The sequence below is a fragment of the Pinus tabuliformis genome, chromosome 7 (assembly GCF_031772625.1).
Source record: "Pinus tabuliformis cultivar Carrire ecotype Pingquan chromosome 7, CPIR1, whole genome shotgun sequence".
Taxonomy (NCBI): Eukaryota; Viridiplantae; Streptophyta; class Pinopsida; order Pinales; family Pinaceae; genus Pinus; species Pinus tabuliformis.
In genome coordinates, this window is record NC_142293.1 from 1,020,142,518 (window position 1) to 1,020,203,465 (window position 60,948).

The following is a 60,948-nucleotide window of genomic DNA, read 5'->3' on the forward strand; positions in this document are numbered from 1 at the left end:
ATCCATATTAACCCCTAACTTCTATTATCTAAATCCCCTATCTTACCCTTTCCCTACTATTATAACACTATGGTGTATAAATCCCAAGCATTGTATAGATATCCTCCCTTTTTAGCACTATAGCTAAATAAGTTTGTCTAAAGGGAGACATTAGTCCACCAGGGACTATGGTCAACCCTGTCATGGGATTGCTCTAACCTCTGGTTGGAGTGATAACCTCCCCCTAAGCCCTCACCTCACCTCTGCTCAGGGAATTCCACAAAAACCCCTTCCCTCTGCTTAAAACCCACATTTTAACCCTTCTTTCCCCCTCAGATTAACCTTTGCCCCGAAAAACCCACAAAAAACCCTTAAACCTAAAGTTCTCCGCCCAAAATATTAATTTGAATATTTTAATATGCCGGCAGGACCCCCCCAACATGCACGATCCGTCGGGAGGCCCGCCAGCCATCCATCGTCTGCCACCCCCGATCCAATGGTGGGCGGGTATTTCCAGATTTGGATCTGCCGACCTTTAGCGTCCGGGGAATGGTGGTTTTCCGCCCCGTACATGGGACGCGTGGCAGGCGGCGGGGTTGTTCGGAGCCCCCCTCCCCGATACCGCCTTTGCCCAAAGGTGGTGCGGGGAAACCGCTTACCACCTTCCCCGTTACCACCTCCCCTTTATGTCATCCATACGTCATCATGACGTAGCACCATCTCCCGCCCCCCGCGCTGCGTGGCCCTCCACGTAGCCCTGCCACCTTATCCGCCCGCCACCGTGTCCGGCCACGCTAGCCTACACCTCAGTAGCCACGTCACCCTCCGTACCCGGGCCCGCCATGACGTCATGCTGACGTCATCGACGGAAAAGTGCCAATTACTCATTTTTTCTGAATTCGTCGTTAAAAGTCATGGTTTGGGCCGTTTTATGTCATTTTCGAGCGAAGAAGACATAGCCGTTGCCGCTGGTTCACTGCCAAATTGCCTCCGGACCTCCAAATTCAAATTTGCGACCGTGCTAACTCATTAACTCAGCTACATTCAGCCTTCACAATTCGGCCTGCAGGCTTTCTAAGCGATTTTATCCAGGTATTCACCATAATTCTCCCATTTCGCCCATGCATACCATTTCTCTGCAAATTCACCATTATAACACCTGTCAAGTTCCACAATTAAGCATTGTCTGCTACTTAAATGAGAGCTAAAGTAACCTGCATTTCCCCAGCACTATAATTCGACATTGAAACAGTCGATCCGCGGACCAAAACTGTGAATTTGTCCTCGAGGTGCCCGGCATTGTTCCCTTTTGCTGGGTGTAGACCAGCTGCAGCTTCTTAACAAAGTAAATCTCGCATACCCTCTACAATTTACCCCTAGCAATTCACAATCCCTGTGAATTTACCAAAAACTGCAGAAACAAGCCTGCCTTTTCCACTGTGAAAAACATTTCAAACATTGTCTACAGTGAGTCTATCACTTAAGCTCTGAGGAACCTTGCAATCCATTGCACTCACCTTGTTCAAAATCAGATTATACAATGGCTGCCCCTGCACCCTCAGCCCTCAGTGTAGCTCCATTAAATCCACCAAATAAAGACCTGGAGGCCTTGCCCTTTGCTGACAAGGACTACCTCATTGAAGAATTTGTGGGTAACAGGGACTTTCTGCAGACCTTCAGGAAATTGAGAGAGGACTACCTGAATGGTCATGATACATATGGGATATGGGAGTCAAACCTGCCATACTATTGTCTCCCCTCTGTCAATGTCTTTCCTGAGATCATTCGCCTATGTGCAGAAAACTATGATGTGCAGCACAGAGCTATTAGCTCTCCATCTGGGAGGATCCTCTTTTACATTAATCCTGAATCCATCAATAAAATGCTCCATTTTGATCAGACAGAGCTGTTGTTCCCATTTTCCATGAACTATCTGCTGGACACTGGTGCCAAGATGACCAGTGAGGAGATTCAAAAGGTCACCAGGACATTCATGAGACTTGAATGCCAGCCTACAGGGCCACCTCCTTATCTGGATGTCTATTTTACTGAAGTAGGCAGACTATTACTGGACATGATTGCTTATGTGCTAGGATACAAAACCAGCGAGCATGTGGATGAAACAATGCTGGTGTTGCTAGCTACTTATAGCCCAGGCCAACCCCCTGCCCGCAAATATAACTTTGCCAAGTTCATAGCTAACAAGATCCATGATCAGTTGGGCAAAGTGGATATACAGGGTGTCTTCAAGTACTCCGCCTATATCTATCACCTTTTCATGTACTATCAGTCTGAGGCTTTTCCATGCTACATCAAAAAGCTGGATTATAGAGGGGAAAGAAGATCTGTTATCTTCTGGACCTCTATCTATCACAAAGTATCAAATTCACCCTATTCCTATTGTGAATTTGTTGACCAATTTGTATACCCAGTCTCTTGCCTATTGATGAGGTCCCCTTCTCCCAGAATATCGACTGAGATACAGAAAGCTCTGCAGCTTTCCAAAAGATACAAAATAGGTGATTGGTACCTATATGAGAATCATACAGTCATCAGAGTCTATGGCTGTGAGCTCTGTCCATACAGGCTCCCAAAATATGTGCCTATGAGGTTATTTGCCTTGGAGTATTACAGGCAGTTGATTCAGTCCGACCTCACCCACTTCCACAGCTCCAAAAGGAAGGCCCACCTCAAGTTCAAACATCAATTGGGCCCCTTCATCATGAATAAGAAAGAAGGATGGGAAGATGCCGACCTAATCCTCAAAGATAAATACAAGCTGTCATATAGTTTTCGGTGGGTCCCTTATGACCCTGAAGGCTTCATTACTGCAAGAAGAACCAAGTACAGGCTTCTAGGTTATAGGCATTGTCAATACCCACACATTGAAAGATATGCCAACCAGCAAGATTGGCAGCAGGGTACTCTAGTTGAAAAACTAACTGAAGAAGAGACAATGCTAAAGAATGTAAAGGAGCTTGAAAAAACTATTGACCTAGACTCTGTGCAGCAGGTACCTTTCAAACGGCCTTATTCAGCAGGAGAAGGGACCTCGGCCTCAAGGACTGCACCAGTAGCACAGGCACCTTCCACAGCAGCACCAGCTATAGAAAAAGGGAAAGGCATAATGGGTGTTGAGGAAGAAACCATGAAAGAAAAGTCTGCCCCTTCAAGTGAACAGCAACAAGGGTAGCCACAAGGGCAGCAACCGGAGCAGCAGCAAGAGTAGACTCCCCCTCCACAAACTAAGGCACCCACAACTCCAATTTTACAGACCCCAGCACAAGAGGAAATGGGTACGAAGAGAGCCAGAGAAGAGTCCACTCCTGCTAGTGGATCCTCCCAGCAACCCTAGACCAAGAGGCCAAGAGCTGATTCCCCGGAGGTAGAAGACATCACTGAATAATTCCTTGACAGTTCAAGGAAAAACAGGGAGGGCAGCCAGCACACAGGTACAAGCTCCTTTCAGCAGGAGCAAGGATTACAACTTGGTTTGGAGGTGTCCTCCTCCTCACAGCAGAGCAAGAAGCCCAAAGGCACTAAGGACTTCTTCAAACAAATAAAGGCACAAAATGACCTGCTTAGGGTGGAGGTTTATAAGCAATTTCTCAATGCCACACCAGTCCAAAAGGAAAGGCTAATGTCTATGTATGATATCCAGGAGGAGAAAATGATCCTTAGCCATTTCAAGCCTACAATGCCCCATCCAAAATCCGCAACAGATTATGTGAAGACAAGGGTGGAGGTCTTAGCCAAAGACATCCATCCAATGGACCAGATTGAACTCCACAAACAGACTGGAGAAATGGTCTATGCAACCTTGGTGGAGAAGGAAACCTTGGCCCATGAACTAAAAGAGTCACTCAAAAATACCAACACTCAGTTGGATTTTGAGAGAATGTCCTCCCTAGCCAAAGATAACAGAATAAAGTCACTTGAGGACATCATTGTCGACCTAGGGCATGATCCTAAGGATCCAAAGGGTGTAAGGGCCCTTATGAAGAAAAAGGAGGATGACCTCAATGCATTAAAGAAGAGGTTAAAGCTGCTGCCTACAGAGCATCCTCAGACAGCAGAGCTACAGAAGGAAAAACAGGTCGATGAGCAGCTAGACCTCATAATGCAGTTAAATCATAAAATCCTTGAGTTGGAGAAAGAGCTTGAGGGGGAATTACAAGATAAACAGGGAGAATCCACATCCCAAGCCCCTCCAACTAGTTCAACCACTGCAACAACTACAGAGGCAGCAGTGGCCCCTACGACAGAAGCAGCAGCAACAGATCCAAGCTCCAGTGCAAGTGTGGAAGAATTAACCAAGGCCATTAAGGAAATGGAGCTCCAGGCAGATGAAATAAAGAAGGCCAAAGAAAAATTGGTAGAATTAGATGCCAAATATGACAAATCAAAGATAACAGTGGCAGAACAAGGCAGAGAAATAAAGGCCCTAAAAGAAAAGATAAAGGCCTTGGAAAATGAGCTGAATCTGGAAAGTGCCATGGCCGAAATAAGGAGAATTCTGTGGGCCAAAATTGGCCAATCCATCGATAAACAATGGAGATCAATTAAAACCATACATGAGCAGATGGATTTAATTGGCCTAGCACAAACAGAGATTCAGAGGGCCAAGACAACACTGGGAGACAAGCCAGAACAAGCCAACAGAATGATAGATTTTTTGAACAGGCAAGAAAAGGAGGAACTGGCAGCCATGGGCATAGTCAACAGAACAGAGGTCGTCCTTACAACCAAGAAAGTACTCACTCTCAGGAATTATGTACAGACAGTGGAGAGAAAGTGCTTTGAGATACAAGCTGAAGTACATGAGTATCAGCATAAGATGGCAGCACTGCAAGCAAAAGGACTGCCCAGCCTACTAAGCGGTGCAGGAAAGCTGATCTCCCGAGATCAATTTGCTAACAGGATGGCAGCTTATATTGAAAACCAAATCACCGCATCTGCCAGTACCTCTCAGGAAACAGGGCCTCCAACAGGACAGAGCTTATATAATAAACTTGAAGGCCTGTTTTTTATTGAGAGTGAGGTGAAGCACCTTTTTGAAATTCCTCCTAATTTTTACAGGTATACAGAGGCCGATGAAACTTTGATTAATATTCAAAGACATCAAATGCCTAAGGAGGATTGGTGGCAAGCAATGCTTCAAATTTTGCCACGTTAGCCTCAGTTGCTCGGTCACTGCCATCCCCAACTCACTAGAAGACAAACAACAGAAAAAGGTTAGCATTTAAAGCAGCTGAAAAATGACTCAGAACATGTACAACGACAGCTAGCCCAAAGGATAAGAAAAAATGCATATCTTTGACAGCGTATCCTCAGCCGACTCTAGCAGCCACCGAGTCAACAATCTCTGACCATTTTGACAGCTAAAGCACTGAAAAGTTATTACAGCATTAACCTTCTCAGCTACAACGCTCCAGGAGTTGGCATAACATCAATGAGCCATTAACTCATTTCCTTGATATTTTTCATGTAAATTTTGTATATATACCCCCCTTAGTAATGCATAAGGGGTTGTTAATTTTTACTCTGAGGAAAATATATTGTACACTTTCAGAATTATCTAATACAAAGGGCTGGACTAGCTCAGTGATTTCCTAAAGTTTTGATGTCTTGCTGATGACCTGCGTGCTGTTGCATAATTCTTGTGATGTATGGTGGAATAATAAGTCTTCTTAATCTCTGTTTGTCTTCTTATGTTATTGAATTCTCATGTTTTCATCAAATCTAGCAATAGAGAAAAGGAATAGTACAGGACATGATTTATAACACTCTGTGCTCAATCTTTTATTGCTATAAATGTTTTCTTCTAAATTAACCATGGACATGAAATCTTGAGTGCTCATGTTTGCGTTAATTCAATAACTGTGAATGTTTATCTAGAAATTATTAGTTGCTTCTAAATAATGTTCTCACTTCTTCACACATCCTTTTATTGAAAGATTCTTAACTGCCTTTCATAAACTGAATACATCACACTTAATCAAAATTCCAAAGCATTGTTTCCCAGATAAGTTATCCAGCTCTGCAACTTCACTATCATATCAACATAGCACACCAAACATCTAAAGGACCACTGAATCCATGCCCAATGAACTATAACATTCTAGTGTGAGCACATTTATATCTTGACTGAAACATTCTCCAACCAAATACAAAAAAAACAAATCTTGAACTCATAACTAGCCTAAAATCTTCACAAAACAGAGACAAACCTTAAAGAGAGAGCCCTCTCTGATTACAGCCTAGCTAGAAGCTGCAATCCAAAGATTGGTTAGTGGTTACCCCGGCCGTATTCCCTTGGGAGTCAAAGGGAACAACCTGGGTGTTAACAATATGTAAGCGAGAATGGTTCCTTTTCGATGCTTTTGCAAGTTGAGGGAAAACACAATTACTGATCATCATGGTTGAAGTGCCATTGCATTCTTTAACAAATTTCTGCAACTTTGCTAAGATTACTTTATATTCTTTAATAAGTAAGAACTTAATTAAGTGAGAACATAGACTTTGAAGAAGAATATAAATGTAGTGAGGTGAAGATGACGGATGTCATGGAAAAATCTTTGAACATTTGTAAATGAAAATAATTTTATTGCTTTTTATCTTCTTTTTTTCCCATGTAACTAAGCATTATCTCCTTTAACCTATAGGTAAGGGTAAAATATTTCTCAAGGCCCAAGGTTGTTCAACAAGGCTTGAAACCATTACAAAAAAATACTCAAGATGAGCTTAACATGCCACTTGTGGGAATCAAACCTGGGTGAGGAGGATAACAATCATTATTTTCAACTACTCGAGATAAAATTGACTATTGTTTATTTATCTTATAATGTTTTCAAGAGGCTTACCACAAATTCTTGTATTCAAAAGGGGATATTGTAGAAGTATTTATAAGAAATGTTACATATACAAGCTTAGAGGTCAAATTGATTTAAATAAAGTGTGCGTTGTGATTTATGTGAACATGAAAAAGCTAGTGGTCATTTATATAAAGAAGTGTTTTGAATTTAAGACCTTTTTTCTCATAGTTATGGATAGGGGGTTGTATTAAAATACGCAGTGACTAAATCATACCACGGGAAATTTTAGGAAATGGGGGGTAGATAGGAAGGCAATATCTTTACTTCGTCTAGTAGAATGAATTTATAAACTTTCAAAACTTGATAATTGTTCCAAAAAAATTCTTTGCAAGATGCCATGGGGTTATTGTGATACTTGAGTTGGCATATAATACACACAAAATAACAAAGCATCTAAAGAAAAAACATCATGTGCAAAGAGGATGCCCACCTTACGACCCACTTGGGTGGACGTGTCTTAAAATTCCATTACTATTGTAGTAGATTTAGTTGTGTGAGTAGGTGGAAGTTTGTCTTTTTGAGCCAAATGAGCAAAAATATGCTCCATATAATTGCCAGGGGGGCTCATAGGACAAGGAGTCTATAGATGTGTCCATATGACTTGGACAAGGCAGAGCCACAAATTTGAAGAAGGTTGAGAAATGCCATTATGCACTCCATTAGAGATTGTATGATGTTATATTAGATACCATTTTACCTTGTTTAGCTCGTAACACTACTATTAATTCTTGAGACTTCCTCCTATTCACAGAGCCTAAGAATATGCTCTCTTGTATCAATAGTGCATTGGTCTCATTTTATTTTGTTCAAACCTTCTTTCCATTTATTCTAGTGGAGTGATTAACATGTCGCAATTCCATTAGTTTCTACGATGTTCTTACATTTCTTTAGCCCCTTACTTATATATCTTAGGATGTAGAGGAGACAACATCTATTTCTATAATGGAAATGTGCTATGAGAACATTGATACGATGTCGAGGAACTCCCAAAAGTGATACAGAAAGAAAGTCATGGAGAAATATTATTCTCCTTCAAATGAACAAGATCATTTGCAGCCTTCCATTATGCAATCAACCTCCCAAACATCTAGGTGTTCCCATGGGCAAGAGGCTAACCAAACATTACACTACTCATTAATCCCATTGTGTACGGAGTGAATAAGGTAAGGTAGTGGCATGCTATTAACCTTCTCTTGAATAAATGTGAAATGGCATCTGGTGTTCATCATTCCTATATTATCAATGAAATAATGGAGGGGAGTGGGAAACATGTGGAGGTCTTGATTCTCTCCACGCCCTCTTCTTTTCACCTAATATGGCTCCAAGATTTAGTTTAGAGTCTACTTTTGTGTTAATATTGTGAAATATTATGTGAAAAAATGATATGGAATCAAGCTTGGTAGAATGATATCATTATGGTAGAATGAATGGTGTTGTGAATGTGAAGGAAACCATATGAAATTGTAGAGAAACCCTATTAACCATCTCTTGAATAAATGTGAAATGGCATGTGGTGTTCATCATTCCTATATTGTCATTGCAATAATGGAGGGAAGTGGGAAACATGTGGAGGTGTTGATTCTCCCCCACACCCTCATCTTTTCACCTAATATGGCTCCAAGATTTAGTTTAGAGTCTACGTTTTTGTTAATATTGTGAAATATTATGTGAAAAAATGATATGGAGTCAAGCTTTGCATGTGATCATTAGGAGAATTGAAGAGTAAGGAGAGTGTTGTTTGAAGGATAACATTATGCATTGAATGATGCTAAATTCTCGTGAGAATGGTGTTGTGAATGTGAAGGAAAACACATGCACTTGTAGAGAAACCCTATGTAGAGAAACCACCACATGATATCGACTCAAGCTTGATAGAAACTTAGCTTGATTGTTGCACCATATGGTTGTCGGATGCTATTGTTGGAATCTAAACATTAAAAGGATTTGTCGAAGCCACAAAACATCTTGACTTGCATTAACCACTGCTCGATACTTTTCTTTTGCTGAAGAAAGAGTAATATCCTGCTGCTTTTTACAAGCCCAAGTGACAGGTTTAGAACCAAGATTTAAAACATAACCTGTAGTAGACTTCTGGTTATTAAGGTCACCATCCTAATTTGAATCAATGAAACCAACCAATAAAGGATTCCCCTGTGAACCATAATGTAGCCCAAACCGAACTGTACACCAAATATATTGAAGTATCCTTTTTGCTACTTTCCAATGACTTTGAATATGTGGTGTTTGCATATATCATGCAACAAGACCAATAACAAAGGAAATATCAGGATAGGTATGACTCAAATATAAGAGGATACCAACTAACCAATGGTACCAAGTGGCATCAACTTCAGATGTAATGTAGGTAGCAATAAATTTGACTCCAAACTGAAAGGGAGAAGGGGATGGTTTACAATATTCCATGTGAAAATAATGAAGAAGGTCACATACATAGATTGGGAAACAGAAATTCCTTCCTTGGCTTGGAAGACTTGGAGGCCAAGAAAATAATGCAAATATCCTATTTGTCATTTCAAACTTCTTTAGAAGGCTTGAATTCACATGGGATAAAAGTTTAGGGTCACTACCAGTGAGGATAAGGTCATCAAAATAAAGAACGAGGATTATGAGATTGTTTCCTACTTTTTTAATTATGTAGACAGTGGAGTCAAAATCAGATCTAGAGAAGTTGGCGTCAAGAAGAAATCTATTCATTTTTGCATAGCAAGCTTGAGGAGCTTGTTTAATACCATAGATAGATTTCCTTAAGGTAACAAAATAGGTTGGAGTCACTCTAAACATAGCTAGGAGGTTGTTCCATGTAGATTTCTTCTTGTAGATCCCAATGAAAAAAAGTAGTTTTAACGTCCATCTAATGGACCTCCCATCCATGTGACACAATAAGGGCTAGAAAAAGGAAAATGGAATTCATTTTGGCAATAGGGGAAAATGTTTCATTGTAGTCAATTCCTTCAACTTGAGAGAATCCTAACAACTGATTGGGCCTTATGTCTTTCAACACTTCCATATGATGCATGTTTAGTTTTGTATGTCCATTTACATTTTACAAATTAAATTCTTCCTTTTGGTAGAGATACAAGTTCCCAAGTATCATTCACCATCAAGGAATGGTATTCTTCATTCATCGTTGTTTCCCAATTTGGATGTCCTGAAGCTTCTACAAATGTTTCTGGATCACGATTCTTTGAAACTTGAGCCAAAAGAGAGGAGGCACGCTAGAATTGTGAACGAGTATGACATCATTGGAAAGGCCACTAGCTACTTCATGTGTCGAAAAAACTTATTTGGGACGCTGTGGTGTTGGTGCAGGTTCATGTTCAATGGGTTTATCTCGAGGAATTTTATAAGGCAAAGGTGGATTTTCATCCTCAGTGTCATCATTTGAAGAAGAAACAAGAATAGGAAGAGACAATGGCACAAATGTTGGAGATGGCTCACAAGGAAAAGGAGGGATAATCGTTGAATTAGGCTCACATGCCAAGATATTTTCATCAAATTAAACAACCCTTCTAATGATTATTTCATTGGAGTGATGTTCAATCGTAACCTTTTACATCTTCAGAATGTACAATAAAAATACACTTTTCACTTTTATGCTATAAGGCTTTCCTCTTTTCATCAGGAATGTGAGCCCATGCTACACTATCGAAGATACAAATGTGGCTTACATATGTCTTAATGTTAGTCTATGCTTCTTCTAGTGCTATGTTGCTTAAAGCCTTTGTAGGAGTGAGATTTACTAGGTAATTTGCATAAATTATGGCTTCTGCCCAATAACAAAGACTTAATCCTTTATATTGATACAATTAGACATTTTTGTTAATGCATGTTTCTTTATTTTAACAACAACATTTTTTTGTGGTATATATGGTACACTATGCTGCATTTGAATGCTTTGTGTAGTGCAGTAAGTTGTGAATTTATTGTTGACATATTCACCTCCATTATCCGTTCTTAATATTTGCAATTGATGTCTAGATTTTTTTTCTACTAGGGCCTTGTAGGCCAAGAACAAGCTAGAAAATCTGCTCTTAAGTTTTAAGAAATAAACCCAAGTGCATTTGGAAATGTCGTCAATGAAATTTAAGAAATACTTGAACCCAAAGAAGGAAGGAGAAGAAAGTGGACCACATAAATCACCATGAATAAGTTGCAAGGGGATGAGGCACACCACGAGGCATGTTTATCAAAACTTTCCCTATGATGTTTGTCAAGAACACAAATAGCACAAACACCATCGCTACAAGAAATAAGAGGAAAACCAATCATCGTGTTTTGATTACATAGTTGTTGCAGTGAGAAATAGTTTAGATGACCAAATCGCTCATGCCAAAGTTTACTCAAGTTATCACCATGAGAAATAAAAATGAGGGAAAAGATGATGACCCAAAGTTGTCAAACTTGTATGTCCAACTAATATCATCAACTATTCTTGTGGCAAGGACATGCTTAGGATGTTTCAAATCCTTAATTACAAATTAGTGAGGTGAAAACTCTACTATTTTACCTTCACATGAATGAGTGAGCTGATATACTAATAGAAGGTTGCAGGAAAGAATTGGAACATGTAATACATCATTGAAATGGCCATTATCTACTTGAAATTTTATAGATCCTACAACATTAAGATATCTATCATCATCAATAGATATTTGGTTGGTGTTACAATCATTAAGAGAATAAAAAATGGCTTTATCCTTAACCATATGATAAGATGCTCCATAATCAATAATCCATTCATTAGAAGAAGTAGAGGTTGCATTATTAAAGAAGAAACTAGAAGAGGAAAGTGCATGTCCATGAGAAGAAGCGCTAGAAGAAGAAATAAGGTTGGTCTTGTGCTTCTTCATTGTTGCTTCTAATGCCTCCATATTTTTAAATCATTTGGACTCTAGATGACCATCTTTCTTACAATAGTTGCAATTTTTATTAGTATTATTACTCTTTGATTTTGGTCCTTTATCACCACTAGTAGTAGATGCTGGCTGAGATCGTTTGGAACCCTTATTTTTCATGTTTTTGTGAGGATGTTGCTTCTTTGGATACTTGGTTTTATAATTCTATTGGGCTACTAAGGCCTCACTAGATGTAGTTGCAATGATAATCACTCCAATATGCAAGAGTTTGTCTTGTTCTCTAATCAAAGAGTTACAAAAAGATTTAAGAGAAGGATTTTGATAAGCAGTTCCTCTAATCAAAGAGTCACAAAAAGTTTAAGAGAATTATTTTGATAGGTAGTTCCCAAAGCTTCTATAGTGGCATAAAATGTAGATACAAAAATAAAGTATTGAAAATTGAGTTTTCAAGTAATAATAATTATGCAATGTTCGGCGTCTAGAGTAACCTAACAATCTTTAAGCAAATGTCTAAGGGTTTTAAACTTAGTTAAGTAATCTTCAGTGCAAGAGAAATCATTAGGAATTTGTGACAGCCCTAGTTACATTTACCATTTATTGAAAATTAAATTAAATAAAAATCGGATGAGTCAGGGTGACAGATTCCAAAGCTAAGGAAGGCGGGGGGGTTGCTTGGGATGCTAATTGGTTTAATGGAAAACGTGGAGGCTGACAAGTGTTCATAAGGGACATGTCACAAAATATCAACTGAGAATGAGACAAGAGCATGCCTTAGGACAACCAAACATGACAACAGGGCCAATGGGAAATTGGCCACACAACAGGGGTCAATGTGTGACTAGGTGCACATAAATATTTTTGCCACCAGTGGTAACAAGGAATAACCAAAACAAAAAATATAGGAGGATAGAGAATTTTATGGCACCAATGTGATTGGACAAAAAGATGTTGGCCAAACATACACAAACAAGTGAAAGATTCTGACTAGACTTGACAATAACAACCTACAGATGGGACTCGAGAAGTTGGAGGGAAGGCATATTGGATGAAAGAGGGAGAAGAATCATAACTTATTGGAGGATACATAGGAAGGGAATGAATGAAGGAAACACATAAAAGAGGAAACTCGAGTAGAGAATACAGGGAGACCCACACTGAAGGTGAGAATCACATTACTAAGAAGGACCCATAATACAATCGACTGAAGATATTGGGATTCTACGCATAGGGTGATCATCATATGGTATTGAGGATCCATCTTACGGAAGCTGAAGATAGGTGTACAACTACACAATGGGTGATCATCACATTGTGGATATTTTCTTTCTAGAGGAAATATTACCATTCACAATTGAGGAGTTGCCATGTGAACCTGCTGAAATTTTGGGAAGAAGCATTCATGAAACCTCTGATAAAGCTACACTAGAAAATGGACATGGGTGACCGAAGAAAGTTGAAAACAACATCTAAGAAGGAATCCTACATTCATATAGCACACAGGGGCGAAAAATGTGTTGGTGTCATCCCTTGAGCATACCTCCTCAAATCTAGAATCCGGCTTGGGGGTGGCTAGGTTGAAAGAAAAACCACAGTGCATCCCAATCTACAGTTGGGCGGAGAGTTACAATCCCCGACTCAGTTGCCTGGTCTTGTTTGAGATGTGTAATGTTTATATTTCTGAAATGGTTTATTTGCTAAATTCAATGTGTTAAAAGATGCCTTCTCATGAATTTGGAATTACTCATGTTATGATTACACTTAGACTGTTGATATGATTGTAAATACTTCCATAATTGGACCTTTGCCTAATGCTACAAATAATAGCATGTAATTTTACTATATGTGTAAGTATATGAAAATAAGAAGTCCTACATGTTGTGGTCACCATCTTGAGTTAACCGGTTCTACGAATCACAGGGTGCAACACAGTCATTGAGAGATTGATTCTAATTACCATGGAAAAACCTGGGCTGCAAGGGAATAGGTGAACATTATAAATTACTCCTGCACAACTTCCTACTCCATAGGTTTTTCAGGGACTATGTTTACTTTACATCTTGTCTCCTTAGAATACCCATAAGCAATCTTGTTTAGTTTAAGCATACCCTCTTCTCAATTGCCAAAATAGTTCTTGAATGGACTATTAGGATTGTGGTGGATGTTTATATGTATTGTTGTTATAATTTCATTTGAATCAGATGGCGTCCTATTATATTTACCTCAAGGAGAAATTATCAAGGAAGCAATAACGATAAGAATGGTTACAAAACCATTCATCATAAATGTAATGGACTTACTTTTCAGAGATACAATTAGAGGAGGAAATTACTTGGCATGACAAATTTTATATTGAGGCTTGAGTAAAGTTGTGATGAAAGGATGGTTCAGTTCATTAAACTCCCTGAAAAGAAAACTTGACTATTATACTACCTCAGTGATTATACTATGATTAGTCAGTTGTAAAGCTATATTATAGACCTCAAAATAAAGATATACCAACCTGAAAATAATAACAATTGAAGAGATTGCTTGAGCTGAAATACACCGCCTCATTTCCCATGAGTTTAATTATGAACATATAGGTACTTATCAGGAGTCAAAAGAGGCAAAGGTAAAATAATATGCTCTAGTATCCTAGTTCAATCACACATCCAAATTGAATAGGACCAGTTTAAATATAGACGACTAGCAAATGGTGAATGAATATATTTACGACTTGAAAATGTACATGATTAAGATATTAAAACTAAATGAAACCTATTTTGAATTATTAGAAGTTTCTCGCTAAAAACAGAGAGTTTCAAGAGGATCCCTCTAGATTTCTAATTAGTCTACCTTCACGTGGTGTGTAGTGCGACAATAGAAATTAGGGTTGTTAAATAGAGACATATCCTTAACATTGCATTTTCTACCTGGGAATATTTCAAGTGGGTCAAGGAAATAGCCAACGATAACTTTTCATCAAGACATATCTTGACAAGGTTTATGATCAAAGTGATCGATCTTTCATTTGAATGTTATTGATTATTTAAGGCTTTGGTCCAAGGTGTGTAGGAAAGGTGAACACCATTTCCATTAATGCACTGACCTATATGTGGTTAAGAATGTCTGATATCTATTCCCCTCATCTATCTATATGACATGGATTCCCCTTGACAATTTGTTTTATGCTTTGCTAGAGAATATTTTGGGTTAATTGTTAAGATTTTTCTTATCTCCAAGGATAACTTTAGAGAATTGTTCTCTTGAATTGTTCAAACATGATTGACAACCATTTTATAGGTGACTCCCTCAAGTTGGGCTCAGTTGATGAATGTCATCTACTTGAACACTTTCTACTCTACATTAAGCATTGTACCTAGTGACCACAAAATAGTCATGTGTTGAGACTAATTCAAAGCTAATCATAGGATTCATCCTAGGACCATCCAAGTGACTTTTAATAGTGTTGGGAAGTTGTCTGCTGGTGAAAATGAAAGTTGCCTCATAGGTGAAGAATTAAAAACACTTTTCAAGCCATGGAAGGAGTCTCATCCATATTTAACCATAACTGAGGTGATAATTTACTAACTCAAGAACTTGCATCCAAAAGCAATGCCCATATTGATATAAATTATGCACATCCATTTGGCTGACTTATAGACTAACATGATTAGGTTTTGGCTTGACTTGATGAGGCATTCCATGTCATGGATTCAGTGTGAGTAAGACAAACATTGGGTGGACCTAAGCAACATCCATACCCCTGTATTGGATCAACCTAGAAGCGTATATCAAGGTTGTCTATCTAATATTGATAAAGATGTAAATCAAATCCTTGGGGGCATGAGTTTGGATGCAGGGAATTTCACATAATCAGTTTTGTATGCATGGTCAATAGACTGTTGGCTAGTTGAATTGTTTATTGATTAAACAATCAAGTACCACATTAATTGTCAACCTGGGAAAGTCTTTTTATTCCAAAGGCTACCGCGTACTGTATGTACTTAATTCTAAAAGCATTAAAAAGCTGTAGTATACGTGATTCTTACGCTAAGTTATCACAGTACAAATAATTAATTAAAATTACAAATCTGAAAAGCAAAGTGATGGATGCTCTGTTGGCAGAGGATCAGGACCCTATCCTCCAGGTGAGGACGTTCAGCACCTGCCCCTGTAACCAGATTGCTAACACACACTGCACTCTAATTCACCGGTGAAATATTCTTGCACAACTTCAAGCAATTAATGAAACAGAGTACTAGCAAAACGGAAATACCAGAGGTAATGCTACAGAATCCAAACAGAGTACCAGCGGAAAGAATCTATCACACACTTACACACTTTGACAGAAAAGTAAATGGGTGAATCTTGTGAGGAAGGTGGGCCCAGTCCCTCTCACAAGATTCCCCAGAACACAAAGGCTAGATTAAGTGCTCAGAACAATCTTCTATTCATTTGCCAAAAGATTCAAGTACAATAAAGTTCAGACTTGCTGATGTCTCTCAAAATCTCACTTACAGATCACACATTAACCCCCCTTCTAATGTAGATGTCTCCTCTTTATAGAGGAGACATCTATTACAATAGATTATTACAGTTCATTCAGTTAACCCATTCTATCAAAAGTAAGAATTACAGAACACTGTTACAACAATATAATAATATATTCTTTCTTAGGTTCTGGCTGTTACAGAGCTGATAACCGACTTCGACCGTCTTCTTGGGATCCTTGCATTCCTTTATCGTTTCCCCATGCTGTTCCTGATTTAGGCAATGGTAACTGTGTTCTACCCGCTTTAGACAGCTGCGTGATCATGCCGCGTCAGCGTTCTTCAGATAGTTGCCGTTTGTTATTCCCAACTGTTGCAAAATAGCCTGCTTTAGATGGTTGTTGTTGCTAACTGTAGCAACTGCGTAGTTGCTGCTTCTGGTGTTGCAGCAACTGCGTAGTTGCTGTTTCTGGTGTTGCGGCAACTGCGTAGTTGTTGTTTCTGGTGTTACAGCAACTATAAATTATAATTCCTACAGGCTTAAGACAATTACTTGGCAACTTAGTCAGCTTTTCAAAGATAAATATAAAGATACTCACGAATATGCAATGAACAATTAAACATATAGATATGCGGAAAGTTACTTCGTACCTTGGGGTGATTAAGTCATTATGTAATCAAAGCTTACAACTTATGACTGAAAAGGATAATATTATGGCAAAAATATAAGGTCAAAATAGGTCAATTCTGAGTCCTAACATCCCCCCCAACTGAAGAGATTGCATGTCCCTATGCAATGCCTACTCTGAGTCTGAGTCGGAGTACTGGGATGAACAATGTAAATTACTGAGACAATAGTTATAGGAAGTGGCATCAAACTTCTTCCTAAATCCACAGACAGTCTGTATTTGCCTCCATGCTGCTGCTTCTTCCCTGTTGGATAATCCAAACTGTCCTTTGTATTGTTCACTAGATAGCCATAAAATTGGAAATCTAAATCTGTAACCCATCCAATTTTCAGCACAGTGTTGCATGCAATTAACATAATGAGGTACCCTTGAGAGTGCTACCTGCAAATTAGTTGGATTATAAGGATGATATTCCTGCCTCTCCTTGGGGCAGTTTTCCAAAAACAATTTATTTGCCTTGACAGCCAAGGATGCCTTAGTCTTTACATAATGCTGACAGTCTTTCAGGACCATTTCTTGCAGTTGCTTAACATGGTCCTACATTTCAGGATCACTTACCATTCTCAGGTGTTGTGCAATGAAGGTGGCTGCGTTCTGCGGTTCAACTCTAATCCACAGAAGACAATTCGGTTCATTATGTTGAGTTGAAGCAAAGGCGTTCTGCCATGTAAGTTGATTAGCTAAAAAGGAGATAAAGGCTCTCAGCTGTATGTCGCCAACTACAGGTATCATATTCATATTTCTTTCTTCGGACATGGCTTCATTATGGAGATAGAGCTCGCATAACAAATTTTGATCATTTTTAGGTGCCTCTGCAAAGGTTTGCATAAACTGCTCTGATGTAACTACCTGATGAGGTCTACCTTCTTTGACAGCCTTTATCTGCAAAAATGTGAGTCTTTCCCTCAAAAATGTTGCATAATTAAAAGAGGGTTTCCTTGTAGCAAGTATTCTTTGGAACAACTCAAACATCTGGGTCAATCTGGCTTTTAGTTCCTTGATTTCTTTGTACTGGGCTCTGCACTGCTCAAGTGCTTCCCAGTTCTTGTATGCATGACTAAACCAGATCCCTTTTTGCTGTTGGAATGCCTTGCCTTGTGACTGCTCATATTCTCTCCACCACTCTCCCTTTAATGCTTGAAAACTATCTGTTTCTGTGCATACATCACTAACAGAGGGAAGCTCTGTTTGTGTAAAGGCATCCACAAGGATAATCTGCTCTGTAGGAGTAGGCTGGGATGATCCAACATCTTTTTCTTCATTTCTGGCTAGTGTCTCTTGTTCCTGTTGTACTGATTCATTTTGTTCCATGGTGATTTGGGTGGGCTGGGGTGAGTCTGTGCCTTTTTCCTCATTTCCTTCTTCTTCTTCTCGTTCCTTGGCAATTTGAATAGGGCTGGGTGAGTCCAATTTTTCTTCATTTCCTCCTGAAACTATTTCTTCTTCCTCCATAACAGTTTGGGTAGGCCGGGGTGAGTCTATACCTTTTTCCTTATTTTCTTCTATTTCTTCCTCTCGTTCCATGACACTTTGAGTGGGCCGAGATGAGTCTGTGTTTTCTTCTTCATTTCCTGATTCTTGTGTAACTACTTCTTCCATAGCAATTTGGGTAGGCCGGGGTGAATCTGTATTCTCCTCTTTCTCATTCCTTGTTTCTTCCTGCATAGTTTCTGGGGAACTTGCTGGTTCTTGTGTGTCAGCAAGCTCTTCTGTTTGTTCTTGCGCAATCTCTGGAGAACTTACTGGTTCTTGTGTGTCAGTAAGCTCTTATGTTCGGACCTGTGCAGTTTCTGGGGAACTTACTGGTTCTTGTGTGTCAGCAAGCTCTTCAGTTTGGTCTTGTGCAGTTTCTGGGGAACTTACTGGTTCTTGTGTGTCAGTAAGTTCTTCAGTTTGGTCCTGCATCTTCTCTGGAGAGCCTGTTGGTTCTTGTGTGACAACAGGTTCTTCTGTCTGCACTTTTTCTGGAGAGCCTGTTGCTTCTTGTGTGACAACAGGTTTTTTTATTTCAGCAGAGGATTGTGGCATTTCTGTCTGTGTAACAGCAGGCTCTTTTGTTTCATCTACAACATCGGAGGCTTCCTTCATTGGTTCTGCCACTACCTTATATCCTGCCTGAGTATATATTTCACCACAATTAGTACACACATATCATTATCCTTACTTTTCTCTGCTACAGACGCTACTCGTGCTAAAACATGCAGGCTGAATTCATTCTGATATGCTTCCTTAACCCTTATTATTTCCTCCTGATAGTCCTGAATCTGAGATTTCAGAAATTCAATATCTTCCTGCAGGGCGGGTACAGTAGGCTGGTCTTGAGGAGCAGTAGATTCCAGTGGAGGCAGAGGTTGTGTTTCATCATTTTGATCAGTATTCCCCACAGGTGGTTCTTGTGTGTCACCTGGGGTAGTGGCTGTTTCTTGTGTTGCAGCCACTTGGTCACTATTACCTTGGGTGTCGGCAGCGGGTTCTTGTGTGTCAGCTGTCTTAAAATATGATGTCACGAAGCTATGAACACCCTGCATCTCAGCTTCCGAGGGTGAGGGAGAGGAGTTTTGAGGACTGGTGGGAGTGTGGATCCTTATAGTGATGGGCGGTGAACTGGGGGAATTAGGAGATTCAGCTGCTACCAATGACCGAGTTCTTCGCTTTGGTAGAGAAGCAAGGAATTCAGGCATTTTTCTCTTCAGGCTATCTTTCTTTAGGATGGGGACAGTAGCCAGAGTAGCAGGTGCCTTAGCTGAAACCCTATTTCTTCTTCTTTTGGATGGGGTTTTCTTTTCCTGCTGCCTTTTTCATTTAAGCAGGGCAATAGGGATGTTTTCATCGGAGTCATCAGTAGAAATACCAAGTATGGGAATGGAAGGATTGGTTCTTTTGGGAGATGGTGTTGTTCTCGTGGTTATTTCTACTGCTGCTTGTTCATTCTCAGCAACTTACGGGGGTGTTTGCTGGAGTTGTTCACGAATGTGCTCTACTTGCTGAGGGTTTTCTAGAGGGATTTGTTCAGGCATGTCCTCCGTTTGCTGAGGAAGTTCTTCATCCTGCTGAGGTGTGTCCTCAGCTTGGTGAATAATTTCCTCTTCTTGATGAAGAATTTCATGTTCCGGCTGTGGAATTTTTGCCTCCTGATGGGGATTAATGGGGGGTGGAGGGTTATTTAGAGCGAGGGCTCTATTAATCAGCAATTGGGCTAAGTGGTGGTGTTTTAAGGAAAGAAGTGGACGCTTCGCGTTAACAGCATATCATGACATGTTTTTGAGACAACCCAATAGATAATATGGCATGTTTATTAACTGACCATTTCTCAAATGATTTAACAGGATGAAGTCGTGCTGGTAAATTACCTGGTAGCGGCCTTCGCACATCAGATATTGCTTGACAAATTCAACGACTTTCGACCACGGTTGAGGTAACGAACGAAGTGCTACGCCTCTGCCTTTGGGCTCTACCTGCTCGCCTAGTCGGAGAAAATCCTGCTGCACATTAAGAATCAGGTGCTTTCTGCTGAACCACCGTGTGCCATTAGCTGGTAGCTCGGTAACTTGGGCTATAATTTCCTCCGTGACTGGGACTTGAACTCCCTGGACGACAGAGAATCGTTCTGTTAAATTGCATGCAAATTCAAGGACTTGTTGCTCGTCAAAGTCCGGAAGTCTCCTGAAGTACTCTATCCATCCCCTTGCAAGAAAATTTGATAAATCTCTAGATAGAGTTCAAGGACTGCTTTCGTGCCAGGCTCATGTGTAATGAGGGTTCCTCCCATAGCTGTTGTTTCAGTAAATTTCAGGGTTCAGAGCCGAGCTTCCAATTTCAGTTCAGAGTAAAACGTCGCAAATGGTAACATGCCGTGATAGGGTGGCTTTTACATATTACCGGGAGAGTTAAGGGTGGCGGTAGTTGGCATAGTATGTCATTATGAGAGTTGCTTTGGTAATCCCCCCCTCCTACGTGTAAATGATATGATTGGAAGTACAATTATTTGATAGTCCTATCAACTTCTCCGCATTATCTATTATTTAATGTCCATACATAATCATGCGTACCTTCGTATTTTACCTTTTTGATTGCTGCGTCAAAAGTCTTGTCTTGTCTTCTGCTAGACCATAATGATTATTGCGGATCTAAAAGCATTGGAATACCGGTGATTTGTAATGATAATGACAGGAAGTGATAGTAGGGTGCTGTAATCATCACAAGAAGTGGTATATTTTATCAAAATTTGTTCCTTGGGGCTGAAGTGGTAAGACTGGTGTTTTCGTACATGAGGGAATTTGCTGGGAAGGGTATTCCATGATCGAGAAGCGATGTTGTAGCACCGGGATTGGTGTTGCAGCAACGGAAAATTGCTGTTGTGGCAAAAGGGAATGATGTTAGACGTTTGTAAAAACAGGAAATGTGCTAGAGCAATAGGAATGGTGTTACAGCAACAGAGAATGGTGTTGCAGCAATGGGAGTGGTGTTGCAGCAACGGGGAATGGTGTTGCAGCAACAGGAAATGGTGTTGCAGCAACAGGGAAATGGTGTTGCAGCAATAGGGAAATGGTGTTGCAGCAACAGGAGTTCCGAGTCCGCAAAGTAATTCCTTTGAAACTTTTGTTCTCAGCTACTTCCAAAGCTAAAATCTGCAAAATACTGAAATGTAATATCGCAATCCTTGGAAGGATTTATTAGTTTCTTAAAAAAAAAGAATATCTACCCTAAAAATTTACATAAATAATAGAAACTCAAGTGCTTTGAGGGACAGCAAGTTCCCCTGGAAAAGAATACTGTTTTATTGCCATGCAAGTGGCTTTAAAATCTTCTTTGGAAACCAGCCACTGATATAACCAAAGTCGGTAGCCATTCACTAACAGTGGTGTTCTGCTTCCATCAATTGTTAACAATCTAACTGTTCCATTTGGAAAAACAGCATCCACTTCATACGGCCCTAACCACCTTCTTCTTAGCTTCCCTTGGAAATTCTCGAAACGGGAATCATAAAGTAGAGCCCAGTTACCTTTCTGGAACTGCTTTTGCTTGATGGTTCTGTCATGCCATCTGCTTCTTTGTTGCTGTATCATAGTTGTTTGATGGACGGCATCCAGTCTTTTCTCATCCAATTCCTGAAGTTGCTGCAACCTGGCTGTCTGTGCATCAGTTAAATCAAGGTTAACAGCTAAGGCAGTTCTTAAGGTTTTAATCTCAAACTCTACAGGGAAAATAACATTCTTTCCAAAAACTAATTCATAGGGTGAAAAGCCTGTTGTATTCCTCCAAGTGGTTCTATAGGCCCATAGAGCCTCGGGCAACCTCTGAAACCAGTCCCTTCTATTCTCCTTTATCGTTTTTGTTAAGATGGCTTCTATGACCTTGTTGGTACTTTCCACCTGCCCATTTTCTTGGGGGTGGTATGGTGTAGTCATTTTGTGCTTGTATGATATTTTTGAAGCGAATTTTTGAAGCCATGAGAATTAAAAGGAGGTCCTCCATCAGTGACTAGTTCTCTGGGTAGTCTAAATCTAACAAAGATTTCTTCAAATAAGAATGTTAGTACTGCTTCTTCATTAGCTTTAATGAGTGCTTTGGCCTCTACCCATTTAGTGATATAATCTGTGGATACTAGTATGTACACTCTTTGATTAGATGGAGGATTAATGGGACCTATAAAATCTAATGCCCATTTATCAAAAGGCTCAAGAGTTACCTAGGGATTAAGTGGCATTTCATCCCTATGGTTAGGCTGACCCATTCTTTGACAGCTGTCATAAGCCTTCACATATTTTCTAGCATCTTTAAAAAGTGATGGCCAATAATAACCCATTCTAAGTACCTCGTGTGATGTTCTTTTGTCTGCAAAATGTCCTCCACAAGGGCCATCGTGACAAGCTTTTAGTATATCATAAATCTCGTCTTCCCCAATGCATCTCCGGATTTCTTGATCTATTCCTGTGCGGAACAGACACCCGCTTATCCAGTTGTACCTAGCACTTTGCTGGATGATCTTTCTTCTTTCCCTGTGTGATAGGTGTGATGGTAATTTTCCTGCAACTAGATAATTGGCAATGTCTGCATACCAAGGTGAGTGAGCAGATACTGCAAATAAATACTCATCAAGAAAAGAATCATCTACTGGAGCATTTTCATCAGTTTTTAAACGAGAAAGGAAATCAGCAACTACATTTTCTTTTCCTGGCCTATCTACAATTGTGATATCAAATTCTTGTAATAGTAATAACCATCTGGTGACTCGGGCATTTGTAACTGATTTATTTATTAAATACTTAATAGTCGAGTGATCAGTATGCACAAAAGTAGTGTAGCCAGTAATATAATGTCGAAATTTATTAATATCATAAATAACTGCTAGAAATTCCTTCTCAGTAACTGTGTAATTTAGCTCAGCTGGTGTCATGTTTTTGCTAATAAAATAGATGGCATAGGGGAGACTGTTTTCTTCCTGACCCAGGACAGCTCCAATTGCCGTGTCTGAGGCATCAGAGGAGATATGAAAGGGTAATGCCCAATCAGGTCCTCTCAAAATGGGGGCTGCGGACAACTGATGTTTAAGTTTATTGAATGCATTTTCACAATCATCAGTCCACTTAAATTCAGCATTTTTCATTAACAACACAAATAGAGGAGAAGCTATTTTGGAAAAATCCTTAATGAATCTTCTATAGTATCCGGCATGTCCTAAAAAGCTTCTTACATCAGTTTGTGTTTTGGGGATAGGAAGGTTCTGAATTACCTGTATTTTAGCTGGATCGACTTGAATTCCTAAAAATGAAACAAAGTGACCCAATACAATACCTTGATTCATCATCATATGGCACTTTTCAGTGCTTAAAGCAAGGTGTGCTCCTATACACCGCTTAAGTACTTTTTCAAGATTCTGCAGTGCATCCTCAAAAGTCACTCCATAAGGGGTGAAGTCATCCATAAATATTTCTAATGAATCATTTAACATATCAGAAAAGATCCCTATCACCGCTCTTTGGAATGTTGCTGGAGCGTTACATAGCCCAAATGGAAGTACCCTGTAAGCAAAGGTTCCCCATGGGCTAGTAAATATGGTCTTGTCCTAGTCCTGGGGTGCAATCTTAATCTGATTATATCCACTAAACCCATCCAAGAATGAAAATAATTTCTTACCTGCTAAATTATCCAATACCTGATCAATATATGGTAAAGGGAAATGGTCTTTTTATGTGGCTTTATTCAATGCTCTGTAATCCACACATACTCTCCATTTCCCATTTTTCTTGGGTACAATTACAAGTGGGGAAACCCACTCACTATCAGATATAGGGTATATAAATCCTGCATTCAAGAGTTTTTGAAGTTCCTCCTTCACAATTTCTCTAAGGTTGGGGTTCATTCTTCGCTGGGGTTGGCAGACTGGCCGGGATCCCTCCTTAATATAAATACAGTGAGTACATAGTTCAGGGGAGATCCCTTTCATGTCTGTGTAGTCCCATGAAAATACCTCTTTATTTTCTTGGAGTAACTTTATTAATTTCTGTTTTTCATTATCAGTCAAGTCAGGATTTATATTTAATGTTTTGCCAGGCTCAATTTCAATTGTTGTACTTTTGGAAGGGCTGCCTACTGCTGTCTGAAATAAGTTTTCATCTTTCATGTTCTACTGGGATTCAGATTCTAAGATTGTAGTGAAGTGATTATATGTTTCAGGGCTGACCGAAGAGGGTTCAGAAATAAAGCTGCTGATTAATTCATCTTCGGTGGAGTCCTTAAAAGTCAAGGCTTGTCCAATAGTCAATATAGGTTGGGTTTCTTCATCCTCATAGTCTACCCATACAGAATTGTCATTATTAATCATGGGTGTAGCATGAGGATAGAGGGTAAGCTGTTTAGTTTCCTGCCCATTAGAGATGGTCATTGATCCTGATCTACAGCTGATGAACGCATCCGCTGTAGCCAGCCAAGGTCTCCCTAGAATCAACGGATGACCCCCCAACTTTGTTTTAGTTTGTAACACCACAAAGTCAGCCGGGTAATTCTAGGATTCTACAAAAATTATAAGATCTTCAATGACCCCTTCGGGTTTAATTGTAGAGCGATCAACCAACTCTAAGATAGTTGGAGTTTACCTAATAAAGTTTTTTAACTGAAGCAATTGTGTTGTTTCGAGTGTCATAATATTTATTGTAGCTCCTAAATCTACTAGAACTTTAGAGATAAAGGTTTTTCCAACCTAGACTGTTATTGTAGGGTGACCAGGGTCACCATACTTGACAGGATAATCTTTTTCAGTCATTAAAGCAGTTAATTCTCCCATCACATGAACTATGAGGGGATCCTTAGCCTTTCTTCCCAGTTTTTTTATACAAATGTCTCTAATAGTTCTAGCATAAATAGGAACATCCCTTAATGCTTGCAATAATGGGATTTTGACATACAAATTCTGTAGCTCTCCTAAAAGGTTAAAGGTAGGTTGCTCAAGTGTTTTAGTGAGAGCCAGCCGTTCAGGGAATGGCGGATCTATTGTTTGATCATTATTATTAGGTGCTGATTCTGCTGTTTCAGCATTATTGTTAGCTGGTTTTTCTTTTCTAACTTCTTCTTTGTCAGAGTCAGAGATATCATCTATAATGGGTTCAACAATTCTCCCTGAGTGAAGATGAATACCGTTACATTGTAGGGGAGAAACCGGCTGATTTTGAATGTCAATTACTTGCAGGGCTTTATTGTTATTTGGATTGGGGTTAGGTTGTACAGGCAGCTGTGTTCTCATTGCCTGGTTATTTGGAGGAGTATCAGATGGTAAGGAAAGAGACTGTTGTTGTTGAGGAAATGGTATCCGTTGGGCTGCCCAGTTTGGATTCCATTGATTAAAATACGGTTGTTGGGGAGCCCAAGGATTCCAAACAGTAGGATCAGGAAAAGGAAGATTTGGTTGCTGCATAAGTGGAAAATTAATTGTATTAAAGGGTGGGTACTGCATTTGGTTCATGGGTGGGTAGTTTGTTTGAAAAGGTGAGTTATTATTCCAACGACTGAATGCTGTGTTAGAGTTCATACCTTGTCTTTGTGGCCATTGCCTCCTCTGTGTCATCAGGTACACTACTTCAACCTCTTCTTCAGTTGACTGCAATGCTGCTTTGATTCTAGGCAGAGAGGGGCGTTGCTGGGTTTCATGGTCCTTCTCGCAGATTGTGCAGATAGGTATCTTATCTAGTGGGCATTCCCTGAGTGGGTGTTTTTCTCTGCATTTGGAACAGAAAATAGCTAGAGCAGCTTCTGCTTCCGCTTGTTTCTTCTTAACCTGCAGAGCATCAATTTGTGAAGCAAAAGATCTTAACATCTCAGTTTTAAATTCTTCTAATAAATTACCTATTTCAGCCCTCGTTGCTCCTCCACTTGCTGACTTCTGAACTCTTAAATATACATTATCTCTGCTTTTTGATCTGCCTACTGCTCCCCTTGAACATCTTATGCAGAGATTGATAATTTCATCAAAGGGTTCTTTGGAAATTTCCCCTTTTCCTAGCATGTTTAACATGTCCAGACAATCATCTCGTACTCCTTTCAGCAATATAGTCTTCAGAATATCTTTACTCATATTAGGATGATCAGACCGCTGCAGATTATACTGTAGTCTTTCCACAAAATCCTCCAAATTCCCGTCCTCTTTTTGAACCATTTTAAACAATTATTCCTTCCTTTCTCTTATCCGGCAGTAGTCTTGATACTTAGCCAGAAAGCTCTCTTTCATCTGATCCCAGGTAGTGATTGCCTGAGCTCCTAGGCTCATAAACCATCTTAACGCATTCCCTTTCAGTGTTGCTGGAAATAGTTTTAGTTTCTAATTCGCGCTCACATAATCATAACTCCTACATAGTATGTCGAATTCGATGAGGAATTCATCCGGGTCTTCAGAGGATAACCCATGAAAGTTGGGTAATGCTAAGAGTGGAATGTTTTTCATGGGGGTTGTTCCTCTCGGGGGCTCTCCAATAGGGAATTCCAGGGTAGAGAGCGAGTTTTCCCCTCTTCCTTCTGTTCTGTTATCCTCCATTGGTCTTTTTCCTGAATCACTTGCTTTTAATCTTCTATGTCTTCTGTTTCTTCGGGTTCTTCTACCGGTTCCTCGGTGTATTCTGGTACTTCCAGCTTCCTTTCAGGTCCTATTACTTCCTCCGTCTGTCGGTCTATTTGTGAGGAATACTGGATCTAAGGTCTCCGAGAACTTGTCCTCTGTGATGTTTCAGCCTTTGAGATGATTTCTTCAATATAAGTTTTTCTTCCTCCTTTGCCGCCTGTGAAATTAGGTTTCTTGCGTCCTCTCATGCATATGTTATTCTCAAAAATAAATCATTAATGCCTTTAGAAATCTCTAGTTGCCTTCCCCGGCAACGACGCCAAAATGTTGGCTAGTTGAATTGTTTATTGTTTAAACAATCAAGTACCACATTAATTGTCAACCTGGGAAAGTACTTTTATTCCAAAGGCTACCGCGTACTGTATGTACTTAATTCTAAAAGCATTAAAAAGTTGTAGTATACGTGATTCTTACGCTAAGTTATCACAGTACAAATAATTAATTAAAATTACAAATCTGAAAAGCAAAGTGATGGATGCTCTGTTGGCAGAGGATCAGGACCCTATCCTCCAGGTGAGGAAGTTCAGCACCTGCCCCTGTAACCAGATTGCTAACACACACTGCACTCTAATTCACCGGTGAAATATTCTTTCACAACTTCAAGCAATTAATGAAACAGAGTACTAGCAAAACAGAAATACTAGAGGTAATGCTACAGAATCCAAACAGAGTACCAATGGAAAGAATCTATCACACACTTACACACTTTGACAGAAAAGTAAATGGGTGAATCTTGTGAGGAAGGTGGGCCCAGTCCCTCTCACAAGATTCCCTATAACACAAAGGCTAGATTAAGTGCTCAGAACAATCTTCTATTCATCTGCCAAAAGATTCAAGTACAATAAAGTTCAGACTTGCTGATGTCTCTCAAAATCTCACTTACAGATCACACATTAACCCCCCTTCTAATGTAGATGTCTCCTCTTTATAGAGGAGACATCTATTACAATATATTATTACAGTTCATTCAGTTAACCCATTCTATCAAAAATAAGAATTACAGAACACTGTTACAACAATATAATAATATATTTTTTCTTAGGTTCTGGCTGTTACACAGCTGATAACCGACTTCAACCGTCTTCTTGGGATCCTCGCATTCCTTTATCGTTTCCCCATGCTGTTCCTGATTTAGGCAATGGTAACTGTGTTCTACCCGCTTTAGACAGCTGCGTGATCATGCCACGTCAGTGTTCTTCAGATAGTTGCCGTTTGTTATTCCCAGCTGTTGCAAAATAGCCTGCTTTAGATGGTTGCTGTTGATGACTGTAGCAACTGTGTAGTTGCTGCTTCTGGTGTTGCAGCAACTGCGTAGTTGCTATTTCTGGTGTTGCGGCAACTGCGTAGTTGCTGTTTCTGGTGTTACAGCAACTATAAATTATAATTCATGTAGGCTTAAGACAATTACTTGGCAACTTAGTTAGCTTTTCAAAGATAAATATAAAGATACTCACGAATATGCAATGAAAAATTAAACATATAGATATGCGGAAAGTTACTTCGTACCTTGGGGTGATTAAGTCATTATGTAATCAAAGCTTACAACTTATGACTGAAAAGGAATGGCAAAAATATAAGGTCAAAATAGGTCAATTCTGAGTCCTAACATAGACCATGAGAATTGGATACCTAGAGGTCATAGTAAATATGAAAATATCCTCTTCCAAGGCATTCGAGAAAAATTGGATAATATACCCAAGTAGGGAGGGCATCGCCTTACAATGACGATGTTCATTGGCACCTAGGACATTCCTTATTGAATGCAAGTTGTGTGCAAGTTTTAGGGCTGGTAGATATTCCCTTCGACTTTACCATATGGAAGCTACATAGGTAGGACCATGCATATATATATATATATATATATATCATAGTAAATAGGAAAATATCCTCATCCAAGGCATACAAGCATAATTGGATAATATACCTAAGTAGGGAGGGCATCCCCTTATAATGACGATGGGCATTGGCACCTATGGCATTCCTTATTGAATGCAAGTTGTGTGCATGTTTGAGGGCTGGTAGATATTCCCTTTGACTTTACCATAGGGAAGTTGCATAGGTACAACCATGTCTCTCTCTCTCTCTCTCTCTCTCTATGTATATATATATATATATAATATATATATATATATATATATATATATATATATACATAGAGAGAGAAAGAGAGAGAGAGAGAGAGAGAGAGATGGTTGTATAGGTACAACCATCTCTCTCTCTCTCCCTCTCTCTCTCTCTCTATGTATATATATATATATATATATATATATATATATATATATATATATATATATATATAAATAGAGAGAGAGAGAGAGAGAGAGATGGTTGTACCTATGCAACTTCCCTATGGTAAAGTCAAAGGGATTATCTACCAGCCCTCAAACATGCACACAACTTGCATTCAATAAGGAATGCCATAGGTGCCAATGCCCATCGTCATTATAAGGGGATGCCCTCCCTACTTAGGTATATTATCCAATTATGCTTGTATGCCTTGGATGAGGATATTTTCCTATTTACTATGATATATATATATATATATATATATATATATATATATATATACTATCTTTCTTTCCCGCATCGGGGAAGGAGCATAGGCCAATCGATGTTGAGGAGCGGAGAGGCCCGGTAGGGTGAGGGAGAGGTACGAAGTAAGGTAAGAATGACCAACGGGAAAGGAAGGCATGGCTCAGCTTGGCAGGTGAGATTGCTTGGCAGGTGAGAGGGCTTGTAGGTAGGAGCGTAATGACATATATAATGAATGAACCGATCACATAATGACATATATAATCTATCTCATTCATGACTCGATATTTGTCATTATGCCTTAGCAGATCATGCTGCTATGGGCATATGTCATTATGCATGTCATTATGTCATTATGGGCATATGTCATTATGATATATATATATATATATATATATACTATCTTTCTTTCCCGCATCGGGGAAGGAGCATAGGCCAATCGATGTTGAGGAGCGAAGAGGCCTAGTAGGGTGAGGGAGAGGTACGAATTAAGGTAAGAATGACCAACGGGAAAGGAAGGCATGGCTCAGGTTGGCAGGTGAGAGGGCTTGTAGGTAGGAGCGTAATGACATATATAATCTATCTCATTCATGACTCGATATTTGTCATTATGCCTTAGCAGATCATGCTGCTATGGGCATATGTCATTATGCATGAATGAATTACATATATAATCTATCTCATTCATGACTGGAATCGCTGGAATCACTGGTCGAAATGAACTCCTAAAAGGTGGCGTTGCTAGTCCATTAGTAGCAGAGACAGAGTCAGCAGAGCCAGCACTAGCAGCAGTAGATTAAGAACCTGCCTGAGAGAGGGGAGAACCACCTGACTGGATAGAGAATAGTGCCCGAGTGTAAATGGTAGGATAGGGTAGGGTAGGGTAGAGTAGGCGTGGAGAGCTTTGAGCGTTAGGCTCGAATCATCGATCGTACCATAATATTGTATAATATCGTATACAAAGAGATATCTCATTATATATGTAATTACGCCAAACATGGTGAACTTATTCAACATTATCCTTCCAAGGTTCTTTCTAGAAAGCCATATCTTGAAAAGTGAAAGCTATTATTGCCCAATACTGACAAGGAAAGATAGCTGGTAATAACCCTCAATAAAACCCCACCTCCTCCACTCCCTGATGTAAACCCTTGGTTGGAAAATAGGTATCAGGTGGAAACAAAGCAGCTGGAGACAACACAAAGATAGGTTCATCGCGATAGCCTCAGTATTTAGTATTTGCATAGATGCAAAGATTAGTTGTGAAAGATTGATTGGGAATTACTGTGGATAGAACGCGGATTAGTTATATATTGATTACGCGATGGATGAGATTCATTACCTTCTATATCTATCTCTGCTGATGAAGACCGCCTATCGAATAGTCTCCTCGCTACCGCTTGGTCTCTTGTACGGAGAATATACAAATATGATAAGAATGAACAGATCGAAGTGAATGGGCAATGTTCTTTCTGTATCCCAATCAATCTGTATCCTTTCCTTATCGAGGATAAATGGATCATTATATATATATATATATATATATATATGTATATATATATATATATATATGTATATATATATATATGTATATATATATATATGTATATATATATATATATATGTATATATATATATATATATATGTATATATATATATATATATATATATATATATATATATCATAGTAAATAGGAAAATATCCTCATCCAAGGCATACAAGCATAATTGGATAATATACCTAAGTAGGGAGGGCATCCCCTTATAATGACGATGGGCATTGGCACCTATGGCATTCCTTATTGAATGCAAGTTGTGTGCATGTTTGAGGGCTGGTAGATATTCCCTTTGACTTTACCATAGGGAAGTTGCATAGGTACAACCATCTCTCTCTCTCTATGTATATATATAATGAAACCTACCACCGATCCATCTAACTAAATTACAAGAGTTAGTATTCTTTGATGATAACAAGTTAAAAATAAATAAATAAATAACCCCAATTTTCTAACTGCAAAGTAACCACCCTATGGTTATCGGTGAGGATAGGGGAAGGGTGCGTTACTGAATTAAAGTCATGATTTGATTTTGAACTTGATGAGATCAAATAATATTAGCATGACCAAATATCTTTTGTAAATTTTCCCAAGCTTCATCTCGAGCATCAATTCCTTGAATATGAAATTACAAATCAGGATAAACATACATTCTGATTAATCCATGGGGTTCGTCATTTCTATTATCCCATTTAGGTTTCTTATCAGGATTAGTGGGGGAATTTCCTTGTCCCAAGTTAATTCAGTACAATCCTTTACTTCTCAGTACATCCTCTACATGGGATTTCCATGAGAAGTAGTTAGTATTGGTAAGAAAAAGTTCACTTGGAGTTGCCATATTACAATATGAAGATAATGTGGTTTCAAAAGCTAAAATTTATTTTTTGGATAGAAATCTCATGAAAAAACTAGGTCGTTTAAAAAAACGTCATTGAAAACAGACCTTGAATGTGAAAGTTATGTCCTTTTTAAATAAAGGCATTAACAATAGCAAAGAACCACACATCAAGTATAAATTGGTCCATGTGTTGATGGATGATGACATTTTTTTTTGTTTCCTTTCACTAACTTTGCCTATAAGCTCGCTTTTACAAATAAATTACTTTATGAAGTGACCCACTTTTATAAAACAAGTGAGAATCACTTTTACAATGAAGTTATTTTATAAATGAAAGTTGCATGCAAACTTTAAAAATATTAAAGATTGAAGTTATTTTATAGTGATTCACTTTTATAAGACAAGTGAAATACACTTTAAAATAAAGTTATGAAATAACTTAAGTTTGCACAATTTTTTTCAAAAAATAACTTAAAAGGATATTTGAACTCAAAACCTCTTACTAAGTAAAGTAATTTTTAACAAAGTGAGCTAGTGCAAAAGATATAACAATAGCAGTGAAGGAGGGTGGGGCATTAGTGTTGTTGTTGAGGGTGAGGGTGTTTTTGTTGGAGCTTTGCCTTGAACTATGTGCTTATTGAAAAAGATGTGCTCATTCAAAAGTAAATAACAGTTCGATTTTTTTTTCCAAATTTTATCAATAAAGAGGTTAGATCTTGGTTAGCTTACCCAAAAAATGTGATTTTTCTCATTGTTTATGATTTGCCAAGATCGCACAAAGCACACAACAAAGAGCACATGCAGTCAAGAAAACACTTTCCACTCTATTTCTTATTTTTCAATATCACACATAATGCAGGGAATAGAGCATGCATAGACCATAAAGAATATCAAACTTGGAAAAAAAAAAAAAAAAAAGGATGTATTTGGAGTTTATACCTTCAGGTCTGATGAAAAAAATGATTTTTTAGCTAAAAACAATGTTTCAGACACTGGAATAATGTATTTAGGCCAAAATAATATATAAATAGAAGATCTAAAAAATGCAACAACACAAGTTTTAAGATCTTGATCACCAACAAGAGTAATTATTCAAATGGGTTCTGATACCATGTTCGAGTAAATACGGTATTCCATACATGACGAACACCTTCAATAACCACTCACATAACTAGATCAAAGATCACAATGCCAATATTTTTATGTGGTTAAAACCCTCTGAGAGGGAAACGACCCACGACCCCAACCAACCTGACCACTTGAGGCAATTTTATTAATGCAAAAGAAAATATTTTACATAAGAAATTTCTCGCAATTAATCATCAACCATGAATCTCCATACCATTTAAATAGATACCATGGACCAGTGGAGTGTTAAGACACATATCAATAGCCATTAATATCAATGAGAATATGTTCCCTTAGATCACTCTATATCTAGAACATATGATGATCATAAGATTACAATGAAACTAATTCATACTAAATAAACACACTAAGAAACAAAATTTTACCTAATAGACACATTAGGCTGAGTTAAAATTAACTCCTAAGCATCTAAATATCCTAGCATAATGGATTTTATTGAACACCTAATTTGGAGTATGTATTCATTAGTTGTAAATTTGGCAGTACCGATTTGACTCTTAAAGTTTGGTTTTTAACGAACACCTGTGTTTCCACAAGAGCATAAATTTTAGATGCATCTTGGTTGAGATATAGTTCAATTTTATTTTTGACACCAGTGAAGACATGTTATAAAGTCTTATGGGATTTAAATAATTTTGATGTCCTTTCTAACAAGTCTTTTAATAATTATTTTTTGAAACACCTTGAATGTAGGCCATGAAGGCATTAACTTGGGAATTATCGCATTAAGACATTTTTTTGAATTATTTATAATGGCTGGATTTTATATGATGGTTGAATTTGAGAAAAGCTATATTTATCTAGAGTTAGAGTAGCCATTATTCCAAAAGGTTCCCTAAGGTGAGATTTTATTTTATTTTATTTTTAATAAGTGGTTTATATTAGAATTATGAATAACTCTATTGAAAATGGCATTAACATTGACTTTATGTGCATGACAATGATGAGACTGAGCATGAAGATAATTAGTCATATGGGTTTTCTTCCTATAGACTGTGAAAAATTCTAACACGAAATTCTACTGTAGTAATTGATTTATTTCACCTACTTATCTTTCACAATAAGTTATTTACGAAACTCTTCAGTAAACATTAAAATCAATTCTACCACAGTTATCACATAATTACATAGAGAAAATAACAATGATATACAAGCAGAAGAATCAATCACATCAACACAGTTGTTTTTGGACAATTGTCCCAGGAAAAACCCAATGTGGGAAAACCGGTGCAGCAGATGAGAGTTTTATTAATCTTCAACAACAATCGCTTTACAAGGAATGATTCCATAGAAAAACTGAGACACTTCTGAGAGAAAACACCTGAGACAAAGTTTCTCTTCCTCCTGGAGGAGTTCTGACACCCTGAAGACCCTTCACCCACCTCTGCGTCAGTCTGCATCAGCCTATGTGAGGACTGCATCTCCAATGGTGCTATCTCCCTGCTCTTCCCTCTGCGCTGTCTCTCGAATGCCCTGCGTCACCTCCTCCTCAGTCACTGACTGCTGTTGATGCCCTCCTCTTCCTTCACCATGCAACTCTCCCTCTGAAATCAAACTCCTCCTTGAGAATCGATTTCCCTCGGGGTACTGAGTATTTACCCAATGTATCTCCAAATGACTCTCAAGTCTTCTCTTATACTTTTCTTGTTGATGAATCAAAGACCGAGATTAAGTCTCTAATCAATGGCTAATATTAAAATAGACTTGATCCTCGTCTCTTAGAAGCTTCTCACCCATAGCTTTATTAATACCCATTAATATTTTTATTTTCCTAAGTTTAGACTTAAGAACCCATTAAAAATATTAATTATTTTAATAACTCCTCATTCGGGTGGAATTTCTCCAAACGATTTCTAGGTTTTGGAGATATCATGTGTTCTAGCCCCTTCACAAAATTTCAGAGCTAGAGCACATCTTATGCTACCCAAAATTAACACTCCCTCTTAGCGAGGAATGTGCTCTAGCAATACTTCCCAACAGAAGCATCAAACTGATCCACGACATCGGTCCTCTACGCTATTGACGCTCAGCCAACTGTCCCTCATCTACTGCACTGCTGAAACCTGTACTGATTCCCATGACACTATAACTGTCACTACTACATCTGTACCACATCTCCCTCTGAATATGTTGCATCATGTTTCCCATAGCTCACTGCTAACTGTTGCAGTGCAACTCCTTATACTATCTGCTTCTACTGCTGAAACAAATTCTTCACCATCCCCATCTTTTCCCTGAAGTAAACACACTTTGTTCTTCCTAGGGCCTTGGTGAGAATGTCTGCCACCAGTTCTACTATTGGGGTGTACCTCAACTGTACTGCCCCTCCTTGGACACAGTCACCGATAAAGCGACACCTGATATCAATGTGCTTCGACTGATCATGAAAGACTGGATTCTCAAAGAGCTTGATGCAACTCTGATTATCACACAAAATAATGGTCGCTTCCATATTTCTCCTGAATATATTCACAAGAAATTTCCTAAGCCATACGGATTCACATGAAGTTGTGCTAGCTGCCATATATTCAACTTCAGCTAAGCTCAGAGCCACAAATTTCTGTTTCCTACTACACCAGGAGGTCATTCTTGATCTAATGTTGAAACAGTACCCAATGGTACTTTTCCGATCTACTGAACTTCCAGCCCAATCTGTGTCAGTGAACCCACTCAAACTTATGTCATTTCCTTGGGTGTACATTAGTCCATGCTCGACCATTCCTCGTATATATCTGAGAACATGCTTCGCTGCTGCCTAGTGCGCCCTCTTTGGTTCTACCATGAACTAACTGAGATTGTTGACAACATAGCAAATGTCCGACCTGGTATTGACCAGACACATCAGGGACCCTATGAGCTGCCTGTACAAGGTGGGATCGACTTCTTTATCTTCAGATGCATCAATCTTCTTCCAATTGGTGATCATTGGAGTAGCCACAAGTCTACAGTCCTGCATTCTGAACCTTTTCAAAATCTATGTAGTGTATCTTCCTTGCCCAAGGAAAATTTCACCCTTCTACTGCCAAACTTACAACCCCAGTTATGTGGCTAGGTTCTCCTTGCAATCTTTTATGAACCTGGATGATCCTGTCGAAAAGAGATCATCCAGATATAAAACCAGGATCAGAGGCTCATTCTCTACAACCATATAGTAGATGTTAGGATCTGTGTCACTCTTGACGAATCCCATCTTATGCAAGTAGCCATCAATTTGACCGTACCATGCTTTAGGTGCCTGTTTAAGCCCACACAGAGCTTTCTTCAATCTTCATACATGAGATTCTTCTCATGTGTCTCAAAACCCTCTGGTTGTTCAATGTATACTTATTCTATCACCCCGTTCAAGAACGTTGTCTTGACATCCATCTCGTGAATCTCCCACCCCATTTGAGTTGCAAGGGATATCACGAATCTAATAGAAGTATACCTGGCTACTGGGGCGAAGGTTTCTTCGTAGCCTATCCCTTTCTTCTGAGCAAACCCCTTAGCCACAAACCTGGCTTTGTATTTTTCTACACTGCCATCTACAGCGTATTGGACTTTGTAGAGCCATATCGACCCTAAAACTAACCTACCCTGAGGCCTAGGTCCCACTTCCCAGAAATCATTGACCATTATGGAAATGTATTCCTCCACCATAGAATCTACCCATAATTGATGTTGAATGGCCTCTTGAAAACTGGAGGGTTCTCCAACCTGAGCCACCAAAGCTTGGTATCTGCTTGGCTGTCTATGCTCCCTTTTCTCATTCCTGGGTGCCCTGACAAAATCATCTGCATCTCATAGTATCTGTCGAAGTTCCCGACTCATTCTACCACTGGTAGTGGGTATATCTATCTTCTCCTCCTCTTCCTGAGGCTCCACCTCTGGAGCTTTGTCTTTAGGAGAAATACTAGCGCTAGTTTCTGCTGGTCGAAGTGGTTGGACCAACGAATCATCCTTTGACAGCTCTTTGGAAGGCATTTCTCGGGATTTTCTGAAGGTTTTGTCCTCTGTGAACTTTACATCCTGTTGAATTACAATCTTCCTATTCCCCGGAAGATAGACTCTATATTCCTTAACATTCTCACTATATCCTACAAGATATCCTTTCTCCACAGTCTGATCCAATTTCTTCCTCTTCTCTTCGGGTACACGACAGTATGCCAAACTCCCAAATATCCTAAAATGACTCACCTCAGGCTTCTTACTGGTAAAGACACTTTCTGGAGTAATCTTTCCTAATGCCCGGTGAGGAGCCTTGTTCTGGATATACACTAGCGTGTTGCATGCTTCTGCCCATAGAAACTTGGGCATATCCTGATCATACAACATTTCCCTGGCTGCTTCAACAATAGTCCGGTTCTTCCTTTCTGCTACTCCATTCTGCTCCAGATTATAGGGGGATGTCCACTCTCTTCTGATGCCTTCCCTTGCGCAAAAACCAGTGAAGTCCTTTTCGATGTATTCTCCACCATTTTCTGAGCGCAATATCTTTATCTTCTTTCCTGTTAGATTCTCAACTAGAGCCTTGAACTCTTTGAATCGACCAAAAACCTCATCCTTGGTTTTTAGAAAGTGGATCCAAGTCTTTCTGGAACGGTCATCAATGAAGGTGACGAAATATTCGGCACCACTAAGAGATTTTGTGGACATGGGTCTGCAGATATCTGAGTGTATCAATCCCAGAACACTCTTAGCCATATTGTTGCTTTTGGAAAATGTTGCCTTGGCGTACTTTCCTAATGCGCATCCTCTACATACATGATCTCATTCGGTACTTAATTATGGAACTCTTGATACCGTTTTCCCAATAATTCTCAGAGCCCCATGGTTTAAGTGTCCCATCCTCCTGTGCCATAGTTCATTCAAATCTTTATCCCCACTACTACTGTAGTCTTGCGCAGTGGGTTGGGTGAACAAGGTTTAGTACTCTGCGTAGTAATAGTTAGGCATTATAACATGTGTCAGTGAATAATAACATGTCACAAGCCATAATACAATCCTATCAGATTGGGGAAACCTAGTTCCGACAGTCACCCATTAGAATCTTGAGTGAGACTTCACTCACATCGTCGGTGTTGCCGAAAGGGTCGATGTTAAGTGGGTCATATTGGCCACTGTGTTGCAAAACTCGGGTCTGTCAAAATCCCACATGCCAACAGATGGCTTGATTCTGACCCAATTCATGGTAGTCTTGAAGTAAGGCTAGTGACCAACCATTGGCAGCATGGATTCCCAAACTTATTTGAATGCTTTTCATTCTCTAAAAAAGGGTTGGAACCATAATACACAACATCATTATGGGAAGCATAAAGGTTGGGTTTTATTGGACATATGTGATGCATGAGCATCATGCACACTCATTAAAATTTCATGTATAGTTGACAATTCTATGTTCACTTAGACGAATACATGTTTTATCATTTTGGGTAATTATACTAGGATTTCATCATGTCTTGTTCCCTCACTCACATCAATGTTCCAACAATCCTATGAGATTAGAATTGGAGGTCTAAATAAATGCCATGTATTGTCCAAGACTTGAGTTGGTAGTTTAGAGGTAAACATATGGAAACCATGAAAGGAGGGGCATGTCATACTACTTGTTTCCCACCATGTTGATGATTAAGATGGGTTGTTGGTGTTGATACTTTCACGTCATAATGGTGTAGCTGGGTTTACTGGGATAAATTACACATGTCAGTGATTCTTTGCTCACTCATTAGTTTTCTTCCCATGATCATAACAATCATCTTATGTATAAATTTTTGCACTCTATTCCTTGCTATCCAAATCATAATTAGGGTTTTCTATGGCATTCTCCAACTAAGCAAAAGACAAAACCACTATATACGTGGAAGAAAAATTCACGGTCTTTGGTCTTATGGATAAAACTACAAATTAGGACCATTATATAAAAGTGTTTGAGTTGCCTAGGTTGGAGGCTCTTTAGTAGAATGGTTTCAACATGTATTGGTTTCACTATCATTCCTACAAGACATGGGTGAGTTAACACATGTGGCAACAACTCACATGGTTAGTCAGGTTATGGTTATACTCTAGAGAGACCTATTCCAAGGAAGGCCTAGAGATTCAATAGTCTTGGTCTTGTTGTTTAAAGTTTTGAATGTGTCAGCCATACTATGGCAATCACTGAGGATGGTATGTTATATTCTTTTGGTCATGGTTCCAATTTACTTGGAAATAATGATCCACGAGATGAGTTGCAACCACAAGAATTGCAATCTTTCAAGAGGAATAATATTCATGTAAATCGTGTATCTGTTGAAGATGAACATTCAGTTGCATTTGACTCTAATGGATATGTGTATATATAAGGGAAAGGTTATGTTGGATCCTTGGGGCATGGTGATGAGAATGATAAGATGGTTCCAAATTTTGTGGTTATTCTTAGGGACCATTAGGCAATGTAGGTTTGTGCTAGGAAAAAGAACACTTTTGTAACCCACCCATCCCATATTTACCCACTTTCACCGGTCTGCTAAGTAAACATGAGACAGAGAGCTACTATGGCATGACCCAACCTCCTAGGTCCCATTAAGGAAGTGGGGTCGACAACTGACAACTAACTAACATCTCAACACATCTTACAGGGTTGCAGGTCACTCAGAGGTTGAGCAACCACCCCATGAGGCCAAATCCTGAGCTTGACCACCTTTTCATTGCCATAAGCCCTCAACCACTCCCATAACAAGACATTTATGTGGTTTGGAGGCTCCAACTACATGCCTAAGCCTGCATCCCAGCGATTGCAACCCAAAATGTCCAGTTCAGAGCATGCGGTCCCAGATTTTGAGCCTAAATTCAGCCTCTAGGCCACTTCCCATAACTCAGTGAAAATTTCTAGAATCATTCCTAACATGGTGACAAATCCATCCAATCAAACTTGAGTCAAAACCTTGATCTAGATAGGCCTAACAATGACAGTCATTTCGTCAAAAATATTGAGAACATGTAATCTACAGGTCATGAATGCATATTTGAACATAGGGGTCTGATACTTCTCTAAGAATTATCAAGAAGGTCTAATACCCTCTCATAATAGTTTCCATAACATTTGTTAGCTCTTGCATTCATTAACCATTCATCAATAAACCAAACATATCAAGAGCCACAGCTAGAACCTGTAATGAAACCATGCTTATAACAAGCATATAACCAGAATATTAAGCATGATAGAACAAACATCAAAGATAGATAATAACAAGTACAAATACCCATGAAATGTAAGAGGAAAAATATCTTATTAACATATGCAAAAGCCAACCAAATCAAGGATTTCCACGTACCACCTGACCATAGATTAGGTTGAACGAAATCTTTCTTTTAGACAATCACCCCAGTGCCATGTTCCAAGCATGAATGTGGGTCTCAAGAAAAAAACAACCAGGGCTACTAGGAGATTAAACCACCTCCACCCTCAGGATTTACCGCAATCCCACCAAAATTGATCAAGGGATTCCTATGCCCAATGAGCACATAAACAACCAGGCTTTACCGCAATCCCACCAAAACTGGTCAAGAGATCACTAGGCCCAAAACATGAACATACACTACCAAGATTTACTTCAATCCCGCCAAAACAGTCAAGGGATCACTAGGCTTGAAACAACCTTAGATGCCTCATAATTTCCTCACCAATACCTTGAGGAATTTTCGAGTCTCCATGCTCAGGCTTTACCGCAATCCTACCAAAATAGGTCAAGGGATTCCTAGGCCCTTGGGAATTTTCCTGAGACCACCTCACTCAGTTCCAAAACCATCCGAAAATCCAAAGCTCAACCAAATAAAAGAACCCCATCACACCATGGTTATCTGGAAATGGCAAGGCAAGGTTGAAACCACTGTCACACTTGGAAAAACCCGTGCCAATGACCACAAGAGAACCAAATACACACATGCATGTACCATGAATTCACAAACCAGCTGGGAATCACACATGCAACCTGTTACCTGCCAATATTCCTGTTGAAGATATTTGATTCAACTTTTCCTTTCTTTTTTCTTGCTTTCCTTTGCTTTCCTTTCTCTAATGTTAGAGTGCTCCAAGAATGCCATAAGTGTGAACTGATCCTTAGAAGACTTTTTATTCTTGAGGCTTCTATTTTCTTCAATTTCCTTTATTCTTCCTTCAATTTTCCTCACATGCAATCATGTGACTTTTCACCTTCCTTTTCTCCTATTTTCATTTATTTTCATAAATAAAATGCCAAATAATGCCTCTTTTCCTTTTCAAAGCCTTTTCCAATTTCCCTTAGCCATAATAAACCAAATGAACACCCACTAGGATGTTTTTTCCCAACATTCAGCTTGGAATATGTGTCTCATGACCTTGGTCATATTTTTACCTTTATTACATGAAATTTTAACCCGGGGCATTTACAAACCCTTCCCCCTTAGGGGAACACTGTCCTTGGTGTTCTATAACAGCTATAACCTGCAAGACCACTGAAAACCAAAACATACTGCCCATGGAGCTTCGTAACTCAATTCGATGCAGTATTTACAATGACATCCTACTCAAAAGCAAACCAACATGACAATTATGACAACATAATAACCATATCGCTTATTGGATCTTTATAACACAACTCATTGTGGTGTTTACAATACAACCATATATATATATATATATATATATATATACCAAAACTCCTTTGCCTCAACTAACAAATAATGAAGGATACTTAGCCTACATCTAATCAGCCATCTCGCATGTAGCTTCATCGGGCCCAAAGTGCTTCCACTACACTTTAACATGCTCAAATTCTTGGTTCCGGAGCATGAGTTGTTTTCGTTGCAATATGCACTGAGATTCCAGCTATTCTCCTTGTAGATCCACCTACTATACATACCAATCAATCACATGATCAACATCTTTGACATATATTTTAAGCAAAGAAACATGGGAAACATCATAGACTTTCACTGTCGGCGGTAGTGCAAGTTTGTAGGCCACTATTCTAATCCTCTCAAGGATCTCGAAAGTCCCACAATACCGAGGTGATAACTTAGCACATGACCCAATCCTCAAATAACTCTTCTTGGGCTTGATGCGCAAGTACACATGATACTTAACTTTAAACTCCTTAAATGCCTTGTTTTGATCTGCATAAATCTTCTGTCTATCCTGTGCTACCTTTAAATTATTCTTGATTGTTCCAACATGTTTGATCCTATTAGTACCCTATTCATTGGATCACTCCATATGATGGGATAATTACATCTCTTCCCATAAAATGCCTAAAACAGACTCATCCTCAGTGACTCCTGATACACATTGTTGCAAGCAAACTCAACCAATGGAAGATACTCCTCTTACCTCCTTTGTCGGTGCCTAACATACATTCTCAACATGTCCTCCAAAATCTCGTTGACCCTCTATGTCTTTCCATGTGTCTGCAAATGATAATATGTATCGAATGCCAACTTTATACGCAAACTTGCAAATAACTCCTTCCAAAACCTAGAAGTGAACTTAGCCTCTCTATCAGATACAATCTTTTTTAAAAATACCATGCAATCTCACTATCTCCCTGATGAAGACATGTGCTACCTCAGTAGTTGAATAAGTAGACTTAACTGTTATGAAGTGAGCTACCTTAGTCAACTTGTCAACCACAACCATAATAGAATCATGTTGTCTGGATGTCCTCAACAAACCTGTGATGAAATCCATGGAAATGACCTCCCATTTCAACATTGGAATCAGAATCGGTTGTAGAAAACCACATGGATTCTTACACTCTACTTTTACCTATTGACAATCCAAACACCTTGCAATTAACTCTGCTCCCTCTTTCTTCATATTCGACCAATAGTATAACTTCTTCACAGCTGCCAAAATCTTCTGATCTCTTGTATGGCATGAATACAACTTAACATGAAATTCCAGCAATATAAGCTTCTTGAGTTCACTATTGTCTGACACATAGATCCTGTCTCTAAATCTGACCAAACCATCTGGCGTAAGATGATAATACGCATCCTAATCACTTGTACCCTGCTGTTGTAACTTGTGCATATGCTCCCTATACATGTCATCCTGTTGTCCTACCTGTAATATTTGATCTTGTAAATCTGTTCTATATGAGCTCATAATTGCTATGTGATTTACCTATACTTTTCTACTAAGAGCATCTGCAACCCTATTCTGCTTACCCTTAATGTACCTAATCTCGAAGTCAAACTCACTGAGTGTGGCCAACCACCTAGCTTTCCTGGCATTCAAATTAGGTTGGTCAAACAAGTATCTCAACCCATTATGATCACTCATCAACACAAACCTCTTGCCAAGAAGGTATTTAATGTTCCAAACTTATATAAACAGTGACATGCAAAGTGAAAATGATTTACAACACACAACTTTTAAACAATTAGCAAATGCTCGTAAGAACTTCAAAAGTAAGAACCAACTGAGCCATTTAATTAATTAATGGAGCAAGTACAATAGTATGGAGGAATACACCTCGGCTTGCCTCAATGGAAAGTGTGACAGAACCCAGGTGATAAGACAATGATCTCAAATGCTGGAAATGACTGCTCCTCTAATGCTCTACGTCGCCCAAAAAATTGCACTGCTGGCTAGAAAGGAACTGCAAGAAAATCCACCTCCGCTGCTCATAAAATGTTGCAAAATTAACCCCAAGTTCCTTGACCAAAGCCCACAAAAACCCAGAAAGGGTTTGTTTTGAATCCAACCTCCCAAATTCGGCCTCCAATATGCCCTATGCCCTCCAAACTGCTCAAGAACACAACCTGCAAAGATACAAGAAAATTCCTCCACCAAGGCTCCGGAAAAGTAGTAATGTCCTCCATAAATGCTTTCCTTAACTCCCCCGGCAAGGACCAGCCTCACTAACTCATACTCTACCTCCCACGTGTGCTCCAAATGTTGCCTCTGCGCTGGGCCAGGAAGTGCAAAAGTCACACTGGATATGAGCACTCTCCTCCAACTCCAAAACTCTCCAAAATGGCAGCCAAATTCTTATTCCTCCTCTTCGAAAATTCTCCCGGCCAAAACTCCTCTGAAAGATGTTATAAACAAACTCGGCCTCCCTTCACTGCGTCCTCCATAAATATGCACCACCTGGAGATGAATGCAACTGCTGGAAACCACAATGAAATCCACCTCTAGAAGAATGAAGACGAACCTCTCAGGGTGGCACTCGAAGTCCCCCGAAGAAAGGGTGAGCTCTTCGCTTGAAGAACTCTTGCTAAACAACAAGTGACTCAGCTAAGCAGCTCGAGCAACCAAAGAGAAAATAGATATGCCAAAAGATGATGAAATGAGGAGAGATGCTTTCCTTATATAGATTTTGTGGAGCACTTTTCCCTCCATTTTCCCTCCATCGTGGGTCCCTAACTTAACCATCGACTTCCCCTCAATGCAATTCGAACTAGGGAGTGAGTATTCTCCTAGTGTGAGTGGTCCCCACGTACAACTTAACCACATCAAAAATAACTTCTATTAAGTCTAACCTCCTAATAAAATCGAATGGGCCCCATCATCTCCGAAATTGGCCCCAAAATGTAATAATTAATCTTGTTCCAAATTAATTTAGGAAGGGACATGACAAGATAGTGCCTCCACATCTTCAATGCATGAATAATCGTTGCCAACTCCAAATCATGAGTCACATAATTCTTCTCATGCTCATTTAGTTTCCTTGATTTGTAGCATATCATCTGCCATTTCTACATCAGGACTCCCCAAAGTCCTCTCTTGCAAGCATTTGTATATACCACAAACTCTTTATCTGGATCTGCAATCTTTAGAACTGGAGCATTTGTAAGTAACTCCTTCAATTTTTCAAAACTAGTTGCAGATTACTCTATCCATTCAATTTTATTTCCTTTTTGCTGCAATAATGTAATGGGATAAGAAATCTGTGAGAAGTTCCTAATGAACCTCCTGTAGTAACCTGCTAACCGCATCAATGATCTAACCTCATCCACATTCCTAGGAGCTTCCCTTTCCATGATGGCTCTTATCTTTTCTGGATCCACTATTGTGCTTTCATTGGAAACAACATGTCCCAAGTAATGTACCTTTGTTTGAAAGAAACTACAGTTACTAAGCTTGGCATACAATTGATGCTCTCTTAGCAATCTCAATATTGTTGTTAAGTGTTCTACATGCTCTTCCTCAGTCTTAGAATATATCAATATGTCATCAATGAATGCAATCACAAACTTGTCCAGATAAGGACACAACACATTATTTATCAAACACATGAAAGTAGATGGAACATTAGTTGGACCAAAAGGAACCTCAACAAACTCATAATGCCCATACCTGGTTCAGAAACCAGTCTTGTAGATGTCCTCTTATTTGATGCGTACCTGATGATATCCTGATCTCAAATCAATCTTTGAGGACATTGTTTCTCCCTTCAATTGGTCAAACATGTCATCGATCCGAGGCAACAAATACCTATTCTTGATCATCACCTTATTCAACTGCTTGTAATCAATACACAACCTGAGAGTACCATCCTTCTTCTTCATGAACAACATTGGTGCACCCCAAGGTGACACACTTGACCTAATGTATCCTTTTTCAAGCATTTCCTTCAACTGCAACTTCAATTCCACTATCTTTAGAGTGCTCAATTTGTAAGGTGCCTTTGATGTTGGTGTTGCCCCTAGTATCAACTCAATAGAAAAGTCCACTTCCTTGTCAAGCGGTAACTCTAAAATCTCTGTTGGAAATACATCTTGAAACTGCTGCTAATCTGGGTACCTCTTCAAGACTTCCACACCCTCAACATCCTTACATTTATCATTGAAAGGATGCATTACAAACAATATACACCCTTTCCTGCGACTACGCTTTTCTTGCATAATTGTAACCATTCTAATGGATGTCACCTTATTCTTACCCTGCAAGATTCTTTGTTCTCCATTATCATCCACGCACTCAATAGCCTTTTCTTAATAATCAACCTTAGTCCTATGAAAGTATAACCAATCCATACCCATAAGCATGTTGTACGATCCCAATTGAAGCACATTCAGATGTGCTAATGTAGGCATATCGTTCATCTCAAATGCACAACCTCTTACCCAATGATGAACTATTTTCTTTGTACTTGTAGTGATCTAGGTGGATATTGGTGGCTACCCACCTATTCCACCTAGACCCTCCAATCAGTTTCATATGTTTCCTTGTTTATTTCATCATTTACTATTTTTAGCAGTTTTTTGGGTACTGAACTTCCGGAGCAATTTTGACCCCCTAAACGACATTTTTTTAGGTCTACTGCAAGCTCTATGCCATAGGCCAAGGCTTGTGGCAAAACCTGTAGTACTCCAAGAAACATTTCCAACATGGTATTGTACGCACCAAACAAAGATAATATGACCAAGTTACGACCCTAGGAAGTTGGCTACCTAACTAACCCCAATAGGGCCCACAAAATGTTGGTGTTACATCTCCTAGGGTTAGAGTTTTGGCTATTTAGGGTTTTATCATGTTTTTCAATAATAAATAAGCCCTTGAGCCTCATTCTAACACAGTTCAGTTGGCATGTAGCCACCCCATCTCTTCTCAAAGATAAGATAGCATCGCCTGAGCTATCTTATTTCCATTTTGTTTGTAAGCATAATTCAATATTTTTCTATTAATGAAAACAAGTGTTTTTATATTGCATCTCTGTATTTATGATTATATTTGTAATTTTTGTGTTCCTATTTAAGTTCAAATCATGTAGCCAACTGCACCAACCAAGAATCTGCATGCACTTCTTTTCTCAAGCCACACTTATCCACCAGGTCAGGGTTAACATAACTATAATTAGATCCAGGGTCAATCAAAATAACAACAACTCGACCACAAAGCTTACGTTCCATCTCAATAATGAATGCCTGGTGATCCGCCTGCCTATTATCCAATGCCGCATAAATCCGAGGAATGCTCTGCCCAACATCCCCAACTGTCTATCGTGAGCACTATAGATCTAAGGCCTACCACCATGATATGGCAAACAATCATTGTTGAGATGCTCCTTGCCACATATCCAACACTACAACCATCTCCTACAATCACTTCTATTCTGCTGCTCTCCAGGCTGAGGTCCGTGTCCCTTATCTACTACATTAAACTTCTTGTAAGGAGCAACATTCTCTTTCTCACTTGCATCTTGAGGTCTTGTTCACTTCAGTATTAATTCACCTTTAATCTTGTCATTCCCTTTCCAACCCTACTTAGACTCAGTGTTACGCTTCGATTACTTATAACAATGTTTTATTTTTCCAGTGACTTCCTCCAGCGATCGAGGCTCATCATGCTCATGTTGATCCTTAAATGCTAATGGTAATCCACTAACAAATCAATGAAAATTAATTTTCTCATCCTTAATATAGGAGACATATCTCAACAACTCGAGGAACTTAGTCATGTACTCCTCATCTATCATCGATCCTATATTCAGCTCATAGAAATCCTTGGCCTTATTGTCATAGTACCTCTCTGACAAGTACTTCTTCCTGAGAGTCTCTTGAATTCATGCCAACTAGACTCCTTTGTCATGATGACTTTGACCCGCTTCACATCTTCCCACCAAATGTATGCTTTCCCTTTCAGATTGAAAATAACTATTCGAACCTTCATGTTCTCTGTGTATTCATGCAACTCAGAGAACTTCTTCATCCCAAGTAACCATGTCTCTACATCTTTTGGTTTATTCAACTCTCCATAAAATGTAGGTGGCTTAGATTTCTTGATGATCTAAAAATCACTCGTGAGTGACCTCAGTTAATTAATTAATGAATGAAGGTATTACAGACTCATGTGCTGGTGTGTGTCTATGTTATTTTAGGCAATGGATCGATCAGATTGCAAAATACACAGACACTGGAAGAATGGAAAACAGTAAGAGAAACACAGTAAGCAAATGCAAGAACGCAACAGATTTAATAAGGAGTTCACCCTATTCTCCAGGGCTACGTCTCTGGTCCAACTTTCAGTGGTGGACTTCTTTTATTATGTCTTTAAAGCAGAGATTTACAATGAGGAGCTCAACTTGAGTCTCCTGAAACAGAGGATGCTTAGTAGGGTGGTTCTTGGATTCCCCAAGCCACTAGAGTGCACATACTCTTTCCTTACCAAGTCTCGACCTCTCCGGTCTTTAATGGGATGAGTCTAATGGTGCTTAATTCTCGACGGATATCCTCATAGGGATGGCTTGAACCTCTCAAGCCTAGTTCTGTCTGCTTGATGCTACCTTAGGTCAGCTCGACTATCTGTTTTCTACTTCTTTCTTCACTGTCTTTTCTTCGATCTCACTCTCTTTGTCTTCGTGTTCTGTTCTCTATCTATTCATGGCTTAAAGCCAATCTATCCTTGACTGTTTGCTTCCTCTTCCACCCCTTCGGATTGCCTGTTGCTGTTCGTTTGGAGTTCCCTACCTCTGCGTCATCGCCATCGTCTCACAGGGAGGTGGCCACTTGTCCTCTCACGAACTGCGCCAGCTCTTCCTCAACGGTTCGGTATTTCAGTTACACTATGGAATGATTCATCCGCCAACTCAGCGGTCAAATCAGACTTCAAACTTTTGTATGCCGCGGCTTCATTCCCTTTTTGAACCCGGTTTTCCCATCGGGCGCAATCTCCACCGTCAGATCTGGGGTCCCCAGATCCTACGGTGTTCGCTCATTTCGCGCGGTTGACTTGCTCGACCGTTAGCGCGCGATGAGAGGCGGTTTTCTCTCTCATCCACCGAACAGGTGTCGTGCGCTAAATGGAATCGCTCGTTTTCTGCCAAATCCGCTTACCATCCCAATGTGCCTCCGATATACTACCGGTTTTGGAGCGCGGGACCCGCCTTTCGCCTTAGCGCTTTCCTTACGGTTCCTCGGCTTCCCATGCGACCAAGCGCTCGGGGCTTTTCCTTTTCGAGGGGTTTTGCCCAGTGCTAATCGCGCATCAGAAATGGCCTCCGTTTCCTGATCCAGGCTTCCTAACTGCCAGTTTTTCTTGCTGGGCGGTCTCCATGGGCCTCGGTCAGCGCGCTTTGACCGAGGTCCTCGTCGTTCCTTGCTGGTTGCAAACTACCACTGTCTAGAGGTCTTCCTGGTCGCTCTTTGTTCATGAATTTTGAAGTCTATCCTGATTTGATATGGTCATGGCACTTTGATAATTTTTTCATGGATCCAATTCGGGTGACGAACTTCCCACTGAAAAAGATTTTGGACCACCAAAAGTTGGTTCTCAAGCATCGACTAAGTGAGGGTACAATTGTCTCACTTGTCCAATCCCTATCCACTTTGCACTGCTCTGCTTTGAACCCTTGAGCCCAATTCTGAGGTACTCAACATCTCCTCTGCGCATTTTCCTCACCTTCCTGTCCAGAACTGTGTCTTCCTGCAATTCATTAAGATATTCAGGTAACAGGTCATCAATAGAAGGCAATTGACTCTGCTCTTCGGGATCCTCAATTAGTGAAGGTTCAAACAATCTCAAGTAATCTGCATTTATGACTAAGTAGATGTGCATGTAAGCTGGTAGATCAAGGTGAAAAGCATTCTCACCAATCTTCTCAAGTATCTTGAAGGGTCCATACCTGATAGGCTTTAGCTTTTTACCTTCACCTTGCATCCTGTCCTTGCTGATATACAGCCAGACTTGGTCACCAACTTGGAAACTATGCTCCATCTGATGCTTGTCATGCCTTGCCTTGTATTTGGCTTGGCTCTTTTCCAGCTATTCCTGTACTGCCTGGTGGATCTCTTGGATTTGTTCAATGAACCTAGTTGCCCTGTCCACATCACTGTGTCCCTCAACTATGGTGTCTTTACCAAAGACAAAATCCAAAGGAGACCTTGGTGTGAAACCAAAACAGGTCTCAAAAGGAGATCTCTGTGTAGAAGAATGTTTTGCTCTGTTGTAAGCATGCTGCACATAACATAAATGTTCATCCCAAAGCTTAGGATGCTTGTTGCAATATCCTCTGAGTAACTGGATCATTGTCATGTTAACTACTTCTGTCTGGCCATCAGTTTGTGGATGAAAAGCTGTGCTTTTCTTCAGTTTGGTGTCCATCAGTTCCCATAGACTTGACCAAAACTTCCCCACAAATCGGGTGTCTCGATCAGATACAATGGAAGTGGGTAATCCAAAATGAACCCATACATGTTCAAAGAATAGTTTTGCAGTTTGTTCAGTTGTAATCTGTTTATTACAAGGTATCAAAATACACATTTTGTTGAACCTATCCACAACGACATATAGATAATCATGACCCTTCCTAGATTTAGGCGGTCCTCCAACAAAATCCATGGAAACACTTTCCCAAGGGTGAGAAGGAACTGGTAATGGAGTGTACAAGGCTAGTTTTCTATTGTTGGGCTTGCTTTTAGCACACATAGTACACCCTCTTACATATCTAGAAACTGTCTCATTTGTTTTTGGCCAATAACAAAATCTTTGCAACTGTGCAACTATTTTACTTACCCCAAAGTGACCTGATATTAGAGAAGTGTGTGCTTCTCAAATTATCTTTACTCTTTCAGTTTGTGGAATGCATAACTTCCCACAATGATATAAGAGTCGGTCCTTTACATGATAATCCAATTCTTCTACTCGTTTACCTTGACTTAAAGTTGCATATACATCTTTAAAGTCTACACCTTGAGCATATTGTTCAATGTAACTCTCATGTAACACATAATTATGTTTAAGTTCAGTATGTGCATTTATAATGGGTCTAGATAACATGTCTACAACTTTATTGTGTATGCCCTTTTTATATCTGATGACTAAATGAAACTGTTGTAGAAAACCCATCCATCTATAGTGCCTTGATTGCTGCAACTTAGTTTGGGAATGTAGATATTGAAGTGGTTGATGATCAGTATGTATTACTGTCTCTTCAACCATTAAGTAACGTTTCCACCTTTTCACACTTTGTACTAATGCATACAATTCTTTATCATATGTAGGATAGTTAACTACTGCAGAATTAAATATCTCAGAATGATAACATATGGGTTTACCGTGCTGTGTCAACACTACTCCCATGGAATAGTCACTAGCATCCATTTGGATCTCAAATGGTGTTTGAAGATCAGGCAGTGCTAGTACAGGTGCTGTACTAATCTTTTCTTTCAAGGTGTCGAAGGCTTTCTGTTGTTTGCCTCCCCACTGAAACACCTTGTTCAATCATGTTAAAGCATGTAAGGGAGCTACAATTGAGGAAAAGTTAGAAATGAACTTCCTCCAATATTGTGCTACTCCTAAGAAGCTTCTAACTTCTATAGCAGATTTGGGTTTAGGCCAGTTTACAATCACTGCCACCTTAGAGGGATCTATCTTCAGTTCACCACCCCCTACTATATGACACAAAGTTTTTCTTTTTTCAAAACATCTAGTGTCTGCTTAACATGCTTTAAGTGTTCTTCCCACGTTTTGCTAAATATTAGAATGTCATCCAGATACACAATAACAAAATCATCCAGAAAAGGTCTGAGTACATCATTCATTAATCTCATGAAAGTAGCAGGAGCATTAGTTAAGCCAAAAGGCATAACCAGCCACTCATACAATCCCTGCTTTGTTTTGAAAGCAGTCTTCCATGCATCTTGTTTTGCAACTCTGACTTGATGGTATCCACTATGCAAGTCTAGCTTGGAGAAATAAACAACTTCTTTCAATTGATCTAAAAGATCATCTATGCGAGGAAGGGGATAACGATTTTTGATTGTTATCTTATTCAGTGCTCGGTAATCAATGCACATTCTCCATGAGCCATCTTTCTTTCTCACCAAAACGATTGGTGACCCACATGGTGATGTGCTAGGTCTGATGAACCCCTTCTCGAGCAACTCCTGCACCTGCTTCTTGATTTCAGCATTCTCTAAAGTGGATAACCTGTACATTCCAATGTTAGGCAATGGAGCATCTTGCTGCAAAATAATATCATGCACTATTTCCCTTTTGGGTGGCAGACCTTTAGGTTCTTGAAACAAGATATCATACTCTGAAACAACCTTTTCTAAATCAGCTTGCTGTTCAACATTACAGCCTTCAAATACATTGGTTTTATCAGGTTTCTTTTCCTTTACAACCATCCGTAAGAATTGTTTGCATGAATTTATCATTCATTTCATCTGCCCCGAGTTTATGAGAGTATAATTATTCTTGAGCTTATGAGCTCCTACAAAGTATTCGATTCCATCTTTAACAAGTAGATACTTGTTCTCAGCTTTGTAGAAAATAGCTTTTCTATCATACAAGTAAGGACTTCCTAAAATAATTCCACATATATCCAAAGGAATTATGTCTAACTCAACCTCATCTACAAATGCTAACCCAAAAGAAAACTTGAGTTTGCATTGTCTAATCACTTGTAGTTGTGCTTTATCATTCAACCATCCTAATGGGTATGGTTTCTTGTGAGGTGTAGTTACTAATCCCAACTTCTTTACAATTGCTTCAGGAATCAAATTTACTTGTGAGCCACTATCAAACAAAGTATCAATCTTTTGATGCTTGGAAATAACTCGAATATGGAAAAGTTGATGTCTTTTTCTCTCATCTTCTTTATCAATAGTAGATTGTGCAGAATTACTAGTAGATGCTTCAAAATTCTTACCTCTTATACCTGTGGCTGCAATGGTTGTTTCATCTCCTGAGTCTGACCCCAAATCTTTCTGAATAGTTGCAGCAGTCTTCTTCTTCTTGCCCTCGAACTTCTTAGGTCTCAGCTCTGGATGCAGAATCCAACAATGCTCATCATCATGCCCATCCTTTTTACAGTGAGTGCATGAAGCCTTGCTTTTCTGTGCAGTGTTAGCCTTCCTTTCTTTCCATTTCTGCTTTCTTTTCTCCTTATTCTTGCTTGCAGTGGGTTGGGATGATCCCCCAACTTTTGGAATTCCATTCCTTCCTCTAACCTCTAGATGAGTAGCTTGTACAGATACCTCATCTATACTAGTGGGATTAAACATGAGGATAGTGTGCCTCATGTAGCTGTGTAGACCACCAATGTACTTCAACAGAGTCTCAGGTGAGTCTAATGAGATTCCTAGAATCAATGCTCTCTTTCTAAATTCTTGAGTGTACCCTTGCACACTTTTCCCTTTCAACTGTCGAAGAGTTTTCCAACTCATCATGGCTTGCTACATGTAGGCCAATGGATAGAACTGCTTTTTGATTACAGAAACAAATTCACCCCAGACAAAGATAGTCTTACCATGTCTTTTCATGTCAGCTTGGGTCCTGCCTTCCCACCAAACCAAGGCAGTGCCTCCAAGGTGTAGGCTTGCCAGTTGAATCTTGCTCTTGTCTGAATTGATATTCTGCACTTTGCAATAAACATCAATTTGTCTAATCCAATTGTCCAGCTTTTCTGCATTCAACTCTCCATCATATATAGGTAAATCAAATTTAACATCTAGTTTGATCAAAGATGTTTTCTTTTTAGGGCTATCAGGAGGTGTGAGAAAGCTTTCCTCTTTCCCTTTGCCTTTTGTGGTCATGGGAATGTGACTCATCTTCTCCTTTGTCTTGTTTAGAGCCTGATGAATCTTCATCCTTATGTTTTCTAAAGTCCCTATACATTTCTTCTACCATGGACTTTATGGCTAAGAAACTATCTATGAATTGAGGGTCTGGCCCCATAGAACCTTCCTCTGACATTGTCTTCTGAGGATAGACTCTCCCAATTTCAGGATTAGTTTCGACCAACTCTCCTTCTCCTAATTTGAGCTTTGATCTAGTTAGCATTCAACAGCTAAACCAACACAAGCTTGTCTAACCTTAACAGCCTAAAGCTCTGATACCACTTGATCTGAAAATCACTCGTGAGTGACCTCAGTTAATTAATTAATGAATGAAGGTATTACAGACTCATGTGTTGGTGTGTGTCTATGTTATTTTAGGCAACGGATCGATCAGTTTGCAAAATACACAGACACTGGAAGAATGGAAAACAGTAAGAGAAACACAGTAAGCAAATACAAGAATGCAACAGATTTAATAAGGAGTTCACCCTATTCTCCAGGGCTACGTCTTCGGTCCAGCTTTCAGTGGTGGCCTTCTTTTATTGTGTCTTTAAAGCAGAGATTTACAATGAGAAGCTCAACTGGAGTCTCCTAAAACAGAGGATGCTTAGTAGGGTGGTTCTTGGATTCCCCACGCCACTAGAGTGCACAGACTCTTTCCTTACCAAGTCTCGACCTCTCTGGTCTTTAATGGGATGAGTCCAATGGTGCTCAATTCCTGACAGATATCCTCACAGGGATGGCTTGAACCTCTCAAGCCTAGTTCTGTCTGCTCGATGCTACCTTAGGTCAGCTTGGCTCTCTGTTTTCTACTTCTTGCTTCACTGTCTTTTCTTCACTCTCGCTATCTTTGTCTTCGTGTTTTGTTCTCTGTCTATTCATGGTTTAAATCTAATCTATTCTTGATCGTTCGCTTCCTCTTTCGCCCCTTCAGATCACCTGCTATTGTTCGTTTGGAGTTCCCTGCCTCTGTGTCATCGCCATCGTCTCACAGGGAGGTGGCCACTTGTCCTCTCATGAATTGCACCAACTCTTCCTCAACGGTTCGGTATTTCAGTTACACTGTGGAATGATTCATCCGCCAACTCAGTGGTCAAATCAGACTTCAAACTTTTGTATGTCACGGGTTAATTCCCCTGTCAAATTCGATTTTCCCATCGGGCGCAATCTCCGCCATCATATTTGGGGTCCCCATATCCTACGGTGTTCACTCATTTCGCGCGACTGACTTGCTCGATCGTTAGCGCGTGATGAGAGGCGGTTTTCTCTCTCATCCGTCGGACACGTGTCGTGCGCTGAATGGAATTGCTCGTTTTCTGCCAAATCCTCTTACCATCCCAATGTGCCTCCGATATACCGCCGGTTTTGGAGCGCGGGACCTGCCTTTCGCCTTAGTGCTTTCCTTACGATTCCCTGACTTCCCATGCGACCAAGCGCTCGGGGCTTTTCCTTTTCGAGGGGTTTTCCCTAGCGAATTAGAAATGGCCTCGGTTTCCTGATCCGGGCTTCCTAACTGCCATTTTGCCTCCCGCGCGGTCTCCATGGGCCTCGGTCAACGCGCTTTGACCGAGGTCCTCGTCGTTCCTTGCTGGCTACAAACTGCCACTGTCCAGAGGTCTTCCTGATCGCTCTTTGTTCATGAATTTTGAAGTCTGTCCTGATTTGAAACAGTCATGGCACTTTGATAATTTTTTCATGGATCCAATTCGAATCACTTGAACTCATCCGAGAAATATCCCCTATCACTCCTCCTATAAGGATGATAGTGATGATGACCATGATACCTATTTGAACCATAACTACAGTAGAATCCATGTCCACTGCCTCTCCCATCAGGTGTATCCAAGAATCTGCCATCTCTATCCAACCTGTGTCCACCATGAGACTTGCTCTCATATGCCCCATTAGTCGTGTCCTCTTGTCCATAACTGATCTGTGGTTGTCCATGTCTCTGCAAGTCTGACAAACTCTAAAGGATAAATGCATTGACCTCTGCTTGTTTCCCCTATGCCCTGGCAAGTCTCTCTTGTGACTAAATGATTTTTTCATTTTCTTCTTTGCAACTTCTTCTCTCATCCTTCAAACTCCTCAAAGTGTCTGCTATGTCTAGAGAATACTCATCTCTTGGCTGCTCATTTATGGTTTTGTCATTATCTTCTTTGCAACTTCTTATTTCAGCCTTCAAACTTCTCAAAGTGTCTGCTATTTCTAAAGAATACTCATGTCTTGGCTGCTCATTTGATCTATAAGGGGAGACTTATGAACTATAATCCACCATTTTTCTAGTCATATTTGATCTTCTTCTTCCTGCAAAGATACCATGTTAGATAAACCAAATATAAACATAATCAACATACCTCAGTGAAGTTTAGGGGAGGCTATCTCGTCTGCAAAATTATTCCATATTAGCACAATACATGTATATAAATAATCACATCAAGATATCGACATCATCTCAATCATCATCCCAGTTACCATGCATGATGTCACAAACTATAACACAATCTAGATACAATGCATGAATAACAATAACCAGATATAAAATTGGCATGCATGCATGACAAACACATTTTGGCCATCCAATCCAAGTATTGAACCATGCTATGATACCAATCTGTAACCCACCCCTCCCACATTTACACACTTTCACCAGTCCGTCGGGTAAACATGAGACAAAGAGATACTATGACATGACCCAACCTCCTAGGTCCCATTAAGGAAGTGAGGTTGACAACTGACAACCAACAGACATATCAACACATCCTATAGGGTTGCAGGTCACTCAGAGGCTAATAAACCACCCCAAGTGGCCAAATCCTGACTTTGATTGCCTTTTACTTGTCTTGAGCCCTCAACCACTCCCACAACAAGGCATCCATGCAGTTGGGAGTCTTCATCTGCATGCATAAGCCTGCATCCCAACAGTTGTAGCCCAAAATGTCAAGTTTAGAGCATGCGGTCCCGGATTCTAAGCCTAATTTCCAGGTTAGCCTCCAAACCACTGTCCCATAACTCAGTGAGGCTTTCCAGAATAATTTCTAACATGGTGACAATGCCATTCAATCAAACTTGAGTCAAAACCTTGACCTATCCAAGCCTAACCATGACAGTCATTTCATCAAACATATTGAGAACATGTAATCTATAGGTCATGAATGCGTATCTGAACATAGGAGTTTGGTACTTATCTGAGAATCATGAATAAGGTCTAATGCCCTATCATAATAGTTATCATAACATTTGTTAACTCATGCATTCATTAACCATTCATCAATAAATCAAACATATCAAGAGCCATAACTAGAACCTGTTATGAAACCATGCTTATAAATAGCATATAACCGGAATATTACTCATGATAGAACAACCATCAAAGCCACATAATAGCAAGTACAAATACTCATGAAATACAAGAAGATTTTTTTTTATTAACATATGCAAAAGCCAACCAAGTCAGGGACTTCCACGTAGCACTCGACCATAGATTGGGTTGAACCAAATCTTTCTTTTAGCAAATCACCCTCGTTGCATATTCCAAGCATGAATGTGGGACTCAAGACAAAAACAACCAAGGCTTCTTGGAGATTAAACCACCTCCACCCTCAGCCTTTCTTGTAATCCCACCAAAACTGGTCAAGGGATTCCTAGGCCTAACGAGCACATAAACAACCAGGCTTTACCAAAATCTCGTCAAAACCGATAAAGGGATCACTAGGCCCAAAACAAGCTTGGATGCCTCAAAATTTATTCACCAATACCTTGAGAAATTTTCCCGTCTCCACACTCAGGGTTTACTACAATCCTTCCAAAACCAGTCAAGGGATTCCCAGGCCCTTGGAAATTTTCCTAAGGCCACTTCACCTGGTTCCAAAACCATTCGACAATCAAAAGCTCAACCAAATGAAAGGACCCCATGACACCATGGCTATTCAAAAATGGCAAGGCAAGGCTGAAACCATTGTCACACTTCGCAAAACCCATGCCAATGACAGCAAGAGAACCAAATACACACATGCATGTACCATGCATTCACAAACCAACTAGGAAATCACACATGCAACCTGTTACCTGCAAGTATTCTTGCTGAAGTTGCTTGATCCAACTTTTCTTTTCTTGATTCTTGCTTTCCTTTTCTTTCTTGTCCTTCCTTTGCTTTCCATTCTCCAATGTTGGAGTGCTCCAATAATGCTATAAGTGTGCAAGAGTATGAGAGAGAGAATAGAGAGAGAGCTCCAAGCTAAGATTGACAAAAAGGTTGTGAACTAATCCTCAGAATCCTTTTTATTCTTGAGGCTTATATTTTCTTCAATTTCCTTTATTTTTCCTTCAATTCTCCTCACATGCAATCATGTGACCTTTCACCTTCCTTTTCTCCTATTTTACTTTATTTTTATCAATAAAATGCTAAATAGTGTCTCTTTTCCTTTTCAAAGCCTTTGACAATTTCCCTTAGCCATAATAAACCAAATGAACACCCACTAGGATGTTTTTTCCCAGCATTCAACTTGGAATACATGTCCCATGACCTTGGTCTTATTTTGGCCTTTATTAACTTTATTACATGAACTTTTGACCCAAGGTTGTTACAACCCTTTTCCTCTCCGATGACGGGTTGGTATTTTCTTTTGGATGGATGGCTTTTGGAAGTTTGGGATTTGTAAATAGAGTTATTATGCACAAAGTTGTAAGTTTACAAGTGCTTGACACACTAAAGGGTTATTATGTTTCTCAAGTAAGCATAGGGTTGTATAACACAATTGTGGTTACAAACATGGGTGGGTTTTTGGTTTTGGAGACAATGAGAGGGCACAACTTGGGCAAGGTTCCTTGAGGTAATGCCTGGAATCAAGATAAGAGGCTAAGAAAAGTCCCTTATGCTCAATCATAATAGACCGTATCCATTTGCATTGCCAATTGTGGTTACAAACAAGGGTTGGTTTTTGGTTTTGGAGACAATGAGAGGGCACAACTTGGGCAAGGTTCTGTTATCACTTAGAACTAAAAATGTGATGCATATAATTGTCCTAGTCCGATGACAAAGGTCTGTGTTAAGTTGATTTCATTTTATTTTTCTCACTTAGGATTTGGAGTTTTAAAAGTTTTTAACTCAAACCATACTCGACTCCCATTGGTTCTCCTCCACCTATCATTGTTCCATAGTCATATCTTGTCTTATCCGAGTCACCGTGTCTTTTAGTGATTTCGCAGCGTAATCCCATTTGCCAGTTTCGCAGCGCAATTATGGTTAAGCAATTTCGCAGCGCGTCATGATTAGGCCGTTTCGCAGCGCATCATTAAAATTTAAAACTAACAGCGCTGCAAAATCATGGATTCGTGCATTCCGCAACGAATCTTTCCCGAAATGTCAAGTCCGTTAGGTGAGTCACCAGTTGTGTCCACTCATGTCAGTTTATGTACCTCTCATATCACGTTTGAACGCTCATTTTCCACTACCCCACCACTAGATCTGTTGATATGCACAGAAATATCATTCCCAAGGGATTTTACCGTGCATATACCTTAATGATAGTCGTAAGTTCTGCATGAGTGACGAATCTGCCTGATTATGTATTGAAGCGTTTTAAATGAAAGAATTTGAATTTCAAGCGAGGTTGATTTCAAGCGAGGCTGAATTAAAAAGGAGCTGAATCACCATTTCAACCAGAGCTGTTAGACTTTGTGTGTGAAGATCTCGAAGAAAAAATGGAGAAAAAAGAGCACAGATCCGGTAAATGCCAGAGGACTGAACCTGAGGGCTTAGACATAACACTCAGGGATGAAGGTGTGAAGAAAGCATTCAAAGATGCCGGGTGCTGGAACTTTTGTAAAAATTACGAGGACATGCGCAGGTAACTAAAGAATTTGCGCTAAACTTCACTGGTTTAAATTCAAAGGTAGCCATGTTAGAAGTACAGGTTTCTCCAGAAGCAATATCTGCTGTGACAGAGATCCCAAGAGGACGAGAAGAATGGTTTAAAATTTTTAAGTTTGACATGAATCCTTGTAAGGAGTTTTTAAAGGAGGCATATGTAAACGAAGTTTTAACAAAAGCAGTGCCCAGGAATTATGTCAAGGAAAATTATGCTCTTCTTCTCACCTGGATACAAAAATATTTGACCTGTGAAGGAAGGTACAATAAGGTTTATTCTTACCATTTCAAACTGCTTTTGCATTTCACGGGGAAAGTCTCCATAGACATTCCTTTTTATTTGTTTCACAGTTTGAGTAAGATGTGTGATAAGGTGCAGCTGAGGAAAGAGGACTGTGAAACCTCTTTGTTTCATCATGGTTTGATCAAGTTGCTAGTTTTAGATGGCCTCCAAAAGATAGGCAGAGACTGGAATTCATTTATTTTCATAGATGGATTCCAAAGCAAGACTGGCCTTACTCCACAACCAGCCAGAGAATTCACAATAGCTGAGCTCCAAAAAGAGGCAAGAGCTAAAAAGCAAACCAAGCCGCAGCTAAGAAAACCAGTGAAGCCACTAATCATTCAAGATCAACCTCAGCAATCAACAAAGGAAAAAACTCATGATAAGAAGACTATACCTGAAACAAGCAGATCTGAAGCAGTCTCAAGGGTAAGGACAAGAAGCCAGATAAATAAGGAAAAAGGTAAATCCATAGCAGTTGAAGAGAGCCCAGTGTCTAAGGCGAGTTTGAATGATTTATTACAGGCCATTGAATTCGAGCAGTCTGAACCAATCCATATTGATTTGACACAGTCACCGCAAGAAGGTACCAAGAAGTCTAAGGCCTCAAAAAGGCTTAAATTCGATGAGCCAGGTGAAGAATTTATTTTTAAACCCAAAAGACCTATTACAAGGAAGCAAGTAAAGGAAGCGTTGCCAAGAACAGAGGAAACCGGGAAAGTTAGGCAAAAGATACAAGCAGAACAGTCATCACATTTCAAGAAGATAATATAGCAACCATAAAGAGTCAATTAGAAGCAGTTAAATATGAGATTGTTAAATTGAAGAAATCTGCTAGAAAACGTGCAGTCATGTATGCAAATTATCGTAAAGCTCTATGGAAAGGGAGTGAAACCCTAGAAAACCAGTTGAATTCAGTAGTTGATGGCCATGCACAATTTCACACATGGACGGCACCAGCAATCAGAGAGGCCAGGTACATTAGAAGGATAAATATGCAACTAAGAGCTGGGAATAAAGCTATGAAGAGGAAAATTTAAGACCTGAAGGCACAGCTAGGCCAGTTACCTGCTAAATAAATTTTCTTTTCAAGAAAGGTTTTGCTCCAAATTTTGTCAAATTTGCTTAGGCTTATTGTTCTGAAGAAATGTACATCCCTGTTATACATATGAAAAGTTGAAGGGAATTTTTGGAAATCAAATGTTTGGGTGA

General features: G+C 39.5%; 1 pseudogene; it reads left to right on the plus strand.

The window, feature by feature from the left end:
• The first annotated feature begins 39,015 nt into the window (after positions 1-39,015).
• LOC149251093 (ultraviolet-B receptor UVR8-like) lies at positions 39,016-59,412 on the plus strand (annotated as a pseudogene).
• The last annotated feature ends 1,536 nt before the right edge of the window (positions 59,413-60,948 follow it).